At 43.2% G+C, this 60,948-nt stretch overlaps 2 protein-coding genes across 2 annotated transcripts; one reads left to right on the top strand and one right to left on the bottom strand.

Annotated features, from left to right (window-relative positions):
- Nucleotides 1–1,777: 1,777 nt before the first annotated feature.
- Nucleotides 1,778–17,022, top strand: LOC134398178 (solute carrier family 22 member 2-like). Its single transcript, XM_063125426.1, has 11 exons — nucleotides 1,778–2,194; nucleotides 5,344–5,447; nucleotides 6,787–6,941; nucleotides 8,073–8,241; nucleotides 8,796–8,910; nucleotides 9,864–9,970; nucleotides 10,455–10,669; nucleotides 11,732–11,840; nucleotides 13,538–13,650; nucleotides 15,179–15,278; nucleotides 16,956–17,022. Exons 1-11 carry the CDS (start codon nucleotides 1,778–1,780, stop codon nucleotides 17,020–17,022), a joined length of 1,671 nt encoding a protein of 556 aa, XP_062981496.1.
- A 4,615-nt stretch (nucleotides 17,023–21,637) lies between these two features.
- On the bottom strand, nucleotides 21,638–51,183 carry LOC134397640 (solute carrier family 22 member 2-like). Its single transcript, XM_063124474.1, has 10 exons — nucleotides 50,530–51,183; nucleotides 39,643–39,746; nucleotides 36,437–36,591; nucleotides 35,308–35,476; nucleotides 32,092–32,206; nucleotides 30,393–30,505; nucleotides 28,461–28,675; nucleotides 26,717–26,825; nucleotides 24,391–24,503; nucleotides 21,638–22,549 (listed from the first exon to the last, which is right to left on the bottom strand). Exons 1-10 carry the CDS (start codon nucleotides 50,941–50,943, stop codon nucleotides 22,425–22,427), a joined length of 1,632 nt encoding a protein of 543 aa, XP_062980544.1. The 5' UTR covers nucleotides 50,944–51,183; the 3' UTR covers nucleotides 21,638–22,424.
- Nucleotides 51,184–60,948: the final 9,765 nt, after the last annotated feature.

The following is a 60,948-nucleotide window of genomic DNA, read 5'->3' on the forward strand; positions in this document are numbered from 1 at the left end:
CTTCTCATTATGTGGCCAAAGTACTTCAGTTTTGCCTTTAATACCATTCCCTCAAGGGAGCAGTCTGGCTTTATTTCCTGGAGTATGGACTGGTTTGATCTTCTTGCAGTCCAAGGCACTCTCAGAATTTTCCTCCAACACCACAGTTCAAAAGCATCTATCTTCCTTCGCTCAGCTTTCCTTATGGTCCAGCTCTTGCAGCCATAGGTTACTACAGGGAATACCATTGCTTTAACTATGTGGACCTTTGTTGTCAGTGTGGTGTCTCTGCTCTTAACTATTTTATCAAGATTAGGGCATGTGCTATAGAAAGAAATACACACACACAACCACTGCTGTTTCGAAAGTAAACAACAGCATATCGGGAGTTCGTAGCTCCTGGGAAAACAATTTCTGATAGAAAGGGTTGAGTTCAGCCATTATGGTTGCACTGTTCAGATAAAAGAAGACTTACTACTGATGAAGAAGGAAGGACAAAGAGTTGCAATCTACATCAAAGAATAGTTACAGGAAGACACCAGTGGAGAGAGAAAACAAATTCCTTTTTGTCTATCTGTCCCCATTGTTTCAGATGATTTATCACAAGCGTCACTGCTTTACTCCATCATATTTAAAATACTTTTTAGCCCATCTCTCCATTCTTCTGAGGCATCTCATAAAAAGCTTCATATGGAAGTACCCCTTGGTATCTGCTCTACCACTAGGTTTGATATTGCTTCAATCTGAAGTAGACTTGCTCTTTCTGCATATGGTAGTCCTAATTTTGAGCCAATGACCATTGGTATCACTTCCACATGTGGATGCTGGTACCACAAGCATGGAAGCCAACATGGATTGATTACTCACACACCAGTGGAGGCTGGTGAATCTGCTCTGGATTTCAGTCAGAACTCTAAAGGAGCTATCTAAGGTGCAGAGCCACCAGCCTCCACTGTCACCCACCATCATCACAATTGCTCATAGCATGGTGGCTGCAATGAAGCTGCGCCAGACTATGGGTCTACACCAGCCTTCTGCAACCTGGTGCCCTGCAGAAGTTTTGAACTATAAATTCGACCATTCCTGACCGTCAGCAGTACTGCCTGGGATAGATGGGAGCTGAAGTACAAAATATCTGGAGGGTGCAAAGCGGATTTAAGCTGACTGGAAACAGTTTCCAGTGTTTTAAACCACAGTATTTTCTAGTCACAGCTGGAGATGCCAGAAATTGAACCTGGGACCTGTTGCATGCAAAGCATGTGCTTCACCACTGAGCCCACTTGCTGACTTCCACATGCAGACTTTTTTTAATTTAATGAATATAATGCTCCAAGCAGGGCTGCCCAAGGAAGGGAGGACTGGGGGCAATTTGGACCAGACCTTCACAAATCAAGGAGCTCCCTGCCTCAGTTCTCAGATGGCCTCAGCCCTGCCTCATTGCTCACCAGAGCCCCACATATGAATGCTTATTTGTAGGCGGCAACAGCAATCCCCCAATGTCACATCTACCGCATACTCTATAATCCCCCTGGTCTTGGTTCCAAGACTAGAAAACATTAATGAATTAATCAACCATCTAATAGAATGTGTGGGACACATTCTTCAAGGATAGTGTGAAACGACACATTAGAAAATAAGGCTGTAATGCATGGTTTGTCAATTTACAAAGTGAATTACTAACTTCATTGCGACTTTTGGTCTGATCTCAAGCTGTTATTTTAAACAGCTTTGCTGCCAACAAAATGCTGAGAGGCGCACACAAGGCTGTGACTTTCAATGAGTTGCCTCAAGTGCAAGAATGCCAACCTTAGATGACATTTTAGAGCATATTGGGGGGTTTGACTTGTATCAGAAAAGGGCATTTTTTGTCCTATGTTTGCTCTCTGCTGCCTTCCCACCCATCTATGTAGGCATCGTCTTCCTAGGTTTCATACCAGAACACCGTTGCCGGAGTCCTGGAGCTGCCGAGCTAAGTGACAGATGCGGCTGGAGTTTTGAAGAAGAGCTGAATTACACTCTTCCTAAGAGAGAGACCCATGGAGATGCTTTCACTAGTCAGTGCAAGAGGTATGACGTGGAATGGAACGTAACTGAGATGAGCTGCACAAATCCAATGGACTTTTTCACCACCGACAGGAACAAAAGCAGCATTCCCCTCATTGCATGCCAAGATGGTTGGTTTTATGGTTTCTCAGGATCATCCATTGTGAGTGAGGTAAGAAACATTATATAAATAATTTGCTCTTTGCTAACAGGAAATACTGTTATGCGCGTGCACCCCACTTTGGAGTGGTGAGATATTCCAGGGGTTCCAGCAGTTTCTCAGGGTTGTTTCTTTAGAAGGAGGTCACTGGAGACTTGTAGCATTTTTGTAATACCGGGTATATTTACACCTATTTACACCTATATACAGGCTGAGCATAAGGCCAGCAGCCACAGCATTAACGCTTCAACAGCTTCTTGTTCCCCATGTCTAAGGAAAGCCGTAGTGTCATAGTATTTCCTGTAGAGAGCAAAACCATCGCTCTGCCTCCTTTCCAGTTCCAGTCTCAGGCCAGAACAGACTAACTACTGCTCACACTGCTTGCTTCTATTCAGACCCGCTTGCTTCTGTTCAGACTGTGTGAACACAGTGCTAGACTAGATGGACCCTCAGGCTGATCCAGCATGGCACTTCTTATGACCTCTGAATTAGCAGGACGGAGGGAGAGAAAGGATAAGGCCCCTTCCAGAACAGTCTACCTGTGGCCCTTTTTGAGGACAGCCAGCTCTCAGCTAATCTCCATACCAGTAGGGAAGCTGCCATGCTAAATTTGCCCAATCGGCTGGACCCATTCTAACAATCTCTTTTTACTGCCAGACTGACAGAGTTGGAGGGAACCTTGAGCGATCATTCAGATGAACCCATAACAATACCAACTTAAAGAGATAAACCCGAGGGCAGCCCTACCATCAGGCCGGCTGCCTCAGGTGACAGATGATGAGGGGCAGGGAGCAGCAGCAAGATGCTGAAGTAGAAAGTTGGGCATACCATGCAATCTGCCCAGCACCTGCTGCCCTCAGGTGCATTCATAGAAGCATACAATAGTAGAGTTGGAAGGGACCTACAAGGCCATCGAGTCCAACCCCCTGCTCAATGCAGGAATCCACCTTAAAGCATCCCTGACAGATGGCTGTCCAGCTGCCTCTTGAAGGCCTCCAGTGTGGGAGAGCCCACAACCTCCCTAGGTAATTAGAGCATGGAATCCTCTCACCAGAGTTGAAGTTAAATTCCAACTGCTGGTTTGGTCACCTTCTGTACATGGAATTGGGATGGGGCGCCATCTTGCCCTTCACCTCAGGAAGCCAAATATTTTGGGGCAGCCCCAGCTAAAGTGTAAACTATCTGAGATCAGGCTACCTGAAGGACCAGTCCACCAGTATGAACCTGCCTGCCAGGTGAGATAAGCAGTAGAGACCCTTCACATGTGATTGCCTGCAGAGGTTAGGCAGGCAGTTATTGTGAAAAGGACTTCTCCATAACTGTATCTCAATTGTGGAAGGTCCTCCTAAGGTGGATCCAGCTGGCAGCTTTGGTGTTATCGTTTAGACACCCAGCAACAACTTCCTTGTTCATTTGAGCGTTTGGCTGGTAATTTCAATGGATTTATTGTGAATAGTTCCCCATATCCACCCTATATTTATTTATTTCAATTGTACCCCATGTTTCTACCAAAAATGGCACTCAAGGTAGCTTACAGAATCAATTAAAATACTTTGAAGTGGTGGTTTTGAACACTGCTATTAATGTTTGGTTGGATCCAGATTTAGCTGAACTTAGGCTCCATTGAAATCAATGTAAATGTTTAATTATGACTTATTAAGTGCCATTAATCTAAATATAATAAAGCTAGTCTGAATTCAGCCCCTTGTTTTGCACTGTTTTGTATTGTCCCTAGGCAGAGTCTGGGGGTGCTATAGACTACTTCAGATTCCTGTATCCGAAGTTGGAGATTTTGCTCTGACCTCAGAGTCAGGAATGTGAGCTCCCCCCTGGCTGCCTCGCCAAGGTTGCAAAGGTGACCTTGGAAAGAAGAGAAAGGGGGCAGGCTGGTGGGAGGGGAGGGGTCTGGGGAGACTTATGCTGTATCCCCAGGCTGCCCCAGCTTTCATTCCTCACACTCTGCAGAGTCCAAGCTACGTGAATGAAAATCCCCCCACCTTTGCTGAAATGCAAAGCTGGAGGAGCGTGGAGGCAAAATAAGCTCCACTAGGGTGACCATATGAAAAGGAGGACAGGGCTCCTGTATCTTTAACAGTAATGTAGAAAAAGGAATTTCAGCAGGTGTCAATTGAAGTGAGTGAAATTCCCTCTTCATCACAAAAGTTAAAGCTACACTAGCTATAGTAGAGTGGCCAGACACAAAAGAGGGCAGGGCTTCTGCAGCTTTAACTGCTGTGATGAAGAGGGAATTTCACCCTCTTCAATTGACACCGGATGAAATTCCCTTTTCTACATTACTGTTAAAGATACAGGAGCCCTGTCCTCCTTTTCATATGGTCACCCTAAGCTCCACTGCTCCTCCCACTCTACACTGGATGTCCGTAAGCCTCCCATTTCAGAGGCTTATGGCCATCCTGATAGGATGGCATTCCTAATTATGTAATTATATACCTCAAAGTATGCAATTATCTGCAACAGCACACACCACCTTGGATACCAACAATGGCATAAAGGCGATAGATAAGCGTTTTAAATAACTAAGTAGAGCTCCTACTCACAACATCTCCAATACTTCAGAATGAGAAATTATGGGAAGTGTTCAGTTATGTTCAGATTGGGCAAATATTAAAAACTGTTATTAGAAAAATGGCAAAACTCTTTAGGAACAAATAAACCTGAATGATGTTTCTGGAAAGATTGGGGCCTAATCTCCACCAAGCAGGATATTGCACTATGAAAGCGGTATATGAAAGGCAGAAGCCACACTACTGCTTTGTAGCGGTATTGAAGTGCACTGACAACTGTTGAGGCCCATTGACACCTACCATATACCGCTTTCATAGTGCTATATCCTGCTTGGTGTGGCTCCTGCCTTTTATATACCATTTTCATATCGCTTTCGTAGTGCAATATCCTGGTTGGTATAGATCAAGATCTTGGAATTACAGAACAATAGGTTGAATCCAGACTTAGCCATGCTTCGAGTGGGCCCACTCAAACTCCAAACAACAAGCACATTTTTTGGAAATAACTTTTGAAACTTAGGAAGAAAGCAATCCTTGGGGAAATAATAATAATAATAATAATAATAATAATAATAATAATAATAATAATAATACATTTTCATGTATTTTCTTTAACCTGGATGTGTATCTTTTTAGTTTAACCTGGTGTGTGAGGATTCCTGGAAATTGGACCTGTTTCAGTCATGTGTGAATGTTGGATTTTTTGTTGGTTCCATAAGCATCGGATACATGGCAGACAGGTAGGTCTGATTTTATGTTTCCAGGTAGGGTATTTATGCTCTCTTTATTAGAAATAAAACCCAGAATGGAGCATGGTTCTGCTGAGAAAATAGCCCTTTCAACTGAATTCTGGTGAGACCACTGTGTATTGAGATGGTTAGACTATTTGCACTGGTAACTGAACTCAGCTCTATAGCTGAGAATTGGCCACCCACCTTTCTTGTTTGATGGCATTCCATGGAACTTCAACACTTCTATGCTTCTGCCATTAATAGCTGGCTTTGTTCAGAGTCAGCAAGTCCACTGAGGGTGCTTCCAGATGAGGCCTTTTTCATGCCAACACTCTACTTTACGCTTGCAATTTTACAAGGACTCTAGATGTCGTCTTCATCTTGTAACCATCCCACATTTTCCCACCACTTCTTCCATCTTTTCTTTCACTCCAGAAAATTTATTGAGGAGAAAAAGATGGAATAATTGCACAATGCCTTTTAATGAGTAGCATCAGGAGTCCTCCGTTTGGAACCACTCCAATTGGGAAAGTATTTATCCAAAGAGCTAGTATTATGGAGAACGCTGACAATATGTTTTTGCTGTTTCTGTATCATACCACCTCCAACTCTGAAAATATTTTACCAATGGAGGCTGGTGACTCTTTTGTTAGTGGTGAATCGGCTCCAGGTTTCAGTCAGAACCAATCAGAACTCTAAAGGAGCTATCCAAGGTTTGAAACACCTTGGATAGCTCCTTTAGAGTTCGGACTGAAACCCGGAGTGGATTCACCATCCCACTGACATTGGAGCCACCAGATTGTAAGCCTATGCGGCAGGGTCTTGCTATTTACTGCTTTACTCTGTACAGCACCATGTACACTGATGGTGCTATATAAATAAATAATAATAATAATAATAATAATAATAATAATAATAATAATAATATTTTACCAAACCTAAGAGGGAGTTCTTAGAGCCAAGAACATGAGAAGCCAGCAAAGGGATACAAAGGGATACCTACAGTTGCAAGGCAGGTGAATTGTGTTGCACTCTTCAGAAGGCATAGAGTTGTTATATCAAAGAAGCAGTGAGAAGATATCTAAAATATGCTGGGATTGCAGATGGGGAGCAAAAAAGTCCATGCAGGCAGATTTAGATATTTAGAACATTTTACTTTGTTCTGTAAGGTTAATGGATGAAGACAGGAACATGTTTTATATAAAAAGATTAATTTCTTTAATGAATTAAAAAAATGTTTTATCTGGTAGTAATAGCTTACTTTTTAAAAAAATTCCAAAGCATTCGTTATGATGTCCTCCCTCCATTCTATTTGTATAATAATGATGGGTGTCATTTCTCTCTGTAGGTTTGGACGTAAACTGTGCCTGTTAATTACCATCCTTATAAATTCCATCTCAGGTGTTCTCTTGGCTTTTGCACCTAGCTACACATGGGCTGTGGTCTTCCGCTTGATACAAGGACTGGTCAGCAAAGGGGGCTGGTTAACAGGCTACATCTTGAGTAAGGCTCACTACAGTTTTATCTTCTTGAAATTAAACTAGCAAATTAAAAGATCCAACAGTTTTATTCTAATACAGTTTAGTAAGACAGTTATAAGTCCTGACAAGGATCCTAAGGAAAGATGAATGCACGTTAAAGTGCAATCCTATGTATGTCCACTCAGAGGCAAGGTTCACTGAGTTCAATGGGTTTTACTCCCAGGCAAATGGGTATAATATTGCAGCCTTACTTGATTGATCAGTAAATGAAAATGGAGGAGCTGTAAGTTAATAGTGCACTTAAAAAAAAAGACTATTTTAGTTCTACTGTCTCAGAGAAATAGGAAATGAAAAAAATAAAATATTAAATATTTCTGTCAATAAGTGGTAGCTTTATACAATTATATATCATCTTATTCCTCCTTTAACATCTCAGAAAGGAACCAATATTCTCATAAAGATACCCATATTCAATTATTCAATTTAATAATCATTAACAATGATGGCTCAAAAAAGAAGTGGGCAACTTGTGGTCCTCCATATGTTTCGGCCTACAACTTCCATCATCCCTCACCAGTGGCTATGCTGGCTAAGGCTCATGGGAGTTGTAGGCAAAACATCTGGAGGGCCACAAGCTGCCCATCCCTGAGCTAAAAGACAAATGAATAGTCAGTTAAAGATCATTTGACAGCCCTAGTTTTAACTTATTAATAAAATAACTACTGATGGTAAAACTGAATGCAAAATTAAATGTTCAATTTCACAAAGATATTCTATAATTGTTTCACTCAAGGCAGTTTGCTTCAACAGATGTACTACAGGAGACACTTCCATTTATTCAATGGAACTTCTAAGTAAGTGTGCCTAGGATTGCAAGCTTAGGATATTTTCAGCCTCTCCGGGTTGTGCAGGGTCATTAAAAAGTCAGAGATTTACTAAATGCTTTTGATTTCTATAGAAAGCTACCCCCCATCATTTTGTAGAAGCCCAATTTTGAAAGATCAACTGTTTCATTTAGTAAAAAAAAATCTTAGTATGTCTAAATGTATGAGATCTATGAAGCTCAGGGTGGCATGAATTATGGGGGAATCTAGCTTCACCTTCAAATATTTTTTTTCTCTGTGTTCAATGGACTTTTTCCATCTTTTTAAAGTCACAGAATTTGTTGGCTTGAGCTACCGAAGAACAGTCGGCATCGTTTACCAAGTCGCCTTTACCGTTGGGCTCCTTGTACTTGCTGCTATTGCTTATGCAATCCCTCAATGGAGATGGCTGCAACTCGCTGTTACATTGCCGAACTTCTTCTTCTTGCTGTATTACTGGTAAACAAGACCTCCGTTAGAGCCCCCAAAAGAAAACAGAACGACTCAAGGAACATATTGGCACCAGAAAGCAAAGCAAACTGCACAATGATAAAAGAGGAACCTAGTTAAATAGCTTATTTTTCCAGGAATAAGGCACCTGTTACCTTCAACCTTTACCTTTTTGTGAACCACCCAGAGAGCTTTGGCTATTGGGCAGTATAAAAATGTAATAAATAAAATTAATAAATTTATCCAGATGCCCCATATGAATTTAATACTGGGAGATGTGGTATTAGTACACTTTAGATGCATCAAATTGTGTCAAAAGAGACAGAACAATTAGACATTAGTCACCATTAACCTACAGTATGATTTAGGAAATCACGTTTCAACAATTGTACAGTGCAAAAGGAACTTAGACAGGGAGTGGGATACTCACTCAACATTTCAAGTCTATTGTCTCACCCACCTCAGGCTAACTGCCATGTAACGCTACCTTTGTTTACCATGACTATTTTACAGTGGGTGCATTTTGCTGTCATCTAATGATGCCCATTTTCTTGGTGTTACAGGTGTCTTCCAGAGTCTCCAAGGTGGTTGATAGCCCAGCGGGAAAGTGACAAAGCCCTGAAAATTATTAAACGGATTGCCAAGGGAAACCGCAAGAAGTTACCTCCTTCTATGGAGGTAAGCAAACAGTTTAGAGAGATGTAATTCTCTCCCCCTCAAAAACATGTTTATTTATTTAATCAATTTATAGAGCACTGGATTGTGACCTGGTTTGCATGTCATGGTGGCAATTCAAGAGTTAATTATCTCACAATTTGTTGGGGGCCCTTCCTGGTTTGAATAGACAACCTACTAATGCCCCATTTGTAAGTTGTTAGAGTAACATCTGAACCCGGATACTCTGGGTTGTTTATTGTGATTTGGGCTTTAAAAACAAACAAGCAACAACAACAAGAAGCATGCAGATGCTCCCCACTAATTCACATACTTTCCATTGGATTGAGGCACAAGTGTTCAAATGCTTATCACTGACTTCCTTGTACCTTTGCATCCATCTACCAGAACACCAGAAGCTGAGGGGCAGCTTTACTTCCAACTGAACAGAAAATGGACTGCCTGAAATTTTTTCCCCTTACATGGCTGAAAGTGACGGGACCAGAGATCTAGATTTTTATTATTAAGTGAAAGCAGAAAATTCAGGGAAGGGGACAGGAGTATCTGTGAGAGGGTCACATACATGCAGGCTCATTTACATTCATGCACCATTGGGGTACATGCATTTTCAACATCTGTGCGTATATGTGTGGTGGTAGTGGCTGTTCTTAAATCCACAATATAACTTGGAAAGTTTCAGTTCCAAAATAATGTTTGCAATCCACCCAGGCAACATTTGTTATTGGACAGATGAAAAATACAATAAATAAATATTTGTTGGGAAATTCCCCAAAATATCTGTTTTGGGCTGGGAGTGGGAATCGGGGAAGTCTTTTCTTTAAAATAAAACCAAAAAAAATCCCTCAAAGTGTTGAAAAAGTCCAGAAATCATGATATGAAATTTTTAAGCTCAGTATTCCCCCCCTCTGCCATCTCACTACCCATGATACTGAATGCTGCTTTCTTGGACCTTCTAGAACCTTCAGCCTGAAGAAGAAGTGGGTGACAAGCTACGCCCTTCATTTCTGGATCTGGTGAGGACTCCACAGATAAGGAAACACACGCTCATATTAATGTACACTTGGTAAGAAAAAATTTTCATTAACAAAAACCAAAAAACATCCCAAAAATGTGATTTCCCCCCAAATCAATGAATCTCCATGGTCATGGTCCATCCCATCCTGCAGATGCACCTCAGAGGAAATCTCTGTAGAACTCAATGGAGGCCTTCCAAGTCCCCTTCCGCAATGCAATCTGCTTGGCAATTCCTGTCAAGGAGAGGTCACATTTTCTGAATGCTCCTCCACTCCACATCGGGGCTGCAGACAGATAAGATACTAGGCTCCCACCATGCTTCATATTTAATTTTAAGCTGTTCTCTATGTTCGGAACTTGACCAGAAGTAAGAATTGGTTTTCTGAATGTTTAAGGACTTGGAGAAGAAACTGCATTCTTTTGGCCTCTATTGTTATTGTTATTACAACAACAACAACCCCTACTTTGGGATTATTTTATAATGAAAAGTGGGTAATAAATATCATAAATAAAATGATACATTCTTTGTCTAGGTTCACAAGCTCTGTTCTGTATCAGGGCCTCATCATGCACATGGGCATTGCTGGCGGCAACATTTATCTGGACTTTTTTTACTCTGCTCTTGTTGAATTTCCAGCTGCCATCATACTCATGCTCACAGTCGACCGCATAGGCCGTCGCTACCCCTGGGCTGCAGCAAATCTGATGGCAGGAATCGCCTGCCTTGTTACAGCTCTTGTCCCTGAAGGTGAGTTCTTTTCTGAGATGTCTTTCTGTGCCCTCTCTATGTAATCTGTTTATGAGATCCAATACTTTCTCTCCCACACCCCCAGTACTTTTTCTGCCTTTATCCCTACTGGGAAAATAATGTCCAGGGAGCTGAATCTCTTCTTCCATAAGGGGAAAGTTAGCTCGAGTGGGATCTTTCACCAGAAAATGGCTGACAGGGAAAGGGATATGCACCCCTTTCCCTCCCACCCTTTCTTAGTTCCTTGTTGGAGGGGTATAAAAACAACAAAAACAGCCATTTGAATATGCATGTGCATTCACAACAGATGCCCCACTGTGTGTATTTTGCACTGATTAAGCCATCTCTACCAAATAGAAAAAGTAAAGTGTACTTGACCCTGAGGCACAGGATTTTGTGAATGTGGTCTTCATTCCTGTATATGGACGACAAGAAGAAGAAGAAGAAGAAGAAGAAGAAGAAGAAGAAGAAGAAGAAGAAGAAGAAGAAGAAGAAGAAGAAGAAGAAGAAGAAGAAGAAGAAGAAGAAGAAGAAGAAGAAGAAGAAGAAGAAGAAGAAGAAGAAGAAGAAGAAGAAGAAGAAGAAGAAGAAGAAGAAGAAGAAGAAGAAGAAGAAGAAGAAGAAGAAGAAGAAGAAGAAGAAGAAGAAGAAGAAGAAGAAGAAGAAGAAGAAGAAGAAGAAGAAGAAGAAGAAGCCGCCCTATGGCAGCAGTTTCTGTCAAACGGATTACACAGATGTCAAGCACATGGGCTACACTTGGGGTTGGGGGGGCTGAATTAGCTTCTGTGAAATTCTTTGGGGGCCATGCAAGGGGGAGGGGTTTGTGATGGGGCCACAACACATAAGACCTGTGCTCTTACACAGGATCACTGCATCACTATACAATGGGCTAGGCTTTCCATAATGTCATCTCTTCATCTTGCAAACACATAGGGCAACTGTATTTCTGTGAAATTTATTGGGTGTGGGTGTATTTTAATGTATATCTATTAGTCCACTTTTGCACAGAAAAACAGGAGCCAGGAAAAATTCAGCTATGAATACTATTTGATTTCTTTTCAGATCTCTATTGGCTTAAAATGACTGCTGCTTGCTTAGGCAGGATGGGCATTACAATGTGCTATGAAATGATCTGCTTGGTCAATGCAGAACTGTACCCGACATTCCTCAGGTGAGTGAACCATTCTCAGATACTTCAGGATGCAATGGCATCCTTTGTGAAAGTGCCAGCGGCCATTCAAACGCAAAGCTCCCTGCTTATGCCATATGTTTGTTCAAGTCTATTCAACTAGTAACACTTTCATATTTCATCTTTCCATTGAAGCATGCTCAAGGCAGCTTACACTTCTGAACTTGAAAAACATTTAGCAAAAACTGAACTAAAACTATATTTTTAAAAAATGTTTATTTTATTTATTTAAAGTATTTGTAGAAGGGGTGATGGGGGCACAACTGGACATCAAAAGTCATGTGAAACTTTATCAAAATACTGTGATCCTTTATTTTCATTCCAGACTAAATTAATAATACATTTATAGGCAAAAAGCTTGATATTGGCTTGCTCATAAGCTTGGGAACTAACTTCACGTTACATACAAATGCATGTAGCAGAGCCTCAGCTTGCATATGAGAAAAGTGGCTGCCGGAGAAGGAGGATTTGCATGGAGAAGCAGCTGGGGGAGGGGGTTGCTTAACCCTTTCCCCATCATCCGTTTTCCCATTCCAAATTGCCCCACAAAGGGTTCAATATGCATGTTTCTCCATTTGGAGTGGAGGAATGGCGAGTAATAAAAGAGTATTTTTTTTGTTTGCTTGTTCCTTTGCACAGCAGCTTCTGAGCAAGAACAGTAAGAACCACCCCAGATTTTACCACCCACTCTCTGCAGTGGTCAGTCCAGGGACAACTCCTGTTATTCTTTGAAATATCTTTACTTGTTAGAAATGTTAAAGCCTTCAAAATCTGTTTGGATTTATGTGGCCCTCGTTTGGGGTGGTTGGTGGAGAAGTATAGAAATAGCAGATATGGCACTGGTTTGGGAGAGGAGCTTAAGGCCCTTCCCTTCCTAATTATCCAGACTTCTGCCCCACCCCACCTTTGTTTCAGCCCATCCCACTGACTCAAAACCCTCTCCCCTCTCCTTCCCATGATATCTCCCATCCAAAAGGACCCAGGCCTATCTCACTTCTCCCCACCTCCCCACCCCTTCAACTTTCCTGGCTCTTTACCCCTTACCTCTTCCTCCTTCCCCTATACTCAGAGCACCAGCTGCAGTTGGTTTTCCAGCTCACCCTTTTCAGCACGTATGACTTGTGGAAGCTGAGCAACCAACAAGAGGGACAAGGTGGTTCTCCAGCAAAAGTGAAAGAATACATTGGGGGGAAATGGCTGGCCATTTAAAAGGATCAAATCTACTTTTGACCTTTCAGTGGTACAATGTCACAGGAAATGTTTCAGAGTGCCAGCTCCAGGTTTTTGAGTGCCTTTGGACAAGGCATCCCCCATGGCGGCCCTTCCTCAGTGAGTCTGCCTTCTCACCACCATTGTCTCTAGTTACTTTTGCTCTCCATCCTCTTTCTTATCACTGCTACCGTTTTCTTACTTGACAGGCAGAGAACCGATGAGCAAGTAGACCATGGGTTCTACTGCTCCTCCTTTTCACCATCATTGCTGTCTGGCCAGAGTGAGAGGCAGGCGAACAAGAAGGTTGCAGTGGTGAAGAGGAGAAGCAACTCCAGGGGGCTCTCATCAGTGGAGCCCTGCTCTGGTGTGGACCCTTGGCTGGTGCCCAACCATACCTAGTCTTGACGCTGGCCTTGCTTGTACAATCCTCGGTTACTGAAGATGATCGTTATCCCGTTTTTTTAAAGGAATCTGGGGGTCCTTGTCTGTTCTTCCATGTGTGATATTGGTGGGATCATAACTCCATTCATTGTCTACAGACTGGCAGATACCTGGCATGAACTTCCACTTGTTGTCTTTGGTAAGAACCTGATTGTGTTGTTTTAGGTTAAATGAGGGCAGAAAATTCACATTAGGACTCTATTTTTGTGGTTTTTGTTTGTTTGTTTGTTTGTTTGTTTTTGCTTTGTTTGTGTGTGTGCTTATATGTATATTTTGCGCTGTAGTGTTTTTTATTTATTGGTGTTTGGAAACAATAAAAAAGATTAATCCCACAGGACTCTGTGTTGAAGGGCCTGCAGCTATAAGTATTGAACCTCCAGTCTTAAAAAATAAAACACGCTAAATCCCACTGTCAGAAAAATCTATAGTCTGCTGGCCTGCTAAACAACTCAAATGAATCAAATATTCATGCAGAGTTACTCTTGGCTGGAAAATATGGGGATTGTTTCCATTTTATTAGCACAAATGTGGACCGTTTAGAATGATACAGAGGAAGGCAATTCGAACTGCATGCTGCAAAGCAGCATAGCTGTGTTGAGGGGCAGGCTTACAGTGCCAAGGAGCAATGGGAAGGGCCAGGGAATGATGCAGAGAGAAGATATTCCTGTTCCCTTAACTGTGCCAGGATGATCAGGCCTGGAGCCAGTATCAGGCATCTTAGGATTGCTGCTGGCCCCTGCCCCAGGTAGCTGGGTTTGTGAGACTCTTCCATATCGATTTCTGCAATGCCCCTGTGTCCTTAGGTGCTCTGAGGCATTGTGGGAAATAAAAACGGCAGCTCCTAGCCATGCTGGGAGCACTGCTGCCACATAAGAAGCCTGAGTGGGCTCATCAGTATAATGGGGCCCAACCATAGAGCTCTTTCTCCAGGGTCCCCCCTCAAACCTGGAGCCAACCCTAAGGGTGGGAGCAGCCATCCTTAGAATTCTGAAAACACCATCTGGGTCAGTGTGAGAAAGCCAGATGGCAAGTTCTGTGAATACATGAATCCACAGTTCTAAGACCCAGGCCATAGCTAGACCTAAGGTTTATCGCTGGATCGTCCAGGGGTCAAACCTGTTCATCTAGGTGACACACAGGGGATCCAGTGCTCAGGCAGGGGCGAACCCTGGATGATCCCAGGATAAACCTTAGGTCTAGCTGTGGCCCCAGTCTCTGCTAGCTCATATCTTTTTGCATATGTTCAGTAATTCTATATTTCATTAGAATTTCTGATAACACACAATGGATATTTTTTCTCTCTCTTTTTATTGTTGTGGATTCCTAGAAACTATAGCTTATTTTCCACTCCTTGAAGGACTCTGCAGAAAAATGAGGTCATTGAGAAATGCTCTGTGGGGGAGGAGAAAGACCCACATCTACAAGCGTTATCATTTCCTTTGTCGCATTTCAGTACTTGAAATTGAATTGTGGTAAAGAAAATGAGGCAGCTTGCAGATGTAGGTTCTCCTCCTCTCTCCTCCTCCACAGAACATTTTTGGACATGATTAACACATTTCTGAAGTGCATCAGTATCACTTAATGTAATTGTTTAATATCTAGTTGTAACATGATTCATTTCATAGCATGGCTTCAGTTGACCTGATATTTGTGCTGTGTGTTTGAAGCTGTGGTTGGCCTCATCGATGGTGGTTTGGTTTTGCTGTTACCTGAAACCAAAGGAAAAACTTTACCTGAAACTATTGAAGATGCTGAAAATTTGCACAGGTATGGTCCTCTATAACACACTCTATAGCAGGGGTGTTGAACCTCAGGCACGTGGGCCAAATCCAGCTTTCCGAAGGTCCCATCTGGCCCTCTGAGGTCCCCCAGATGGCCACCAGCCCTTCTCCCACCTGCAGTTTTTCCCCCATTTGAAAAAGCTGAATGCCTCTCCTAAGGGTTAGTTACTGGCAGTAAGAGCTTTAAGCTACGATATGCTGCTACTTTGGATGTATTTGCCCTATCTAGGAGCATTCTGCACCAGGAGGAGATGGCTGCATTGATCAGGCAAAGCTCCAAGTATTTTATATCCAGTCCACCAGTCTTGAGGCTTCAGACTGCTTGCCAATCAAAGCAGCTAATATTGCATGACACTGTTCCTTCCTGGACCTGAAGGGCCCCCAGGGACATGAGCACATAGTCCATTGTAGCTCTCAGGGCCCTCAGACAGCTCCCCGGATGAGAGTTCCCCAGGAGGGCCCAGTGGTGCTGATTCTGGGTCCTCCCACCAGCCCATTTTCATATCTTACAGCAGCAGCAGCTGGGTCCGGAAAGTAATTTACAGTGCCCTACAGTGTCAGAGTGATAGGGCATTGAAGGGCAGCTTAGAACCGCCTGCCACAGATCACAGCTGTGCTGCCCACTTCTGGTAAGCTCACTGGGGATGGAACAGCGTTGTTGGCATGAGATCCGCCAGGCAGCACTTTGCCGGAGGAGGCTCATACATGGAGCCAGCCCCAGTAGCTGGGTCAATGAGCTACTGCAAGCTGTCCAGGTCAGACTGTAGTGTCTGGAAGCCAACAACAACAAGGTGCTGCACATGTCTGGTGTCCTGAGATAGTTCACACAATATGCTAACCCACACTTAGTGGTTGAGTATATGGTTTATTTTTCTCAAATAAACCACTATGCGAAACCATGGCTTGTTATTAGGATATTCAGGGTGGTTAACAAGCCACCCTGTGGGAAATGTCCGGGGTTCAGTGAACATGCTAATTCACAATTCAACAAACAACCCACAGTTCAACAACAACCCACAATCAACTACGGAGTGGGGTTTAGCATGATGTGCAAATCCAGTCAGTGACTGGAGATGTATCTTCCCATCTCACAGCAAAAGAGGTGGGAAGGTGCATTCCCATCCAACTGATTCGTAGTGAAGAGGGCATTGTCTGCATCCAGTTGTGTGGTTCTTGTGCTCAAATTTAGCAACCAAACTACTCCTTGCTAGTTCTCTACCCAAAGGGTCCCTGCTACAGATGATGATAAATGTGTGTGTCTTTTATCAAATGCCAATAGCTGCAGGAGCTTGGTCAGGCTTAGGACTTTGGGCTGCAGAGAGGAGGAGCTCAGCTTTCCCCCCTCCCATGGCCCTGATTAATATTGCCTCTCCAAAAGCTGCTATTTGCTCTGGGAGGGAAACCTCCACTGGAACTTCCCTTCTGATGCAAACAGCAGAGTTTGGGGGACTGCTCAGGAGCACAAGAGTGACGGGAAGGTTTAATCTCCCCCACCCTGCTCCCAGCAGTCCTGGGCACAACTTAAAGAAACACATTTAGTGGCAAGTATAGACTGGCCAAAAAAAGGCCACGGTAACATAGTTATGTAGCTGAAAATGTTCTGATCATCGGTGTCTGATTTCTTTTATCCTCTAACACAGCTCTTCTGGCTTTATTTCCACAGGCAAGGAAGGCCAAAAGAAAAAATGATTTATCTTCATGTTCGAACCTCAGATGCAGCACCTAATTAGGGACAGACAGCTGCACGATTTTCCCTTGATGAAACTTTAAGGAAAAATGGAACACGAGGGTGGGGCGGAATAGAAATGTAATAACTGAAATAAAAAATGAAATGAAATGAGGGTGGACACAAACACAACCCTTCCATGGTTGCTGTAATTCTTAAAATTTTAGGTACTCTTTGATTCTTTGCCCCCTTATCGTTATTACAGTGTGTTGTAGAGAATTCTGTTGTCCTAGAGAGAAGGCTATAGTGTATCTAACACAGACAATGCCTCCCAGTGGCCTAAAGAGGCACCTGGTTCTGGCAGCTGAATATAAGATAAACTAAGGGCATGATCCTGGGAACCGTGAGCATACTTAAACCCCATTGATTTTAACAGGAGGCCATTTAGAGCATATACGTATGTTTCACATTGAAATCAATGAGAATTAAGTATGCTTAAGTTTGGCTGAATTATGCCCCATGTTTATAATAGCTAAGGTTAGGCAGATCACTATTTTTAAAAACGACGTACTTCTTCTACATTGTGGTTTTTCTGGGTCTTTGCTTGGCAAAAGAATTCACTACACTGGGCTAAGCTAATAATAAAGTGAGAGTGGAGCCAGGTAAAGATGGGCAGAGAGCCCTAGCTCACTAGTGGCATCAGTGGAGGATGGTGGCTGAAATGTCAGTGGGGTGGTGAATCTGCTCCAGGTTTCAGTCAGAACTCTAAAGGAGCTTTCTAACTTCTTTGGAGTTCTGACTGTTTCTGACAGGAAATCGGAGTGGATTCACTGCTCCACTGACAATGGAACCACCAGCCTCCACTGGATGGCCTTCAACCCGGACAACATTCTGTTGGCGATGTTCTAGCTTTGGATTTCCTGCGCCAAGCAGGGCTGTGGGCTAGACTGCCTCCAACTTTGGTTTCTCTGCCCACATTATTTTGGAAGATAGAACTGCAATCCTAAGTATCCACACTTGGAGGCAAATCCCATTTAAATGAAGAGGAGTTACTTTTGTGTAAATGTAGAATCCAAATGTGGACAAAAAGAAAAAGATAACTTGCTCTGAGGAAGCCCTTTATGATGGAGTGTGAGATCTCATGTTTGAAATTGGTAACAAGGTTTCTAGGAAAAGATGCAGGGAAGTCAGTCTGATGATTAAGAAAGACTCTTATTTGTTTTCAGGGTAAAAGCATTGTTTTCAGGGTAAAAGCTACAATGTTACTAGTGAAGGAAAACCCTACAACACTTCCTGATGAAATGCTGAATGTGGTTAGGAAAACAAGAAGTGAAAGGGAATGGAAAGGCTTTTTTTTTACAATGCCTTTGCAAAAATCAAATGCACAGAGAGTCCCTAAAGATAAGAGAAGCCGTTTCGCTTTGCACTGTATTCCGTACCACCATTATTTAGCATTATGCTCAAGAAGTGGTTTTGATTCTGGCTGTATAGTTCTCCCCTTCCTAACTTTGGGCACTATCCAACCCAGGTTAAATGTATTTTAAGTCTCACTGATGTCAAGAGGGCATTGATGTAAAATCAGAGCAAGGGGAATTGAGAATTCCCATAGTGTTTTATCTGGGTTAGTATGCACCCTTAATTTAACCTTGTGCTTTATCCCATGTGTGCGTGTATATGCACATAAACGCATGGACACCTCCACCTGCCATCTCATCCACCCACTTTGGGTATCTGATGATGTAAACGCTGTTGTCTAAGCTCATGCCAAATAATAAATCAATTTCCCCCCACAATAGTTTGGGTGTTCTTGTTTGATGAGGGTTGCTTAATGTCTTGTGCAACAGATTCTCTTGATCATTTTTTTAGTTCTCTTGAGGACGGCGCAGGGGGGGAGGGGGGAGGAGAGAGAGAAGCAGATGTTAAAAGGTGTCTTTCTGCTTATCAAAGTCTAGCACATAACTCATCACTACAAGCTACGCTGTCTTCAGACCATATTGCCATAAATGCAACCACAGGATGCGCGTTTCAACAGTAGCTGGACAGTTCTATCCTGTGCGTTTAAGAGAGTTAATAAATGGAAGTGCCAGGATGTGTCTAGGGGGCCTGTGGAGTGGAAGAGGAAGAGGATAATGCACTCTTCGAAATGTCATCCAAGCTTACTGAATATTTTTCATATTTATATCCCACAAACCTATCTAGAAGCTCAGAGCCAAAGTTTTCCACAATTTTAAAAACACATTCTTAAATTGCCTACTTGAATTTTGCAGAAAGAACAGCTGACCAACAAAAGCATCAATGGCAACTTTAGGAGCAAGTTGCCAGGGTTTTCAGCTGTTTTTTCTTCAAAATAAAATGTGTGCAGTTTATTACTATTGTGTGTGTTGAGGAAGGATTCAGCCCGTGCACAGGGCGGGGCAAATCCACCCCATATGGGTACCCAGATGGCCACACCCCTTCCTATGGCCATACTCTGTTTTCCCCCAACTGCTAATTGATGATGGTTTCCTGCATTTATTTCCCCATTCTAAAAAGTTGAAATGCCTCTCCTATGTTCTAAATAGCAGATTCCAGGAGTTGGGAAAACAAAAGCCTTGCTTCTCCAGGAACGCTTTGGGTTTGGAAACCTCCATCGACTTTGTAATGCCTCTAACCAGGATCTCAAATGGGTAGTTGGTTGCATTGTGGCACAATAAATCCATCCGTTCTTCACACAAAGTAACCTCAGCTTGTTGGCATTGCAGGTGAGCATCTTGGAGGGGAAGCTCATGCTCAGGTACATGAATGGAATGACTTCTTAGACTTCTTTTGGAGACAATGTTGGATTCTTCTTTATATGCAACACTTGTGTGTGTGGGTGTCTTTTAATACAGCAGATGAACAAAATCCGCCAAGAGGTGGTTTTAAGCTTTCCTGTTTGTTGCATCTGTAGCTTGCTTCATGTAGACTTGCCTTTAAGCTATGAGGTCATGCTGCCAGGAGGGAAGTCTTCATGACAGCCATGGCCTGGAAAGCACTGGAGAACAGATGCTGCACCTCTCCTAAGAGAATTATTTGTAGCAGTGCCATACTTTGTGTCTCTTTAAAAAGGATCCAAGCAAAATGTTCTACAGGAAAAATGATCTTTCCCTTAAAAATCCCTGCTCTGGACATGCTGCTGAAAGGATGATTATACATTCTTCTGGAATGCTGCTGACCAATTAACAGTTGCTTAATTGGACCACTTATCTATGCCTGTTAGGTCTTTTAGTAATGGAGGTAATGGTACACCTGTGAGAACCAAGGGCATGCTGTGAATCAACTGCAATGCTACTTGTCCGATCCAAAATAAATACTAGCTGGTCCCCCTTCCCACCTCCAAAACAATATATATATATATATATATATATATATATATATATATATATATATTAAAAAAACTGCCAATATTATAATGCCTCTATACAAATCTACAGTGCAATTACACTTGGAGTAGTTGGCACAATTCTGGAGGCTGCATCTCAGAAAGATGCAGAAAAGTGCAGTCAAAGAGCTCCATCACACCAGTGTTTTATTGCACTGTCATCCTGCCTGGTTTACCATTTTGCCCTGCAACCCTCACACAACATAATCCCTGTCCTGCAGTCATCTGGCCTCTTCCCCTCCATTTTCTGTGTTTTTCTAGAGTGAGGAAAGGGCGGTATTTTTTCTCAACATGGGATGAAACCGCCCTTCTGTCCGTATCTATTGCCATCCTCACGCTACGTCACAGAACATCCCTTCTTGGGATGTGTGTGTGTTGAAGGGCAGTCTTGCTAATGAAAGAGGAGGGGGACAGTTCTCCAGTGCACTGAGTCAGTCAAACAGACTTTTGCTGCTCTAACCTCACTCTCATTGCTCTATCATCCACCCATTTCAACTTATCTCCTTTTTTTGCCCGCTGTATGAGGTGTCCAGCCAATGAAACGCTACATCGCTAAACTTTTAGACAATAAAACCAGAGTAAGGGGGGGAAGGTGCCCATCCATCAACCACAAGAACCAATGGAATAGAGGGGGAAGGAGAAGGGGTGGGGTGGGGCAGTGATACCAGGAAGCACTACTGCACAGGTGAAAAGGTAAAACAAGGCAAAATAGTGCAACAACGCACACACGTGAAAGTGACCAGGGCTTGACGCGCTAATGAAATGGAGGTGGAAATCGTGGATGCATACCAGGAAGCAAAAATAGGTGTGATGGAGTTCAAAATCATCAATTCCTCCGAAGTGAGTTCTAGCTGAGAAAAAACATTGTGTAATTGATGGGGCAGGGGAAACACATTAGAGGTTTGAAGAAGTATGCCCGGCATGTAGAGAAGATAGCTGCCCAATGTGGGCAGCTATTTCTCCCTGCCCCTCCCCCCAGAATGCTCTTGAGAACAACACTATGTCATGAAGTGGCAGTGAGGGTTTTTCGAGGTGGGAGTAAAAAATTGAAAAAAACAAAAAACAAAACTTCAGCCACCCCATATTTACACTTAATATGATTCTCCCCTCCTGAATTCTTAGAATTGTCCACCCCAAAAGTTGTAAAATATCCTTTTCATGAGGGATAAATAACCCTGTGAAAGTTGGGGTGGGGAGAATATTCAGCCCAGCCTGAAGATGGACAGATGGATAAAAGAAGATGTATTTTCACATGATTTGAAGAGTGATTTCATTGGACTATCATTCAATTGTTTTATTTCTTTATTTACAAAACCATGTTCACAGAGCTCTTCAGCCCTAACAAAGGCCAAGTTGAGGGTTGTGTGTACAAGAGAAACTCGATGCCACCTCGAAACTCTTACCAGCTCAGCTCCGTATCAAATTGCAGTCTATGGTGTGTGTTTTTCTTTTTGCATGAAAATTCATGCACATGCTCATGGTTATTTTTCCAAATGTACATGTTGGTCGTGCACATCTTTGAAATGGACGCATTCTTCTTGCATTGATTAAAGTGTGGGTTGCTTTCCACATTTTTCAGAAGTATGCATTTTTTCATGTGCATTTTCCAAATCTAAATATGCTGTCAAATGCTTTTTTTCATTTGGGTCTACGAATAACATTGCAAGCTCAGGAGTGCACAGACTTCCATGGCAAATGGCGTTTGAGTCTGTCTTCGGTTTGGGAGGTGCAAACTGGCTAAATCCTGATCAAAAATGAACTGAAACGAACTTCTCATGTATCTCTAGCCAGATGGAATAAGAATGCATTTACAACCCAGCTAAAGGCATCAGGGACAGTCTCACCCCCTTTAAAAGAATGTCCTTTCATAAGTTATATGCCAAATTTACCATATTGCTCAGTTTAACAGATGCATACATGAGACAAAAATATTGGCATAATAACCTCTACAGTCACTTATGAAAACCCTTGAAGTTTTATCTGTGCCCTTTTTAGGCAAGCTGTACTCTTTATAAAGAACAGATGAAAGCACACTTTTGAAATAATATTTAAAGTTGAATTTGGTTCTAATTAAGCTGATTAGCATGGTACCGATGAAAGTTTTCTACATCTTCAATGGTCTCAGGCAAAGTTCTCCCCTTGGTTTCAGGCAGAAGTAGCACTGACACCGCAGCAATTAAACCAACTGTAGCTACCGATGAAATGCACAGAAAGCAAAAGTTAGAACCCAATGTATTACTTGTCTTTATTTAAACACCCATACACACACTAAATCAACTTTCCCCAACCTGGGGCCCTCTGGATGTGTTGGACTACAACTCCCATCATGCACAGCCCACATGCCCATTAGTACTGGCACGGGGACATCATCGAGTACTGCCCTTTGCTAGTTCTGTCCCTTGGATTGGGGGCTGAACTAGCATTTGTAGCATAGAGTTCATCAACTTTGGCTGGTGTGCCATTTGCATGCCCTCTTAGTCAAAACTAGCCATGCTACCATTATCCATGCTCTTCTATCACTCAGGCTAAATTACTGCTCTGAGTTACATGTGGGGCTTCTGGGAAGACTGTTCAGAAATTTCAACTGGTTTGGAACCCGAGAGCTAGATTTCTAACCGGCATATGACAGTCTCAATATATTTCATCCATCTTAATATATCTCCATTACTTACCAGCATGTTTCTGGGCACCTTTACTGTTCTAACCAGCTTATGACCTGGGTACAAGTTCCTGCATTCAACCTGCCCAAACTTTAAGATTTGCCTCAGATGTTCTCCTCTCTGAGTGACCCTGGGGCTGTCTAAACACATTGTGGCGTGGCGTCAATTATAGGATGCAGCTGCAATCACACACACACCCAAGGGCTTTCTGCTGAAGCTGCAGAGAAAAAAACCTCAGGGACTTACCCTGACTTTTCTCTCTGAAGTGAGGTGAGGACGCAAAAGACGACATCAAAGCCCCTTGCCTCACTCTGGAGTCACAGCGGAGGTATGGCCAGGTGATGCCTGGTGGGAGCTTTCTACCAGGAAGTGGGTGGAATGGCTCCAGTCCCTGGATGGCTGCCCAGAAACCCCATGCTCCCACATCATCATTGGGATTACCCAACGCCACCCCTGGGCAGGGAAGCTGCAGGGCTTCCGAGGGACACACGACCAAGCTGATGCTGTGAAGACACCCCCTGTCTTCAAAAGATTAGATGACTGGCAAACTTTGCAGCAGTGGCACCCTGTTTGTTGTAATTCTCCCCAAGCAGATGAATGAGGCACTAATATTACTATTTTTCAGATTTCAGGTTAAGACTCTCTTTTTGTGTGTGCAGTTCTCCAAGGCTTTTAATGGATGATTTCTGCTGCTTCACCTGTGTGCTTTTTAAAACTGTTTTGTTATTGAGGCATTTGTTTATGTTGATCTTATTTGCATGTTTTTATTGTTTTCACTGATGGATTTTCATTGCAAGCCACTTTGGATACTTTTAAAGTAGAAAAGTGGCATGTAAATATTTTAAATAAACTAATACATGTATCTTCAGTTACTGTCCTCTGGTCCCTGGGAAGATGTCCCACCAGGGGCCGGAGGATCCCTCGGGTCTCCCCCTCTGAGAGCAAAGACAAAAGTCCACCTTTGGAGGGGGAGTTCTGACCTCAGATCTTCCCCCACCCCAGCTTCAGTGGAAATTTCCACAGCTGTTCCTTACTGATGTTGTGAAGTGGTAAAAAGATGAGAATGGGGTTCACTCCTAGATTCCCAGCTCTCCTGCCCACAGACAGGATCCAAAACTGGCAGGTGTTCTATGCCAGCCCTAGGGCTGATCATAGGTAGATCATTGATTTCAATGGGGGGAGAGAGAGAGAAAAAATAGAACTGGGGAGTCGAGAGAAAGCAGAAATGCAGCTCCTCCCACTCTTCTAACATGCTGAGCTAATACCAGGAGAGCTTTGGGTTGGTCAAAGGCTTCGACAACAGCATGGATAGGTAGGATCGCCCTGTTCAGCATCAATACCCTCCAGCAACCCATATCAGAATGCTACTTACTAAAAACTATAAGCGGTAGTTGGTTCCAGACCTCTGCCAGCCTATAAACAACAAATGGGGATATTATTCCACCCAAATCACATAACGAGGAACAGACCATCACACCAAGGTTTCTGTTTGGGGAAAAAAGGGCAGGGGAGATATTGAAATATTAATTTAGACTGCGAATCTTGCAAACAGTTTATTGCTTACCAATGACAGCTTCTCCCTAATATAGTTTCACCATTTTTCAGACCAGCTAGTACTCTTTCCACAGTTGCCACTCATAGTTGTTGTTTTGTTTCAATCATCATGGTCATGTCAACCACAAGAGCATACTTCAAAAATATATAAATACTACTGCACATACACAAGCTCTAAAATACAAAGGATTTAAAATAATTTTTAAAAGCCACTAGCAAACTTTACATTAAGAGATAACCATAAGTATAAAAGAGTAAAAACTACTGTTGGGTTAAAAACTTCAAGTTAAATGACATCATGACAGTTCACCCTGGCAGGATCTACACTGCTGCTTATAACGGCTCATAATGGTTATGACAACTGTTCAGGCCCAGAACACATTACATATACAGTTTTCATACCGTTTTAAAAGTGTTATAGCCTGCTTGGTGTAGATCGGCCCCATATTGGCCTCCACAATCTTCTCAACTCACAGTTAACACTTATTTATTTATTTATTTTATTTAAAACATTAATACACCACTCAGTTATCTAACACAGATTCCACAGCGGTGAACACAGATATAAACAGTAAAAGAAAGAAGATTTTAAAAGCAAATTTCAATTATTCAATTTAAAAACAAAGGGGAAGTCTTCTCGAAACAGATGTTTGCAGGAAGCACCGGAAGCAGCCTAGTGTTGGTGCCTGCCTGACCTTCTGGGCTGGAGAGTTCCACAGAGAAGGGGCCACTACACTAAAAGTTCTTCTCCTGGTGGATTTGCAGGTAGATAGGAGAGGAACAGGGGAGGGAATCAACATCTCCTCTAATCTTTTACTTTTTGTGGTGCAATCAGCCCTCTGCGTGACGACAGGGTTGTTTTTGAAGAAATTTCCACCCATGCAATGAGAAGTCCAAGGCGTGCATCATTTTCTAAAGTAAACATCTTCCCAAGGTAGGACTGAAATGTGTGGGTTTTTTTAAAAAAAAAAATACCTTTTTTCAGATGAAGTGAATCAGGAGTACTAAGATACTTTCCAACAACTTTCCCCTCTCTAGGTGCCTCTTTTCCTGTTTTCAATTTCTAATTGTAAGTCTGTGAACTGCTCTTTGTATAGCTTTTTGTATGTACTTGTTTCTTGACTACTAGGGGTGTGCATGGACCCCCTGCTCCGCCCCGTGGGCCGATCCGAAAATGTCGGATTGGCCCGCTCCGCTCCGCTCCGCCCATACTCCGCTCCTCTTTGCCGCGGAGCTCCGGCTCCGAATCGGAGCTCCGCAGTGGAGGGGAGTGGCGCCAGGTAAGGCCGGGAGAGGAGGGCGGGAGGTTTACCGGGCCCTGCCGCCATCGCCGCCCGTGCGGCGACGGCGGCAGAGCCCGGTAAGGGACCAAGGGAGAGGGGGGCCTTACCTGCCTCCGTCTGCGGTCCGTCGGCGTCTTCAATTGAGCCCACGGTTCAACCAGGAAGTCTGGGCCAAGCGGCCCAGACTTCCTGGTTGAACCGTGGGCTCAATTGAAGACGCCGACGGACCGCGGACGGAGGCAGGTAAAGGAGAGGAGGGCGGGGGGGGTTACCGGGCCCTGCCGCTGTCGCCGCATGGGCAACAGTGGCAGGGCCCGGTAAACCCCACTTACCTTTCCGGCGGAGCTCCGGATCGAGGCGAAGGATCCGCCTTCACCTCGATCCTCTTCGCCACGCTCCGCCGGCCCCCCAATCCTCTTCACCTCCGCCTTAAGGGCAGGCGAAGCCCCCCGCTCCGCTTCTAATTCGCCGGTCCGATTAGAAGCGGAGCACATCCCTATTGACTACTATCAAGATGATGACGGTGGTGGTGGTGATGATGATTAGTTGACAGCCTAAATGGAAAGAGCAAGTCATCACAATGACTTCCCTTGACATCAACCGGATGCTTTTAGTATTAAACCGGCAACTAATGGGGATCAGGTCCTTTCCAAGCAACTTATCTTCTACCCCTCCCTCCTTCTGTGTGTGTGTTTGAGAGAGAGAGAGAGAGAGAGAGAGAGAGAGAGAGAGCACATATATAATTCTCATTAATTAGCAATGTTACACCTGTAAATCTGTGATAACTGAATTGTGTAATCATAGGTATAAACGTTAAGCAATTTGAAAAGTCACCTTCCCGTTGATGATAAAAGCACCTACCTGAGAAATGTTGGGTACAATTCAGTATTGACGAAGCAAACCATTTCAAAAGCCATCGTGATTCCTAATCTGCCCAGGCAAGATGCAGTAACCTTTAGCCACTGCATGTCTGGAAGGGAAACAGCAATACATAATTTCCCAAAGAGCTCATTGCAGGAAGACGATTAATAGCAATTACATAACAGATTATAGTTTTCTGGGAAATTGGTGGTAAACACATTTTCCACTCTGAGCAGTAGGTAGTTCAAAGGACAGCGTCAACATTTTGATTGGGTAGTATTTTATTTTGATTGGATGAGAGCATATTGGAGACTTGTGGCCACTTTGTAACATTGGCTTTCTTTACAAATATATAAGCAGAACATACTGGAAGCAAATAGGCATTCTTGCAGCATGCAGCAAATCCACTTGAGGCAACATTGGCACTTCAAGGTGCTACCTCTCCAGTCAATTGACAGCTTCAAAAATGCAATTCTACTTGCTTTTAGCAGTTTTTAGGCTCAGATGGCCCTCTCATCTGAGAGAGTGATTGTTTCGAATGGACAAATGTATCCTAAAGCAGAGGGAGAATGGGAGAGAGAAAGAGTTTAAGGAGGCCCCCTCCATCCTACTGCAGAAATGATGCGTGCAATTGCCATTCTGCAGATAAGGAATCTCATAATGTTTCTCCTCTACTGTCCTGGATCAGGATAATCAACATGTATATCAGAGCTGTGGAACCTTTGGCTTCTGGAGAACTGATTTGGCCCATGGAGGCTTGGACTCCCTCAGTGCCCTGCCCAAGCCCTTTTCCATGGCTTGGGAGTTCCCAGGGCTTGGGGAGGAGTTGGAAAGGGGAACCAACTGGTTTTCTCCCATCACAGATAAGAGAACATGGGGATTACTGCTGACTTCATTGGGAGGAGATGCTTCTCCTGTCATCCCCAATTGGGGGAAGGTAGTTCCCCTGCTGAAGTGACATTTGGAGAAAGCTGCTCTTCCCAGCTGTGCCTCTCTCACCACAGAGAATGCAAAATGGTCAGGGAGGGGGGAGGGATGAGGGCAGTGGACATGGACAAGACCACTGATGTCATCCAATCTACAGAGGATATATATTTACATATGATTTGCATATGCTAATCTATAGGTATAAAAGTACATATAGAAATCATTACTACAATTTAAATAAAAATACAATACATCTCACCATAGCAGGGAATACTGTGACCAGGTGACATCTATGCCTACTCAGCCTGCTGTCCTGGGGCCTTTTCTAGATGCAGGATTTTGAGGGCCCTTGGTCAAGGCACCCTGAATGGGCTCCTCCCTCACTGCCATTGTCACTGTCCTCTTTGTCATCATCACTACCACTTGCTTGCTTGCTTGACAGGCACAGGGCCATTGAGCAAGTAGGCAAGGGCATCTCCTGCTGCTCCTTCTCACCACCCCTGTTGCCTGGGCTAGAATTTGAGAAAGGCCAACAAGCAGGTTGCAGTGGTGGTGAGGAGAAGGAGGAGGAGTATGTCCAGGAGATCTTGTCAGTGGGCCCCTGCTGGAGTGTGGGGCCTCAGCAGGTGCCCATCCATACCTATCCTTGACGGCAGACCAGCCTGGTGCTAACTATTACAGGGACCTTCAAGCTGCTCTGTCTTCTTGTGGTTTTTTATCTTTATTCTGGACTTGGAGCAGACAGCCTTTCTGGCAGCCCTTCACATGGAAGACTGTCCTCTGTAAAGTAGGACATAAGGCCACCTGATGGACTTGCCTTCTGGGGTGAAAGCTGCAACAAGGCAAGCGACTCCTCCCACCAGATTTGCTGCAGCCCAGGGGTAGCGTCGGCCCACTCGCTCTGTTGTAAGTACGAGGATGATGGCTGCTGGAAATTCAACAAGGCTGGAGTAGAAAAAATCCAGGTAAACATTGTCTGCAGAAATTCCTAGGTACATGATGAGTCCTTGGTACATTACAGCACTTGTGAACCTAGGAAAAGAAAAGTGACCATGGTTAATTGTGAAAAGGTTTGTCAGTCTGAAAGAAGACTAGCCATTTCTCCAAGAAATCCCTGCTCAAAATATGTCACTTCAGTTCCAAATTAGTACCAATCTTGCCAAATAGTTGATACATGATAATGTTTTGTTTAGAATACGTCCCATTCCCCTGTAATGTTCCTGAGTGTATCTTCATTCTTTTTGTTGATGAAAAAGTAGAGTATAATAATAAATTTATTTCTTACCCGCCTCTCCATTTTGATCGAGGCGGGGAACTACAGTAAGTATAATATACATAAAATACTGATTAAAAACATATTATACATTGTTAAAACATCCTAAAAGCATCCTAAAATTCCACTGGATAGGCCTGCTGGAAGAGATCAGTCTTTATAGCTTTCTTAAATGCTAAAAGACTGTTAAATTGATGAATCTCCTATGTTATTTTTTATAGGGGCCACTTCACATACAAAATCTCAATCTCTCTCTCTCTCTCTCACACACACACACACACACTTAATTTCTTTCCACAGTCCAGGAATTTTGTGTCACACAGAGGTGACCAACAGTGTGGGTAGATTCAGAGAAGTGACTGAGCAATGTGGGCTGATGGGAGAGAGTTAGGGATGGGTCTTAATGGGAGAGGGGCAATTATTTTAGGACACTGCATTGGGCTTTAGTGGCACAACCACAAGGCCTCCACCAGGGCCAGCCCTCCCATGAAGTGGGATGAAGCCACAGGTGACTTATGCCCTCACCACCATCACCAGGAGCTGTCCCCTGTGGGTGCTGCCAGACAAGTTAGTGGGTGCTCCAGAGAGCCCTGGTGGCTGCTCTCCCACTGTGGCATTTGCCACAGCAGGAAAGTGGAGCAAACAGGGCTCTCTGGAGCTGCTGACTGGCCCAGTGGCACAACAGTAGGTGTCTCAGGGAACCCCAATGGCCCCACACTCCTGCTGCAACAAATGCACAGGAGAAGAGAAATCAGTGGGGCTCTCTGGAGAGCCACCTACCCTTCGGCTTACTCTGAGGGTGATCCAAAGGGTGATCCAAAGATTGGTTGGGTGGTCTTTCTGAAGAGCTGCATTGGCCATAAAAAGCAGGCAGCTTGACTCAGACAAGCCCAAATACCTGGCTCTGAGGAGTCCTTCCTTAAAGCAAGGCATTGTAGGAGGGGTGTCCCTGGAGATTGTCTGTACTGCAGTTGATGTCCAGGGATACCACCTCCCACAATGCCTGGCACTGGAAAAGGACCTCTCAGAGGTAGGCATTTGGGCCTTGCTATTTATCTGCAGCAGAAGCAGCAGCAGCAATGGCAGCTGTTGGGAAGTCAGTGAGAGTCATGGGGTTGGGCTGGAGATGAAGCACATGGCAGGGGGAGGGGAAACCGTGTGTGGTATGCGAGAGTGGGAGTGAGGGAGATAGATGGCAGGAGAGTGCGGGGGGGGGGAGGTGGCGTGTGATGGCAGGAGACGGTGTGTGCAGGTGGTAGGAGTGCTTGCACCAGCCCTGCTCCTTTGCCTCAGGGTCAATGAGTGTACTTTGTATCCAAAGAACTGGGCTGAATAGGAGGACATTTTGAGAGATAAGTGCACCACATCCTTAGTAGTATGAAATAGATCATATCCTGAACTGGAATAGTCTGAACCTGATATGATGGTTGTACACATGGTAGGGAAGTAATGAGACTGAGGTAAAATGCTTCATACCAATTATACATCAATATAAGTGTGTGTTTCCTCATCTGTGGTGTCCTCACAAGATCCATCAGTGAAGGGGTCTGTTTTGAATCCTTTTCATTTCCTTCTTCAAGGTTGATATTCTATAAAAGAACTGTTGCAAAGTTAATCAAAGGCAAAGGACATGGGTCATTTTACAGTGTGGTATGTGGGTGTGAAGTTGACATTTACTCAAATATATTTTGGCTCAGTAAATTCTACCATCAGCATTGGCTCCCAACGTTCCTGGCCTCCAATTATCATCATTTTGTCGCTCCCTCCTGCCTATGGACAAGGAACTCTGGGACTGGTAGTTCCTCAGAAAACATGTGAGAAAGGGAAGCACAAATGTCTTAGTTGCTCATACTATGAGTCATGGTTTAATTGCACAAGCACACTTGCTCTTCTAGTGAAGGGCCTGAGCCAGCAATTCACTGCTCAAATGTGTCCCTTCACCTTCCTGTCATGACAACCTTGAAACCTGAGGAGACCTCAGAAGGGGAATAGGACCCTGTTGCTGAACCTAGTAGTTGTCAAAGTCAGGAGAAGTCAAAGAATGCCAATAGCCTTTTTTGATGATATACTGCAACAGCTCACTCAAGGAGGCTGTGGCATTGAAGGAACCTAAACACCTGGACTGGTCCCATTCCCCTGGACTGGTCCTGTTCCCATACAGTTCATCCCCAGGAACAAAGGCACCAGTGGGTCTGGACAGGAGCTCAGAGATGGAGGCATACTGATTGTCTTGCAGTATATCATCTTTGAGCCATACTCACGAGGGGGGAGCATGTTCTGGATTCCAGTCCTACTAGCAAGCCAGGAAGAGGTGGGGTATCAGCTTTTCCTATAAAGCTGCTAAGCTGGAGCCTAATCATTGCTGAAGCAACCCCTTTATCCCTGCGCTCTCTGCTGGACAGCTCTCTTGCTAGACTGATCTACAGAATTATTCCTATTAAGTTTGGGAACTGATTTTCATAGCAGGGATGGCATAAATGGAATGTCACTTGTTCTGCTCTAAAATGGCTTCTGAATGTTTTCTGTGAATCTCACAAGATCTGCACATCAAGTATATACAGTAGATAAAGTAAAAAAGTTTGGTAAATATCCTCCACCATGAACTCCAATTTCACTTCATTCCCCCTCCCGTCATGATAATGGGGTTGCAGCCTGGGCAAGTAAAATGGTACACCCAGTAAAGTGTACCATTTTACCTGTCCATACTTTGGTTCAAATGGCACCACATACATGATAGGATCAACAGTTTAAAAAGTCTTGCTCCACTATTCAGAAATCACTTCCTGCCTTCATCTGTCCTCTTGGTACACCTGGAACAGACTTCCTTCCCCTGATACAGTTGGCTTTTAATCAATTTCCATGGTGATTACAAATTGGACTGCATGCATGCAGTGAACCACTATCCATAACTATAAGAGTTAGAAACTTGCATTTTATTTTAAGAGTCTTCTGGATTCTAATTCTGCACCAGATATCGGATTCCACAAAGAAGATAAAGTCTCTCTCTATACTTGGTCTGTAAAGAGCAGTGAAATCTGATAATGTTATAAAGCATGTTAAGTTCTGCTGTCAGATAACCTACTATTTCTACTAATTGCTATTACTAGTAGTCATCATCCTTACAGAACCAACAGCATCACAGGGAAGTGATTAGTTTATGCACACAAAAATTCACCTCAAAATGGGCAGACAAGACTTTCCCATTCTTTTTAGCAATATCATCCACGATTTTCATAGCTCTGCCATTCTGTCCTTGAGAGATCAGCCATCTGGGAGACTCCGGCAGACACCTACAAATAAAATCAGACAGATTCAGAATCATTGTGACGTGTCACATTCCAGAACAGCAATCATATTAGTTTGTTGCAGAAGGAAACATTTACATTAACATTTGAGTCTGACTTGGCCTCTCTGCAGCTGTTTCAATTCTAGTTGTTGGTAGCAGTATGCATGGGTGTAACAGGCCCAACTTTAGCCCTTAGTTCAAAACATGAAAGGCTTCAAGCCATGTTACACAGCTGTTAGAGTTGGACACATTGTGCCCAGCCTGCCTGAGTAAAGCCATGGTATCCCTAAGCACAGCCCCTACCATAGTGCATCCCTATAGCCCCGTGAGGGAGGACTCTGTCCACTCCATTCCCCTGAGGGGGGTGCCCCCACAGCAGAGGGAGGGGCAGCTGTAGAACTCTACCCCTCAGACTACACTTCTTTGCTTCAAGAAGTCTACTGTAAAGCCATGCATTAGTTAGGAAAGTCTGCCACCTAGTAACTGAAGACGGCTGTGAAGAAACGCCCTGTATATAACTGCTGTTGGTATGTAATGCTTACTTTGTGTGGCTTCTGTGGGGCTACAGTGAGTAGGCCTGAGGTCTTGTTTTGTTACTGTCAAAGGCCTCTGTAGTTAGTTGCTTCATGAATGTTCTAAAAGCGGAGAGATAGGGTGTGGATCAGGTAAACTTGATTCTGATTGGCTGGGGATTTTAGCTAGATAGAAAAGAACAGTTGACAGTTAGAGTTAGTCTGTGAAGAGGGAGGGAGGAGGTCTGTTGGTTGGTGTGTGATGTTTTAGAAGGACTAGCAGAAAGCTAAGGAGAAAGTGAATAGCTAAGGCCTAACTATTAAACTATCCTTTCTCTGTGCAATAACCTTCCTTGAATATCTGGAACAGGGAGCTGGTGGCTGTGTTATACCAGGAGGAAGGTTACTTCAAAGGCTTTTGACTTCTAAAAGGCTTTTGAGAAAGTCCCTCACAAAAGTCTCCTGAGCAAACTTAGCAGTCATGGAATAAGAGGAGAAGTCATTTTAAGAATCAGTAACTAGTTAAAAAACAAAAAGGAGAGAGTAGCAATAAACTGTAAATTCTCCCAATGGAGGGAAGTAAATAGTGGGGTCCCACGGGGATCTGTATTAGAAACAATGCTTTTTCAACCTGTTCATTAATTATCTGGAATTAGGTGAGCAGGAAAGTGGCCACGTTTGCTGGTGGTTAAAACAAAAAGGGATTGCAAGAAGCGTCTGGATGCCCAAACTGGAAGAATGGGCATCTAAATGACAAATGCAGTTCAACATAAGCAAGTGTAAAATGATGCACACTGGGGTGGGGGGTGGGATCCCAACTTGAAGTATAACCTGATGGGATCTGAGCTAGTGGTAACCATGCAAGAAAGAGATCTTGGGGTTGTGGTGGACAGCTCAATGAAAATGTCAACCCAGTGTGCGGCTGCTGTAAAAAAAGAAAAAGAAAAGGCAAACTCCATGTTAGGCATAATTAGAAAAGGAATTAAGAGTAAAACTGCCAATATCCGACTGCCTTTATACAAATTTATGGTGCCACCACATTTGGAATACTCTGTACAGTTCTGGTCACCATATTTTCAAAAGAATATATTGTAAATCTGGAAAAGGTCCAGAAAAATGGCAACTAAAATGATCAAGGGACTGGAGCATCTCCCCTATGAGGGAAGTTACAACAGCTGGGATTGTTTAGCTTGGGGGGGGGGGGGGAAGGTGAAGAGGAGACATGATAGAGGTGCACATGGTATGGAGAATGGGGATAGGGAGACATTTTTCTCCCTTTTTCAAAATACTAGAACCTGGGGTCATACCATGAAGCTGATTAGTGGGAGATTCAGGGCAGATAAAAGGAAGTACTTCTTCACAGGCGCAAACTATGGAATTTGCTACCACAAGATGTGGTGATGGCCACCAATTTAGATGGCTTTAAAATTGGGTTGGAAAAATTTCTGGAGGAGAAGGCTACTAGTCCTGATGGCTATGTGCTACCTCCAGTAGCAGAGGCAATAAGACTATGTACATCAGTTGCTGGGGAACATGGGTAGGAGAGTGCTGTTGCACTCATGTTCTGCTTGTGGGTTTCTGATAACAGCTGGTTGGCCATTGTGTGAAAAGAATGCTGGACTAGATGGACTGTTGGTCTGATCCAGCATGGCTCTCCTTATGTTTGTATGTTGTGAGTGTATTTGGCTGGGGTGGAGGTTTAGGGAATTTGGCATAAGGTAAAAAGTCATTAGAGGCTTGTAGCAGCATTTATTGTTGCAGCATTGTTGTCACTAAGCAGTCTTCTGAAAACCCCAAAATAAATATTAGTATTCCCTATGTACAAAACTTGTTTAAAGTTTATCTTGTCTCCAGTGTTGGTGCCTAAGGCCATAGCTAGACCTAAGGTTTATCCCTGGATCATCCAGGGGTCAAACCTGCTCATCTAGGTGACACACAGGGGATCCAGAGCTCAGGCAGGGGCGAACCCTGGATGATCCCAGGATAAACCTTAGGTCTAGCTGTGGCCTAAGTCTCTTATACCAGCTACTCAGAGGTTTTAAAGTATCCTAAGATAATTGGTGGAACTCTTGAATTATATAAAAGTTATATAAAAGGTAGGAGCCACACCAAGCAGGATATAACACTATGAAAGCAATATATGGTATGTGCCAATGGGCAGTTCAATACCCCCATAAAGCAGTAGTGTGGCTCCTGCCTTTTATATACCGTTTTCATACCGCTTTCATAGTGCAATGTATGGCTTTGTGTAGATTAGGCCATAGACTCCTATCACCCATTCCCAATGTCTGCTTCAGAATCCCTATCAGTGGGGCAGAGGAGTAGAGAACACAATTTCCCTTTATTGAAGCAGTGTGTCCAAATGCAGTACATTGAATGGCAAACATTCACTTACATGGAGAAAGTAAATGGTCAGGGAAGCTGCCTGCAACTGCTGCCCTCAGGTTATTGAGGATTGAACCTGCTTTCTCCTAGCTGCATAGACCCAGACCTCTTCTGCAGCTCCATCCTATTCTGTTTCTTGCTGGGAAATGGGCTTTTAGAGAAAGAGAGATCATGGGTATTGGCATTGAAAAAGAAGATGCTTTCTCACCAGTAATAGAGTAAAAGGAGGAAAGTCGGCAGAGTAACAGCAAGTTGAAGCCATCTCCAGTGAGGAATTGCATAAGCCAAAGCATCGAGGATGAGGAGGCCAAAGGCAAATGCCGCTTGGTAGAGAATGGCTACAATCCGTCTGTAGCCTGGACCAACGATTTCTGTGACTGGAAAATAAACAAGTTGATCTTCATCTTTTCAGACTCTTCACTGAAATGTAGCTTAATCACAGGTTTTGGTTAGAACAGATACTGGGTGTGTAATGGAAATGGATGACTGCAGTGGTCCTACGTGGTTCAAATATTGAAGAAATTTTATACAGAATAGGGTTCAGACTAAATCTGTACAGTTACAGAGGGAGTGCCCTCTTTCCTCTCCAAAATTTGTATTAGCTATTGGCACAAACCAGAACGAATACTAAGACTGTAAGTTTGAAAGTATGGCAATATCTGGTAAAATTCATTTATATGGGAATGTTTTATTTCTTCAAGATCCAGAGGCTTCTTTTCCTGACGTTGTTTAGTAGGAGTTCAGCATAAGGTTATTTCTAAAAATTGAAATGAATGAGTCTTAATTTAGATAAAAGTGGTCAAGATTGAATCTGGGAGGATTGTTCATTGCCATAGAAAGACACTCTGGTTAAATATTTAGGAATTAGAGTAACCCATAAATATCTGGCAGAATCTCAGAGGAATTGTGTAAGTGCATAAAGCCGATTCTGGCTTGGATTTGGCTAAGCCTGGCTCCAACTCTTAAAGCTTAAATCAGAGAGGAAGTTTCTATAAACTTGTATTTTACACCTAATAAATTCAGCAGTAGACATCCAGAGACAGAAGATGGACATTGCAGGTGTAGCTGCACAAGGGCAGATATTGCCCATGTTCTTTGGTACTGCCAAGACCATGCTAGCTACAGATTATGGGCATTGCAGTCCTACACATCTGGAAGGCACCAGACTGGGGAAGGGTGATGTACTCCCTGGACAATGATGGCTCTCTCATGCCACTGTAACTCTCTTAGATAGAACTATTACCTGCCTACAGTCCACACTGCTTTCATCCAGTGATGGGGCAGTGTTTTCTTTCCATTTGCTAGTAAAAATGCTCTTAGGAAAAAATCAGACTCACTTAGGATGTAGCCTGCTGTCCAGCTGCCCTTGCTGACTAGTCCTTGTATGAAGCGAAATATGACAGACCATAAGTAGTTCGGTGCTACAGCCACAAGGACTCCAGAGATGGAAGTTATCAGGGTGTTAATTAAGAGGCTTGTTTTACGTCCAAACCTGTATTGAGAGAGTAACAGGTAGAAGACGTGCAGAAGGATTTTTTTTAAAAAAAGATTCACATGCAAAAGTATACTTAAAACTTCATATACATACATCCTTTAAGAAACCCCAAATGCATTATCTATCTGTGGGTACAGTCCATATAGAGCAAAGGATGACCATATGTCTTAATAAGGTCTATGTAACCATATTAAAGCTTTAGTTATTAGGAGGTATAGAGATGTAATAAATTAATGAAGGATTCCTGAAAATTATCTTTCAATGGCATGAGTGAAAATGCCTAAGGATAGTTATACAATGGTGGAATGAAGGACAGTTTCTTTATACTTCCAGCTAGATATAGGTAGTCAGCAACATAGTTGTAATCTGCTTTGCTGTTATCTTCCATGAATACAGCATAATCATAGCTGTGAAAAATGGCGGAAATGATGCTGTTTTATTGATTGATCTTTGCAGAGACAGGGATAAGGTGCATGCTGTTAGCAGAAATGACTGAATAAAGCAGACTGCATCCAGAAAGTGAAGGGCTTGGCATTTATTGAGCCATAAATAGATAGTCCCCTAGCTGGAAGTATAAACAGAGCAAAGAAGGCCAGGCTTTGAATAGAATGAAAACACTAATACAAAACACATAGTGAACATGCTAGTCATTTTATACACAAGAGACTGGGGTTAAAAAGGAAACTGATTTGGCTCCATCTGGCCTGCAAAGCTGTAGCTCTGTGGTAAGACTAGCTGCCAGCAACTGGCACCATAGGTGAACCATGCAATCAACACCCCCACATCCCAAGGGTAGATCTAGCCTGTGGTTTGGGGGAAACTGGGAAACATAGGCTCAGCCCTCCAAGGGCAAAGGAAGCAGCTGCTCTTGGGGATGGAGGGCTCTCACTTCCTGCCTCCAACTGAGAACAGCAGTGGAGCAGTAGGATATTCCACATCACCTGAGGGAGGACTGGAGGGCTGTCTATATGCACTTAAAGCCCCAGGGTGGATGTGCGGTGGTGATGCGTCAATTATACAATGCAGCAGCCACCTAGCAGCCATCACAGGGCTTTCCTGCAAAGCTCTGAAGAAAAAAAAGTCATGGACTTACCCCAACATTTTTCTCTGGAGTTAGGTGAGTACGGCACATCCACCATCAATCCTTGCTTCATAGTCATGCCAGAGGCATGGCTGGGTGGATGGCGACCCCAGATTGGTTGCCATTTGCCTGGGCAGAGCGTGGGCTCAGCTGCCAGAAACCCCATGCTTTTGCTGCTACATCAGGATTAGCTGCTGTCACAAAAGCGTGGGGTTTTGTTTATCGTGGCGGCAACCTACCTTCGTATAGGTTTTCATATAGGGTCCCAAAGGCAAGCAGGTGGTCTGACTTAGCCCTTCTATCTCTCACTCACCTCTGCACCCTTAGTCAAATTCCCTCTATACATGCATGGAAATTGAAATAATGACATCTTCGTTATTTTATTTGTATTGTTTTAATTTGTAATTTTTCTTCAAATTTGACATCCAACTTAAGTTGACACCCTAGACAACCGCCTAGTTCACCTATTTATTTATTGCATTATAGTGAAATGCATTGATCTCATTACTATGGCACTGGCTAGACCCAGACCTGCTTAGCTTCAGCAATAGTGCTGTATTATGGATCTTCAGACTATGCCTTGGTGGTTCTGAATAAGGAGAGGGATGAAGCTATAGCAGCTGCCCAGCAAATAAATAACTTTATTTCTGTTGACTCAGAAATGCTTGGAGAGAAAGTACTGTGACTGCTGGGTTGTTCTTGGTCTCACCATTGTCTCTAGCTGGCAGAACTGTTGGCTATTGGCTGAAGTTCAGTAGCTGACTGGTTGCATAGCTCTACCCACAAGATTAAATGTTCATCCTGTCCAAGTATCTAATGCTAGATTAACAACAGTGAATTTGGAGATAAGTGATTATTGTATACAGCATTATAAACTGTATAGGCCTAATATTCTACTTCCTTCTCTGGATACACACACACACACACACACACAGAGAGAGAGAGAGAGAGTCCAGGGTAGAACAGTAAAAAACTGTTTTACTGGAAACAGTAAAACAGGAAACAGAACCTGGAAAAACCTTTAAGTATACTTAAGAGATACAGGTTATATCTAATGTTAGTCCTACTTAGAGTAGACCTACTGAAATGAATGGGATTTACATTAGACTAACATTGGGTACAATCCACACCATGCTTCTTGTGTTGCACACTTCCATGCAGAAGGAATTGTTTGATGAGATGCCTCCAGAAGCTAAAGGGCAAACTAGCATTTACAAGGAAGAAAATGTCTACAGAATGTTGTCACATTTCCCAGTGTACCTCAAAAAGGAGGGGTCTGCTCCCCTATAGTAAGACACACCACCCACATTTTCTTCAAACAGGTTATATCTACAACAGGCCATACTGTCCATTCCTGTTTAAGTAACAGGAATGGCCTGGCCTGACCACCCAGTCACACTGACTTCACAATATTGTATATTATCATACCCCACTCTATATTATCTTCCATTCTTTTGCTGTTGGAAGACGGTGGGGCAGAGGGTAAGTTGTAGTTTCTGGACAGAGGGTAAGTTGAACTAGATCAACCTTCCCCAGCCTGGTAACCTCTAGATGTGTTAGACTACAATTCCCATTACCCCCAACAAGCATGACCATCCAACCAGGTATTATCAGAAATTATGATGAAATAGCATATTTCCTTCTCATCAAACTGCACACCAAACCTTGATTACGTTGTTGTTGTTATTGTTCCACCTGACATTTTTAATAATAATTAGAATATTGTCATATGAGCTTTGATTCTGCATGTACTCAAAGGATGCTGTATCTAGAAGATCTAATAATTCAACCTTGAGTTCCTTACTCAAAACAGGAGTGAATGAATCAATACACAATGTTATAAATTATATTAGGAAATGTTTTTAATAATTAGTCTCAATCACTTTCCACCACACATCCTTAATTCGAGGGAAATTGATTCTAAAGTTAGTGGGGGTGTTAAATTTCACCTATCATTCTGTACTTACCTGTCTGCTATGTAGCCAACATATACAGACCCAATGAAAAATCCACCATTCACACATGCCTGAAATACATCTAACTTCCAGGAGTCTTCGCACACCAAGTTAAACTGTGGGAACACAATTAGGAGTAAAATAATAAATGAGTTTTGATCTCTAGAATGTATTGATATTCAGATCAAAAGAGAAAGCTACTATTGCCTGTGAAGTCTACTGGCATAATTAAACCGCATAGGAACAACCTGTAGTACACATGGTTTCCGACAACCTCCTTTCCCATTTAGAAATGATCTGTTGCTATTGTTGTAGTAATCTTTACACATTAAATAATTTGGAACGATGTACATAAGGCCTGAGCTGATAACGACAGGTAGACTTCAGTACAACTTGACCGCTGTTGATTTTTTTGGTTATATTCACATCTAGCCCTTGCAATGTAAGCTAAGTTACTTGACTGTGTCCAGGAAAAATTGATGTAATATAATATTTAAACATTTATCATCAAGAATCTGAAGGATAACTGACACACTTAAAGGAACTGACTTGTTTTGTACCTGGGCTCTGCAACATCAGTTCTGAATACCTATGTGATTTCTTGGTCTGGTGCTAATGATAGTCAAGACAACACAGGTTGAAGTGCTTAGTAAGCTCCATCCGATGATAATTTTATTGCATGCTCATTACTGGGCACTCACGGATTCCTCAGAAGTAGCTCACATGACGTCATCTGCCTCTCGCATGCCTTCCGCCCCTTCTGGTCTTCCTTATGCCACAAGAAAAACCAGAAAAACTACAAAATATTTTTTAAACCAAAGTTGCTGCTCTCTCCTGGGGCACATCTATACGGCTTGTTTTCCCTGACTTAAATGTGCATATTTGCGTTTTGGGTTACATGATGCAGCCATCCATTTGCCGTAGTGCCGGGGTCTTAGCTTGATAATGCGCGTCTTCGCATTCGTGATTTACTGTGACTTTTAGATAACATCCGCATTTGCACCAAGTTATGGTTATGTGTTTTGGGGGAAGTTGAATAGCATTTTGACATGTGGCGGAGCTTTGTGGGTGGGACAACGTGATTGGCTGACTTCCCGATTTCACACCAATCAGCTGCCTCATTCCTTCGCTACGGTTTTACTTTCTGCCATTCCCTGCTGCACGTTGCCCCTTCCAAGGTGGGCGGGTGTCTGTTGGTGACCTCCTGGCAGTAGAAGCCTTTCTTTGGGGAGGACATGGCAGCTCGCTTCCCCCCCCCCCCAGTTTTGCAACAAAGGGGAGCAGCAGCAGCGGCAAGAAAGAGTGAGAGCGGTGAAGGGAGTTGCTGAGCCAGGAGGGGGGCGGGCTTTGGAGCCGCTACTCACCCTTGCGCACGTCAGCTGTGTGCGCCCCTCACTGGCTCGCGTGTGTATATGTGGTTCTTCCTCTTTTCCAGCATCTATTGGACGGCTTTCTCTCCCTCCTCCTCTCCCTTGCCTGCTTCCTTTCCTCCATTCACTCCTATTGAGAGGAGGGGAGTCATTGACTATGAATGAATGGAGTGGTCCCATCAGGGCTCCCTCTCCCCTCCCTGTTTCCAAGCTGTTCTGGGGACCATTTGAGAATGGCGTTGGATGGCTGATTGTTCAGCCCAAGGTCCGTCAGGAGAAGCCTTTTATGTCTTCTGAAAGGACGGGGCGCTCGTTTCCCCATTGTTGTTTTTAAAAATAAAATCAGATGCAAGGAGCACTGCCCTTCTCTGGAAACCGCCACAAAGAAGCCAGCAACAGGTTAGCATTCGCTGATTTTACTTCTATTGTCTCGTTCCTTTTCCTCCGCGCTTGCATTTATAACTTATTTATTTATTACATTTATATCCCGCCTTTTTTCCTCCAAGGAACCCAAGATGGCATACATAATCCTCCTCCTCTCCATTTTATCCTCACAACAACAACCCTGTTGTTCCTTGTGGGGAGGTGTGCCAAATCGTCCTTGGTTAATGCAAATTTCTGTTGTGCAATAGTATATCCATCACCCATCCTTGCATTGAAATCCCCCATTGTACCCCCAAGGTACAGTTCATTAATTGCAGAGTCCATTACCTGCACTATCATTGTGCAGGGGTGTTGTTGTTGACTAATTGTGTCCAAAAGGGATTCAAGAGTATCCCACATATCGGGGGTGTAATAAATTGAGCCCCTAGGGGGGATATAAATATTTATACACACCAGCCTGATATTTCTGTATTTAGCCAATTGGATAGCCTGCAAATTTTGTGAGGGAGTGGGTATTTCCTTAATTTCAACATTCAGGTTTACAGATATCCCCAGGGCTAATCCACCACAACTCCCTTTTTTAGCAATCTTTCTGGCAGGTTTAATGAAAAATTGATAGCCTGGAAGCTCTAGGTTTTTTTGTATCCATGTTTCTTGTAGCCCCATTATATGAAATTTGGATAGATATTGTTTGAATCCTATGTCCATCAGTTTATTATCCCATCCTTCCAGGACAAAAACCTCAGTGGGGCTGAGGGTGGATCTGTGTGGGCTTTTCCAAAGAGATAGGAGGAGCACTTTTCTTTATTCATTTTACTTCTAGCGGTTCTTTGTCAGTCACTGGGAGGTCTAGGCTTTAAAGGACAAGATGGCTTAGCCGCCGCGACTTTCGCCATGGATATTTCTGTTATTGGACTCAATGATAGCTTCCCTGCATAGATTGCAGGGTTAGTGTTCGTCTTGGTGCATTCCCCCTCTTGATCCCTATTATCATTGACTGTAATATCATATTGTCTTATCTCGGCCCCAGGTGCTACAGCTGGATTATCTGAGTGTATCAATGGGTGGCCATCAAGCGCCCTTTTGATCACACTAATGTTCGGGTATAGTATACCTGTATTGTCTGTTGGATTTAAAGGCATGACCTGGTCTCTAATAGAGCTGGTTAGATCTATCTTACACCTCTGACCATTGGGGATATGACCCGTTTTAGGTTGACTTTCCTTAGGGGGGTGTATGGGAATATCGGGGGCTGAAGTATTCACTCTGCCATCCGCCTCACTTGTCTTCTTTAGGGGTTGTAGGTCTTGTTTATTAAGCCTATCTTTGCCAGCAGCCCTTTCTTTTTTGATTCGCGGGGTTTCAACCCGTGATTTCACCATATGTTGGGATTTTTGAGGTTTAAGTATTTCCAACAGAGCTCTTAGTCTAGAAAGGGTTTGATGTTGGTATATGCTAGGTAAGGCATCAAAACTCTCTATGAGCTTTATCTCTTCTGGGTAAAGTTGTTCCAAGAAGCCACTCCTATCCTCTTTCTCAAAAAGTCTCATGTCTCTCTCTTCTTTGTTTCCGGGAAGTGTTAAAGGACTTTTGGACTGATTGATTTCTGGTTGAGGTGCGTCAAAAAGATCCCCAAGGTCCCCCAGCCTTATGGGTCCCATTTCTCTGACTTCACCGTGGTTGCATAGTGTTACAGAAGTCTTGGGCGAATAATCAGAAACGATTGTTGAGGCTGTATTCTCTAAGTTGATGAGATCACCAATCCTGGGATCCGATTGAGGCATGTTACGGATATGAACATTCGTGTTGCTGGAGGATCCCAATGAGGACATTGGGGAGATATCTTTGAAATATCTATTCACTGTCAATCCCCGTCTTAGGTATTCTTCTTTGTTTCTATATATCTTAGCCGCCAAATCCGAAGAAGCGAAGGTAACCAGGGCTCGTGCTGTTTTGTAGTTATAGTAGAGATATTCAATTTTTTGGATTGTTTCCATATTTTGCCCAAGTGAGTTTGCATCCCAGATTGATATCAACTGTAGGAAATGCAATTTTCGCTCTTGTTGCGTTAGAATGCCCCTTGGTTTGGGGTAGTTGGAAAATACCAAGGTACAGTTCATTAATTGCAGATTCCATGAGGATTTCCCCCCAGATAGGAGCGTTGGTGCTGATGTTCTTTTATTCTCAACTGAAGGCTTTTTGTTTGTTTGTTTGTTTGGGCTTCATGGCCAAGTAATGCCCACAGGTCCTGAATTTCAGTTATATTTACTATGTTGGAGAAGATACCCTGGTTTTCACGTATCAGTTTCCTCTCTCCCGGATCGGTTATCTGCATGGTCCTTTCCTTCTTTGGGATCAATGGTTGTGCTGCTCTGTTCTTGCCTTGGGCATCCAGTATTTGGAATGGTTTATTATAATTCATTTTAGGCTTGTTTTTATACTTGGATGGTTGTCTCATATTTTCTGTTTTCTTTCTCCCTTTATAGTTTATAGCCTTTAATTTTTTTGATTTCAGACCCCTATGATTGGAAGGTGGGATGTTGTCTTTCTTTCTCCTGTTAGCTTGGTTGGTCTCCTCTCCGCTGGGGTAGGCTGTCTGATATATCTGTCACAGTTATGTTCGAATCACTGGCTTTATAATTTGGTTTAATTCATTTATGTTCCAGCTTGTCCTCTTTTGCTTGACCACTCTTGACTTCCTTTATGTTTTTGGCCAATACAAAGTTAATGAAGGTGATTAGTAGGTCCTTACTTTCAGATAAGTAGTTCTTTATTAATGTTATATCCTCTGCCCAGCATCCAAATAGAGCTTTAATCATCTCGTGCTGGGATCTAAGCAGGCTGGACCACACCTGGGGATCGCTATTCCTGTTCGATGGAGAATTTGTATAGCCATCTAATTGGGGGAAAGATAAGCTGGGTTGCGAAGGGGATAGACTACTACCCACTGATATTTGTTCATTCATAGGAAGTATAGTCGTTATCTCTACTGTGTTGTCTTGATATATACAATGGGGTTGTCTATTACCCATTAGACCCTCCCCAACTGTAGAAAATTCGGACGCCAAACTACGTCTGCTTTCTTTTGGGAATTCGGGTTCTGGTGGCATCATTAACATGTTTGGACCCAATGACCAGTCCAAGATCTCATTTGTTGTTGTGGTGTTGGAGTGCCTACTGTCTTTATTTGTTGTTTTAATTCCCTCTGAGTTAACTGAAAAAAAGCTGGTTATCTTGGATTGTTTGTGTTTATGTTTCCTCCTACGGGGGACATATTCTGCTGTCATTGGAACGATACCCTGTTTTTTGTACTCTCCTCTAGTTAAAATCATTCTGTTATACACTGTGTGACTTTACAGGCTCTGCTGTCTTGTTCAAACATCCTCCTCCACACTCCCCTTTCGGTTATCAAATGTTCAGACACGTGCTGGTGCTAGCTTTTGTAGAAGTAGGGTGTAACACTGGGAGGTTGTTGAGGCAGTTAGGAGACCCTTCGTTTCTTTCTTAACACGGTTTTCCAGTAATTAACTGCTATATTTTCGTTTACGCAGTCAGCTGTTTTATCTTGCTAACTATTGAACTTCAATAGTTCAATGATTCGCTCACCAGTCAGTGCTGTTTACTGTGATTATCTTAATTGTCCTCCACTTTGTCTGGCCTACTGGTTATTGGCAGCTAGCCGACCAGCAACCTAATGATTAAAGGGCTGTCTCCTGTTTTATTGCCGCAATCAAAAATGACACGCCTCAGATCTTATGGTCTTTGGTTCTTTGGTTCTTCACATCATCCAGACCTTCTCACAATCGTTCATTCCTTGCCCTGCAACTTTTCTTTTTCTTTCCTTTCATTTCTTTCTTTTATGATTAATTATCCGTATCTCTGTGGTCCTCTATGGTCCATGAAGCACACAGGTACAAATTGCAATTAAAATTTAAAAGATAAGTGTCAAAAGTTTAAAAGGTTAAAAAAACGACTGAGAGAACCTGGTGAAAGTCCCTCTTCATCACAACAGTTAAAGCTGCGGTGCCCTGCTCTCTTTTGTATCTGGTCACTCTAGTATAGCTCCTGCACCTTTAACTGTTGTGATGAAGAGGAAATTTCACCAGGTTCTCCATATATACAAATGACACCTGCTGAAATTCCCTTTTCTATGCAACTGTTAAAGATACAGGAGCCCTGTCCTCCTTTTCATATGGTCACCCTAACACACACCCAAATGGTGTTTAAAAGAAGCAAAACCTTCCATCAAACATTGCAAAGCATGGAGACAGCTAGGGATGTGTGAATCAGCAAACCATGATTCAGATTTTCCCAGATTCTCCCATTTCCACCTTCAACTCATTCTGATTTGTGTCCATACCAGATTGTGAGCGTTTTCCGCATGAAAATTTGTGCATACTTTCAAGCACATTTTTCCAAATCAGTTGTGTGAATTTTTAAATGTACCCATTCTACTCCCACTGACAAAGGTGTGTTTTCAAATGCCTTTTCTGAGCACATTTTTTGTTGTGCGAATCACATTGCAAACTTGGAAATATATGATCTTCAAACTGCAGATTGTATGGGTCTGCTTTCAGTGAATTGGATACATTTGGGCCAAAAACAAACAGAAAGGAATTTGCCACCCATTCTCAGAGACTGTGCAAACCGACTTCTGACATGAGCATTCTTGTGTGCATTCCTTGATGTGCATTCTTTCCTGGAGGGAAAGCATTGATATAGATCCAGTTTAAATGCAGCAACAGTACTATGCAGGAAGCACTTGCCAAAAGAATGTATGACAACCACACAGATATGTAATGACCTACAAAAATGAACAATTGTACTAGGGTTATGGGAGCTTAATCATACCACCTCCCAATCTCTGAATATGTTTTAGAGACTTGGAGACAGTATTGTAGAATGGTCATTGTCCAAAAATGTATCATCTGTATGCAGTGCATAGCCAATCCATATATTATGATTGTGATACTGATGTTTCCCCCAGAAACACTGTAAGGATGGATGTCAAAGATGCATAGTCTATGCATCCTTTAAAAACACATCCATGTGCATGGGTCAGGGACTCCTGGGTCATGTGTAGAGGCAGCCCCAGGGGCAAGGATATGAACAGGGATTTTCTATATCTTGACCCAATACTCAAACCATCACATCTCATAAGTATACATAGCTGAATGTATACAAGGTATACAAGGCTGAAGTAGGCTACTTTGCAGTTATTATCACAAGATACTTTATCTAAATAAGTGCTTAGCTATAAAGCAATGTCCTTAGCTATAAAATTATTTAGCTTTGCAGCAACCGCCCTTGCCACCTGCTCCAGATCTAGGAAGAAGTCTTTGAAGTCTTTGACGTTTTTGTTTTGTTTTTTGTTCTACTGAATTATTGTTGAATGTTTTACTGTTCCCGCTAATTGCACTCAAGATGCCGAGTATCTCAGAAGTTGCTGACCATAACATATTAAATATGACAGATGCTCATTTGGGGGAGGAAGTCACTTTTTACAAAGGTTCTGGAAGCATTCCTTCACTCTGCAAAGGAAACGATGGGCCATTGATGCAGGGATTGGTTAGAGCACTTCTAGTAAAGTGAGATTATTGGAATCAAATGAAGCAAAAATTCAAGGGTTAACTGTTCTGGGCAGGGGATTATTTTGCTTTTTAAACAAAGAACAAATCTTTCAAGGAGGACTGGTAAAATTACTGTGTAACACTGATCCATTCCAAAACCCTAAGCAAAATCAAAGTAATCTATGCACAAAGTCCAGGCCTATACATTATCATCAATACTATTGCTATGGAGGCCCTGGACTTCTTACTCTACCTGTGATGCCCATCGAACTATAATTAGTTTAGATAATAATGCAGAACTGCAGCAGAAATCTCATCTGCTAAAGAATAGTTTGTTCCTATGAATCTATATAAAGCCTCCCGCCTTATACAGCATCAAACCACTGGTCCATCTAGATCAATATTGTACAATCTGACTAGCAGCAACACCCCAAGGTAGAGGCAGAGGTTTGGCCTAATCCTGCTACTTGAGACCCTTTTCACACGTGTTGCCAGGACTGACCATGGAATCTTTTGTAAACAAAGCATGTATTTGTATCACTGACCTACGGCCCTCCGTATCACTGCATCACCCTCTATACTGATTTGTATTAGGAATCTCATTCAACAGAGTACCTGCCACAATTACTTTCACTCATAGATCCTGTTCAGATGACACACTACGCCATGCTAGTTAAGCATTTTGAGCTAAACATTATGGCTTAGCGTGTTGTGTGAACCATGACTTAGCATGTTGTGTGAACCATTCCTAACCTTGGTGGCTACATAACCACAGTTTAAACATGCTCACTAACCATTTGCTGCAAAGAGGTTAGTAGCCTAACCATGGATTAGAGTGTCATCTGAACAGACCCATTTAAATGAATGAAACTGGGGGGGGGGATGGCAGTCTTTTTCTTGTGGAATTTACGGCAATACAGGTTTGTTGCAATCTCTAGATGTGAATAACATCAACTGCCATCAGCCCCAGCCATCATGGCCAATATTCAGGAATGCTGGGACTTGTACTCTAAAACATCTGGAGGGAACCAGGGAGTGGAAGGCTGATCTAAAACATATCACAATTCCTCTACAAGGAGAACTGCAGCAGTAGATGGATTTTCCTGAAAAACAGTTTGGCCATGGCTATGAATCTTCCCCTGCAAAGCATAATTTTGGGTGTATTTTAAAGCAGTCACAGTTAATTTAGGGTAGCAGTCAAGCTCGATTCACTTCAGGACATGCCCCGGAATCCTCTGCAACACCCATGGCACATGCACCTGTGTCATTGCCCAGCAAATCAAGAAGGAAAAGAGGTTCTCCAAAGAATGTAGGAAGTTTTAAAATCTCTCTCAATATGAAGAACATCTAATTAGTGCTCAGCAAATGGAGGCTGCAGAGGGGAGCTAAACTAAATAACTACCATAGACCAACACAACTAACCATTTCCTGCACTCATTTTCCTTTGCTCTACCCTTTTTGTTACTTGGGGTTGCCCCAGACATCAGGACCAGTATCAAAAGCAGGCATGGTCTGTTATATGCTGAGGGCCCACACATCAGCAGGGGCCCACTGACCAGAGTCCCCTGGAATTGTTCCTCATCTTCACCAATGCAACCAGCTTGTTCAACTGCCTTTCATGTTGTCCCAGACAGTTGTGGTCCTGAGAAGGGGAACAATATATGTCTACTTACAGAAGAGGAGCAGTATACGTCTACTGCAGTCCCGAGAAGGGTAGCAATATATGTCCTTCCCAAGGGCCCTCAAAAACCTGCAGCTGGCACTGAGTGGGAAGAGTAAGTACAAGTGACTTGTGCTTGCTTTATTCAGATTCCTGTCTACATACGAAGTGAACTCCTGTGCATCTTCCCATGTTGTGTTCCTGCTTAGAATATCATACTGGAACTATAATGTCTCATATCTTCTTTCACCTCTCCCTCAGTAGAGTTCAGTGCAGACTCTTGACCGCTTGGCCAACAGGTTTGCAGTCTCATAACAGGCCTGAGGATGCAGCATCTTGAGGACTTCAGATATTAGTTGGATCTGGTCAGGTCTTTCCCTGTCCTGAAGCTGCATTGGTCAACACAACTGCCCACATTTCCTATTTTAGCTGGTTCCTGGGATAACACCATTGAACATCAGATAGTGAAGCAGGGACTGTAGTCCACAAAGGTTGAGAGGACAACACCTCCTCCCTGCACTGGAATTCTTACAGTTGTAAAAGCTAATCAGTGAGTCAGGAACCAGGAAATCATGAACATCTCCTTCAACATAGCTATTAGTAGGAAACATAGACTAGATCAGCTCCAAATAAATCTTACATTGTGTTCCTAATTAGTCAGCATAAAGAAGGAAGTACCCAAATAACATGAACAACTAGGCACATGCTGCAACTCTCCAACTGTGTTCACCTGCTCCTCAATTCAACTTCCAGCTCCACCGACCCTGCTTCTTTGATCTCCTAACTCTACACACTGTGAATCCTTGATCCTTTGCTCCTGTAGTTGGTTTATGGTATGACTGTGATTAAACAGTTTCTGAGTATTTGCCTGTAAATCCATAGGAAGTGTGAGGCCAGTGCCTACAGTGTAATCACTATATCAACCTACTTGGGACACTGGTCCACCCTACCCAAGAACTTAAAAGCCAAAAAAACCCAGGCTTTGTAATTTGTGAGCTTCCATTTCAAGAACGAGGGGTTGTTTTTAGAGTAAGAAAATTGCCTTCCCCGCCCCCACAAAGGTGGTTGATGTTCCTCCACCAAGTGGCTTTAAAAATAAAACTCCAGCCATCTAACCTGCCCAGCTCTGCTCACCCAGGATACAGTGGATTTTGAAAGATCACTATTAAGTCATCCTAGAAAATATAATTTTAAAAACCCATTAGCTCCTATTGTAAGTATGGCAAGGTGTTTAAGGGGTAACTTACAGAAAATATTTAATTTAAGAATGTTGTTCTATTATAAGTAGGGTAAGCTTCTGAACTTGTCTGAAAAGCTTCATGTTCAACTTTTTGTTTCAGATGCTAGCAATTAATTGACTCTTAACTGTACATAGGCACTACATTTCATGACAGGGTTATAGATGTTTCTACGAGTAATTAGGAAATGGATGAATCCCCATTTGTTTCTTTTAAGCTCCGCTGGAAAATGTGCCAGCTCTTCCAACAAGGCTACTTCCTTGAAGGTATGCCTATCTCGTAATCACAACTGAATCCACTTTAATTTTGCTAGCAAGCAACCTTACCTACTCTGAGTAGACCCACATTTGTGCAGGATGCCATCCACCCCATCTTGTTACTTAGTTCGCTGTAACTTTTGAGTTCCAAAACCAGCTGCTTGAAATGGCATTTCAAAATTAAAACCACAAAGGGCAGCTATGAAAATGGCTATCAAAGTAGTGTTGTGTCCACACCATTCCCGAATGAAGCATTGTATTTCACACAAGAGTTAACAGCATTAGTGGGAAGGTATTTTAGCCAAAGAGTTCCTGCTGTTGCTTGCCTGAAGGCACCTTATACATGATAATCCACAGCCTTCTTTCTCTTCCCTGTTTAATGTTGTTCACTAGAGACTGAGCTAGCATGCGTGTTCTTACCTCACTCACAACGGACTGTATCGAAGAATCATAAAGCCAACCATCTTGGCAGGTGGTAAGAAGGATGCTGCTGTTCCCATGACCGGTAAAGCTTTCCAACGGATTAGTACAGCTCAGCTCGGTTGTATTCCAGTCCACGTCATATCTCATGCACTGACGGGTGACAGTCTCCTCATTGGCCTTCCCTTTTGGGACTGTGTGATTCAGCTCCTCTTCAAGAGTCCAGCCACACCTGCTGCTTAACTCAGCAACTCCGGGATTCAGACAACGGTGCTCTGGTATAAAACCTAGAAAAACAACTCCTACATAGATTGGGGCAAAGGCAACAGAGAGGAAGCAAACTAGAAAAAACGCTCTTTTCTGATACAGGTCAAACTCCCCAATGTGCTCTAAAATGTCATCCAGGTTTGGCATGTTGGGCTCACAGCTCTGCACTCACTGCAGTTAAGAGTAAAACAGCTTCAATAAGAGTAAAGCAGCTTCAATCCAAAGAGAGTAACTTTATAAATTATTAAGCCACTAGTGCAACTTTTCTTATATAAGTTTAACTGGGGGGGGGGGGAATCAAGCTAGTATTCTTCAGGGCTAAACAAAAAAAAAGCTACCCTTAATAGCAGGAATGAGCAAGATTTGATTGCTAAGCCACGATTAAATACTTCAGATATCACTGTAATATGAAAAGAGAATCATTGACTTGTGACAAAGCATTTTGACAGAGGCAAACAACCCTCTGCCCTCCTCCACTGACCAATTTGTTCAGCCTTGGACATTGGAGCTGCTTTAACATAGATTGTGTTTCTTTCTGTAAAACATTCCCTCCAATGCTGCCCCCACTTCACCCTGTGACTGGTTATATACTAGTGAAATGCTGAGAGTGAGAGAGAGAGAGAGAGAGAGAGAGAGACCCCATCTGTACGACAACAGGATTGCTCCTCATTAAATATAAACTTGATTTTTCATTGATTCGAATGGGGGTAAAGAGCATCACAGTGCAGCAGCAGCAGCAATTTATTTCCTGAATTTATTTTTTTTATAGTGAGTTATAAATGCACACATGTGCATTATCCCATTATCCCATATACGAAGCTACGGAGGAGAGAGGAGCGAAGCTATAAATTTTATATGTGAAGCTCTGCAGATTCATATATAGCCAGGGGCAGACAAACCAGGAGCGGGGGGGTGGGGAAGGAACGAGGCAGCAGAGGGAAATGAACGAGGCAACAGAACACATCTCCTTCATCTGGCTGCCCGTTTTCCCCTCGTTGTTTTTGTGAAGCACCTGGAGAGCTTCACTTATTGGGCGGTACAGAAATGTAATAAATATATAAATACATAAAGAAATCTGTTCTAAGAAGCTTTCCCTGCGGAGCTCCACAGAGAGACTTCAAATGGCACGAACAAACAAGGCAGCCGATTGGTGTGAAATCGGCCAATCATGTTGTTCTTCCTTCAAAGCTCCGCCCACATGTCAAAATCCAATTTAACTCCCTCAAAGACACATAGCCATAAGGAGGTGCAAACTCGGACATGATCTAAAAGTCGTGGTGAATCGCGAATGCGAAGATGCTCATTATCGGTTTAAAAACCCGGCACTGCGGTGAACGGATGGCTGCATCATGTAACCTAAAACAAGCTGTATAGACAAGCCCAGAGAGAGAGAGAAAGAGAGAGATGTGGTGCCTGGCATGCTGCAGGAACTTTTGGGGGTGCAGTGCATCGCAGGATGCTCTGCATCCCTTGGAGTTAGGGTGGCCACCTACACAATAGCACCAAAGAGGAATTGTATCATCAGAAAAGAAAAAGAAAGAAAAGAGGACACAAATTTTCATAACACTGGCGTATACAAATATTTATGTAAAGCTGCAATTTAGAACTAATAACCATAATTTATATAGAAATACATTATTATTTATTATTTATTTAAAACATTTGTATCCCACCCTTATATTATTAGGATCTCAGGGCGACATACAGATAAAATCATACAATATAAAACAATAAATATACACAGCTAAAAACAAATTAAACCATGAATCAAGTTAAAACCAATATATAATTTAAAACAGTAAAAACAATTAAAACAGTTTAAACAATGTGCAAACCAGGTGAATTTTACCATTAAAGGCTTTATTAAAAAGCCATGGTTTTACTTGGTGAGGGAATAGAGTCAGCGTTGGCGCCAGTCGGGCCTCCAAGGCGAGGGCATTCCACAGTTGGAGTGCCACAACATAGAAAGCCCTCTCCCTTGTCCCATCATAGCCTATGTGTTGTGCTGGTGGGATGCGGAGGAGGGCTCCTCAAGTCTCAGACAGGCATATATAAAGAGAGGCGCTCCCTCAAGTATCGAGGTCCCAAGCTGTTTAGGGCTTTAAGCATCATTACCAACACCTTGAATTATGACTGGAAGTGTATAGGCAGCCAGTGCAATTCCTTTAAGACCGGTGTTATATGGTCTCTGTAAGATGTACCCACCAGCAGTCTAGCTGCTGCATTTTGCACTAGTTGCAACTTCTGAGTTGTCTTCAAGGGCAGCCCCACGTAGAGTGCATTGCAGTAGTCTAATTGGGAAGTTACCAGTGCATGCCCCAATGTGGCTAGGTTGTTCCTGTCCAAGAAAGGCTGTAGCTGGCTGATCAGCCAAAGCTGGCCCCAAGTAGTCATCTCCAAGGAGTCCACCTGGGCCTCCAGTGACAAGGACGGATCTAGGAGTACTTCCAAGCTACGCACCTGCTCCTTCAGAGAGGGAGGGCAACCCCATCCAGAACAGGTCACTTACTCAATTCCAGGACTTGGGAACCACCAATCCACAAAGCTTCCATCTCAGCTTCAGTTTATTGGCCCTCATCTAGCCAATTACAGTCTCCAGGCTCTGGTCCAGCACCATCTCCGCCCCAGCTGACTCTGACGACAGGGAGAAGTAGAGCTGAGTATCATCAGCATACTGATGACATCCAACCCCCAAACCCCTAATGACCTCACCCAGCAGCTTCGTATAAAGTTTGAACAGCATGGGGGGATAGAATAGAGCCCTGTGGCACCCCACAGCTTAATAGCCAAGGGGTAGAACAAGAATCCCCCAATACCCTATTCTGCTATACTACAGCGCTACATAGAGGTTATCTAGCTGAAAGGTAGGAAAGGAAATACTCCTTGAGCAGTGCTTGGATCTCAATTCTGAGAAGAAACTGAAACTAGATACAGTAAATTAATAGCTAATTAACAGCCTTACGTAGAAATGCTCTAGGTGACCTGTGTGCTGTCGAGGTGCTAATGGTTGATACTCTGCCTCCTTATGGTTCTTTGACTTTAAACCAGACTTGGACAGGCCAGCCATCAAACAGAGGACCCCTTTAAACAGGCAACTGTCCTCTACCAGCCCTTCCAAACAGAGGGCTGTCATCTGTAAAGTAGGACACCTGGCCACCCTACATTTATTATTTTATTTTATTTTATTTTATTTATTACATTTCTATACCGCCCAATAGCTGAAGCTCTCTGGGCGGTTCACAAAAATTAATACATTGTGGTCCATGTCTGTAGGAGCCCTTGCCATTATTATTATTATTATTATTATTTATTTATTTATATAGCACCATCAATGTACATGGCGCTGTACAGAGTAAAACAGTAAATAGCAAGACCCTGCCGCATAGGCTTACAATCTAATAAAATCATAGTAAAACAATAAGGAGGGGAAGAGAATGCAAACAGGTACAGGGTAGGGTAAGCAGGCACAGGGTAGGGAAAAACTAACAGTAGAAAGTAACAGTAGAAGTTTGCACAACATCAAGTTTTAAAAGCTTTAGGAAAAAGAAAAGTTTTTAGTTGAGCTTTAAAAGCTGTGGTTGAACTTGTAGTTCTCAAATGTTCTGGAAGAGCGTTCCAGGCGTAAGGGGCAGCAGACGAAAATGGACGAAGCCGAGCAAGGGAAGTAGAGGCCCTTGGGCAGGCGAGAAACATGGCATCAGAGGAGCGAAGAGCACGAGCGGGGCAATAGTGTGAGATGAGAGAGGAGAGATAGGAAGGAGCTAGACCGTGAAAAGCTTTGAAGGTTAACAGGAGAAGTTTATATTGGATTCTGAAGTGAACTGGAAGCCAATGAAGAGATTTCAGAAGCGGAGTAACATGGTCGGAGCGGCGAGCTAAGAAGATGATCTTTGCGGCAGAGTGGTGAACAGAAACCAACGGACTGATGTGAGAAGAAGGAAGGCCAGAGAGAAGAAGGTTGCAGTAGTCCAACCGTGAAATAACCAGTGCATGAACAAGCGTCTTGGCAGAAGAGACAGACAAAAATGATCGAATCCTGTCAATATTATACAGGAAAAATCGACAAGATTTAGCTACTGCCTCAATATGAGGAATAAAGGAGAGCGAGGAGTCGAAGATAAAGCCAAGGCTACGAGCTTCCTTGACCGGAGTAAGCGTAACATCATTGACAGTAAGAGAGAATGAGAGATGAGGAGAAGGTTTAGGAGGAAAAACAAGCAATTCAGTCTTTGCCATGTTAAGCTTCAAGCGACGATGAAGCAGCCAAGCTGAGATATCTGAAAGACATGCCGAGATACGATCGTGAATATCAGGAGAAAGTTCTGGAGATGACAGATATAGTTGTGTATCATCGGCGTACAGATGATATTGCCATACATTCCTAAGGAGTAAAGTAGTAGCTATTCACTTTTATGGTTGGAAGTTAAGAGGTGTGCTCATGAATACCTTTGTGCTGAGGGGTGAGTTTGCCCCTGGTGTCTACAAGAAGAATCCAATTCCCCTCTCAGCTGTGTTGCACATTACAGGACCCCAATGGCATGGAGCGAGATCCTCACGGCTCCAGAGGAAAGAGCCCAAAACCAATGAGATGGAACAAGATCCTGACTGCCCCACCTTGCTTATCGATATGATGCTAGAGTTGACATAGACTATAACTAATGGATTTCCTCATTATTCTTATGCTACAGATGGGCAGCAGATCTATACAGCAGATCTATACAGGATCTATACAGCAGATCTATACAGGACCAACTGCCTTGGTCGCCCTGTGGGATGACCTCTGTCGGGAGAGAGACAGGGGGAGTGCGACCCTGTTGGTTCTCCTAGACCTCTCAGCGGCCTTCGATACCATCGACCATGGTATCCTTCTGGATAGGTTGTCTGAGCTGGGAGTTGGAGGTACTGTGTTGCAGTGGTTCCGCTCCTACTTGGATGGCTGATTCCAGAAGGTGGTGCTGGGGGATTATTGCTCTGTGCCGTGGCACCTAAGCCACAGGGTTCCACAGGGCTCTATCTTATTCCCTATGCTGTTTAACATATACATGAAGCCGCTGGGGGAGGTTATCCGGAGATGTGGACTGAGGTGTCATCAATATGCGGATGATACCCAGCTCTACCTTTCCTTTTCATCAAACCCAGGTGAGGCAGTGGCTGTTCTGAACCAGTGCCTGGGCACGGTAATGGACTGGATGAGGGCTAATAAACTGAAACTCAATCCAGACAAGACGGAGGTACTGTTAGCGGGTGGTTCTTCTGTCCGGCAAAGTGATGTTTGCCCTGTCCTGGACGGGGTTGCACTCCCCCTAAAGGATCGGGTCCGTAGTTTGGGGGTGCTCTTGGATCCAGAACTGTCACTTGAGGCACAGGTGAACTCAGTGGCAAAGAGCACCTTTTATCAGCTCAGGCTGATATACCAGCTGCGCCCTTATCTGGACAGAGATAGCTTAGCTACAGTTATCCATGCTCTGATAACCTCTCGTTTGGATTACTGCAATGCGTTATACGTGGGGCTGCCTTTGAAAACGGTCCAGAAACTTCAACTGGTGCAAACCCCCAGTTGGCCGGCGAGATCACATTACGCCAGTCCTTTTACAACTTCATTGGCTGCCAGTCCAGGTCCGGGCCCAATTCAAAGTGCTGGTATTAACATTTAAAGCCCTAAACGGTTTGGGGCCAGGTTATCTGAAGGAACGCCTCCTCCCATATGTACCTACCCGGACCTTAAGATCATCTACAGGGGCCCTTCTCCGTGAGCCCCTGCCAAAGGAAGTGAGGCAGGTGGCTACTAGGAGGAGGGCTTTCTCCGCTGTGGCACCCCGGTTGTGGAATGAGCTCCCCAGAGAGGTCCGCCTGGCGCCTACACTGTACTGCTTTCGTCGCCAGCTGAAGACCTTTTTATTCACTCAGTATTTTAACACTTAATTTTAACTTAAATTTGAATTTTACTGTTTTAACTCTGTATTTTAATCTTATATCAACTTTGCTGTGTGGTTTTATCCTGGTTGCGCTTTCTATATTGTATTTCGTAATTGTGTTTTAAACTGTTGGGTGTTTTACTGTGGTTTTAATTTTTGTGAACCGCCCAGAGAGCTTCGGCTATTGGGCGGTATAAAAATGTAATAAATAAATAAATAAATAATAAATAAATTTAATAGTAGCACAGACATGGAAGATCAGTGGCCTGATTCCAAATATCTCTTGTTCTAGGACATGTTTTTTTTTAAAAAAAAAAAAAATAGGTAGCTACAAACTGTTGAAGATACATTATATGTAAGCTGAAGGCCAATGAATAACTGGGATATTGACTCCCAAGGAAGTTCACAGCAGGTTAATGGATCTTTCAGTTTGCTTGGATTGTGTATTGCAAGTGATCATGAGGACCTGCTGGCTTTTTTCTGGGAGTAGGGGTAACAAAGCTACAAAGCATTTTGTGGTTGTAATTTGTGTGCATAACATGCCCCACTACAACACACCAGTACATTTTCCTTATGTGTGCTCTTTGTTGTTTAACATTACATTCTATGACATTTAGAAACCTACACAGAGCCTGAGAATTAAACAGCACAGTCAGTGGTCTAGTGGCTAGAGTGTTGGACTGGGATCCGGGGGGGTCTGGGTTGTACTCCCCACCCAGCCAGATTATTCGATGTACAGCCACACTGTATCCCTCTCTTACTTCACATTGAATGATACAGCTGTGAAATGAAAGTCCAGGGTAGGGGGAGCATAAGTAATTCTCACAGAGGCCTGGGATGATACTGTATTAATGAAGTACTATCTTAAGTCATTAACTGGGAATTACGTAGGGAAATAATTGGAGTGCTTCAAAGAAGCTCATTTACTCCAATGCGGACACATCTTTTGGTGCCCTAAAATGTTAGGACAATGAGATAAATATTTGGAATACTTTACCAAAATAATCAATGAAAGAATGTTGATTACTAGCCTCTAAGATTTTTTAGCTCACCTAATGCATTCCCGCTTCAAATCATAGATAATGGATACCAATGCCAAGCATGTAGGAAGTATCTTGTAGCTTCAGCAAGGGAGAATGCCAAAGAATGACTTAAAACAGTATAATCACAGACAGCTGCAGCGATGTGAGAGAATAACTAAATGGAGCTATTTCTGTTTATTAGAGGGACCGATTTCTGATTCGGCATGTAGTAAGAGAGGAATGCAGTGTGTTTGTATAATCTGGTCCCATATACAATAGTTTTCTGAAGAAGCGTAGAAATGGCACCACAATCTGGAGTTGCTGTTGAATAATTCAAGGTCACTCACCTAAGAGAATCAGGGTTGAAAAATAATAATAGTATTGACTGTATTTACTATGTATGACCTCTTATTGTTTTGTCAAAATTCACCAAAGATAATTTCGGTTGAAAAGACAACTATATTGACTTTATTCATTGAATATGACCGCATATATTATTGTTAAATTTCAGACAGCGTGACGTGTATGTATACTTTAGAACAATTCTTGTGAACTTTGTCATTACACTTTGATTTTCACTGGCACGTTTAGCCTTGTAATTGACTATATTGCACTTTTTGTGGTCCTTTTGTTCTGGCTTGAATTCAGAGAACGCCTTCTCTTGGTTAATCTAGAGAACGTGCTCTCTACTCTATTCTCACTGGAGGTTCAGCTGTTGCTTCCCTGGGCAAGATCAAGTTTTATTGTCAAACCCTTTAGAGACCGCTGGAATCTTCTAGTGATCTGTTTAATTTACAAAGTATAGATTGAGAAGGGAATATGTGTAGAGCAAGCATAGGCATTAATACTTCCAAAGCAGTTTCTGCCAAAACAACAGAGTGCTGATAGCCCATGGGGACACTCCAGGCTTTCATTCAGCACACTCTCCACAGCAGGGATGCAGAACCTCCGGCCTGTGGACCCTCCTTGGCTTCCTTCAATGGGCAGGGCTTGGCCTCCGCTTGTCTCTCCACTCAGAAATAATGGTGGACTCGGCTAGTGCAGGGAAGAGCGGCCACGCTTCCTGGTACTGTCAAGTGGCTTCCCAATCAGGGTTTTCCATGCATACCATGCAAATCTAGGGACATGAGGAGCCTTCCTTCACACACCTCTTAGCACCCACAATGGAGACAGTGAGAAGCATACAAAAGGAGGTGCCCATCTCAGCCAGCATTGCACTGCTCCTCACGGTGCTGGCAGAGGTCCTTTCTCCATAGTGAGAGGCATGGAACTCTGTGCCTCTCTCAGTACAGAGAAAGAGGGGGAAAGGGGGAGAGTCAGTAGGTGTGGCCACACCCACTGATATCATCTGGGCCATGGAAGGCCTGGCAGGGTAATTTGGCTCCCACCCCACCCCCCAAAAATTGTTCCCATGCTTTAAAATAAGGATGTATCAGTAGTACAAAAGTATATTGGTTCTATACCAATATACTCACCACCACATATCAAAATTCATATTCCAAGTCTTCTACTGTTCTCAGCCACCATTTTTAGATCTGACCGTGGTCATCAAGCAAAATCTATATCATTCCAGGTTGCGGGGCAGGAAGATACAAGGAGGGAGCAATCCTACAGCTAATAGGCATTGTCTGAAGGGCCATAGGACATTGGGGAACCCACCCCACCCCCAAAGTCAGTAACAGTGCTCCGATCTTGAAAGGGGGAGTCAGAGAACTGCCCCCTCCCCATCCCAACTGGTATAGAAAGAACTGCAATGGCTGGCGAGATCAGAAAATCGACTTCAAGTAAGGTGAAATGGGAATAAAGTCTTTCAAGAGTTTTTCACAGAGCAGGATTGTTACCCACCCTGAACAGCCCAACAACAAACTATGGATTCTCAAGGTGGCTTGTTCGAGAAAAATAACCTATACTGCAATAACTAGCCACCCTGCAGAAATGTCCTGGGTTCAGACAACACACAGGAAACAACCCACAGTCAACTACAGAGTGGGGTTTAGCATGATGTGCAAATCCAGTCAGTGACTGGAGATGTATCTTCCCATCTCACAGCAAAAGAGGTGGGAAGGTGCATTCCCATCCAACTGATTCGTAGTGAAGAGGGCATTGTCTGCATCCAGTTGTGTGGTTCTTGTGCTCAAATTTAGCAACCAAACTACTCCTTGCTAGTTCTCTTCCCAAAGGGTCCCTGCTACAGATGATGATAAATGTGTGTGTCTTTTATCAAATGCCAATAGCTGCAGGAGCTTGGTCAGGCTTAGGACTTTGGGCTGCAGAGAGGAGGAGCTCAACTTTCCCCCCTCCCATGGCCCTGATTAATATTGCCTCTCCAAAAGCTGCTATTTGCTCTGGGAGGGAAACCTCCACTGGAACTTCCCTTCTGATGCAAACAGCAGAGTTTGGGGGACTGCTCAGGAGCACAAGAGTGACGGGAAGGTTTAATCTCCCCCACCCTGCTCCCAGCAGTCCTGGGCACAACTTAAAGAAACACATTTAGTGGCAAGTATAGATTGGCCAGAAAATGGCCATGGTAACATAGTTATGTAGCTGAAAATGTTCTGGTCATCAGTGTCTGATTTTTTTATCCTCTAAAACAGCTCTTCTGGCATTGTTTCCACAGGCAAGGAAGGCCAAAAGAAAAAATGATTTATCTTCATGTTCGAACCTCAGATGCAGCACCTAATTAGGGACAGACAGCTGCACGATTTTCCCTTGATGAAACTTTAAGGAAAAATGGAACACGAGGGTGGGGCGGAATAGAAATGTAATAACTGAAATAAGAAATGAAATGAAATGAGGGTGGACACAAACGCAACCCTTCCGTGGTTGCCGTAATTCTTCAAATTTTATGTACCCTTTGATTCTTTGCCCCCTTGTCATTATTACAGTGTGCTGTAGAGAATTCTGTCATCCTGGAGGGAAGGTTATCGTGTATCTAATACAGACAATGCCTCCCAGTGGCCTAAAGAGGCACTTGCTTCTGATAGCTGAATATAAGCTAAGCCAAAGGCATGTTCTAGCCAACCGTGAGTATACTTAAGCCCCATTGATTTTAACAAGAGGCTGTTGAGAGCATGTACAATACTTACGCTTCTCATTCGAATCAATAAGAATCAAGTATGCTTAATTTTGGCTAAATTATGCCCCATGTTTATACTAGCTTAGGTAAGTGACCTCAGTGGAAGATGGTGGCTTGAATGTCTGTCTGTGTGGTGGTG

Source organism: Elgaria multicarinata, chromosome 4, assembly GCF_023053635.1.
Source record: "Elgaria multicarinata webbii isolate HBS135686 ecotype San Diego chromosome 4, rElgMul1.1.pri, whole genome shotgun sequence".
In the NCBI taxonomy this organism is placed as follows: Eukaryota; Metazoa; Chordata; class Lepidosauria; order Squamata; family Anguidae; genus Elgaria; species Elgaria multicarinata.

Bases quoted from the DNA above. Each gene is read 5' to 3' on its own strand.
- LOC134397640 (XM_063124474.1), bottom strand. From the start codon at position 50,943: ATGCCAAACCTGGATGACATTTTAGAGCACATTGGGGAGTTTGACCTG. The intron at 36,592-39,642 runs GTAAGTACAGAA...CTCTCAATACAG, and splicing joins GTTGGCTACATAGCAGACAG to GTTTGGACGTAAAACAAGCC. The intron at 32,207-35,307 runs GTGAGAAAGCAT...TTTTATTTGTAG, and splicing joins CTCCTTTTACTCTATTACTG to GTGTCTGCCGGAGTCTCCCA.
- LOC134398178 (XM_063125426.1), top strand. From the start codon at position 1,778: ATGCCAACCTTAGATGACATTTTAGAGCATATTGGGGGGTTTGACTTG. The intron at 2,195-5,343 runs GTAAGAAACATT...GTATCTTTTTAG, and splicing joins GATCATCCATTGTGAGTGAG to TTTAACCTGGTGTGTGAGGA. The intron at 9,971-10,454 runs GTAAGAAAAAAT...TTCTTTGTCTAG, and splicing joins CTCATATTAATGTACACTTG to GTTCACAAGCTCTGTTCTGT.